General features: G+C 37.4%; 2 protein-coding genes and 3 pseudogenes across 2 annotated transcripts; 3 read left to right on the forward strand and 2 right to left on the reverse strand.

Moving 5' to 3' along the window:
• The first annotated feature begins 18717 nt into the window (after positions 1-18717).
• On the forward strand, positions 18718-20868 carry LOC138872633 ((+)-pulegone reductase-like). The gene is made up of 4 exons (XM_070150982.1): positions 18718-18973; positions 19062-19228; positions 19875-19957; positions 20638-20868. Exons 2-4 carry the CDS (start codon positions 19064-19066, stop codon positions 20672-20674), a joined length of 285 nt encoding a protein of 94 aa, XP_070007083.1. The 5' UTR covers positions 18718-18973; positions 19062-19063; the 3' UTR covers positions 20675-20868.
• A 1130-nt stretch (positions 20869-21998) lies between these two features.
• LOC138872765 (3,9-dihydroxypterocarpan 6A-monooxygenase-like) lies at positions 21999-26811 on the reverse strand (annotated as a pseudogene).
• A 16029-nt stretch (positions 26812-42840) lies between these two features.
• LOC104215496 (2-alkenal reductase (NADP(+)-dependent)-like) lies at positions 42841-46615 on the forward strand. Its single transcript, XM_009765309.2, has 6 exons — positions 42841-43169; positions 44303-44483; positions 44558-44724; positions 45392-45474; positions 45608-45734; positions 46154-46615. Exons 1-6 carry the CDS (start codon positions 42918-42920, stop codon positions 46406-46408), a joined length of 1065 nt encoding a protein of 354 aa, XP_009763611.1. The 5' UTR covers positions 42841-42917; the 3' UTR covers positions 46409-46615.
• Positions 46616-47482: 867 nt separating this feature from the next.
• On the reverse strand, positions 47483-51988 carry LOC138872767 (3,9-dihydroxypterocarpan 6A-monooxygenase-like; annotated as a pseudogene).
• A 17707-nt stretch (positions 51989-69695) lies between these two features.
• LOC104215501 (NADPH-dependent oxidoreductase 2-alkenal reductase-like) overlaps positions 69696-72089 on the forward strand; it is a 3307-nt pseudogene continuing 913 nt past the window's right edge.

A 72089-nucleotide genomic window follows, 5' to 3' on the forward strand; every position in this document is an offset into this window, starting at 1 on the left:
AGGGTTTCGTCTTCTTCTTCTCAAAGAAGAAGATGAACAGTATACCTTGCCAAAATTTTCAAAATCCTCCCTTCCCCATCTTTCTGTCCGTGTATATTAGCCCATTTGTCCAGAAAAATGAGCCCCACGCGTGGTGGGGTTCAAGTTTTATGTCCCCCACGCGTGGTGGGGTTCCCCATGTGTCCTGGACACGGTTTATTATGGGTTAGGTCCGAAATTAGGCCTAAAACCGGGTAGTTTGAACCCGAATATTATTCTTTTGCCCGGACCCGAGAAATAGGAACACGTTGCTTAATTAGTCCTATGTAAGCAAAATAGCTACCAAAAATAAGACTAGTATTTAAACAAAACTATATCCTTTTAAATATTTTTTCAAGATTTAAAATAGCTACAAAATATTAATAAAACTATTTTTTGTAATTTTCGTTTTTTAATATTAAGATATAATATGAGGTAATATTTTTGGATTTTATCATTGAAGTTTTGAACATGGGGTCTTTTTGTTGGCCTTCTTAGCTCAGGCTCTGGTACATCATCCACGCGAGACCGTTTTTCAAACCACCTTGCATATCCAGGATTTATCTCACCCTTTGTAGTGTCTGGGACTTGAGTATCACTTTTCAAGTATCGACATCCATTCCACATCTGCTGAAGTAGAGCCTCGGGAATAGTGGCTTCTGGGTGTAATTCGATTACTTGCATACTCAAATCTTCATCATCAGGAACTACTTGATATCTCCCTAGTTGTCTTAGGACTCTTAGTGGCGCATACGGCTGAATGCTTCTCAATCCCAATAGTAGTAGATAACTATTTGAGGTTGACATGTGTATTACTTCCCTCATCGGGAGCCATCCCAAAGTCCATTCAATCTGATTTGCCGTTAAAGCCTTTAGATGAGATACCCATGCTTCTATCCCTTCTGGAGCCTGATAATTTTTTGTTCTTTCCTCATAGCTCTCGATGCAATTATCATTGTTTGACCCATACTGTATGATCTTGGGCTGTTGTTGGAGATGCTCCATTACCCACATTTGCAACAAAATTTTGCATCCTTCGAAGACTTTTGTTCCTGATTTACATAAAGTCAAAGCCCGATAAATGTCTGATAGAATGATGGGGACAAGGGTGTGATTTTCTTTGGTGGTGAGGATTTGCACAACTTTTGCGGTGCGAATATCAATTGTTCGCTCTTTGTTTGGGAAGATCATGATTCCTAGAAAAGCCACCATGAAGGCAAAGCGACGGTGAATCTGCCAAGTGTCTTTGTTTTGCTTGTTAGTAAGGCCTTTCTCATGAATTTCGAACCCATCTGACTTTCCGAACCTTGAATACAAAAAGTTGAAGGAACAACATCCATTGATGACATTGCTTTTCCTGATTTGACTGCTGATGTTCAGAAGACCGAAGAATCGATGTACCGAAGGAGCCTTTGTGAATATCAAGCTTTGATTTCTTAAACTTCCGTCAAAACCAACATAGCCAGCTATCTCCTCTAATGTAGGAGTAAGCTCGAAGTCAGAGAAACGAAAAACATTGTGAACAGGATCCCAGAAAGTTACTAATGCCGTAATCAGATCATCCCGAGGCTCAACTTTCATAATGTCCGTGAGATTTCCCAAATGCTTGACGACCCATTTTTGACCATCTTCGCCTAAATCTTACCACCACATTTGGAGCTGAAATAGAAACTCTTCTGTATTTGTGGATGGGGGGTTTTGCGTGGTGCTCATTTTGTATCTGAAATTTAATTTAATAAAGTTAACACTCATTTTAAAAATAAAAATAAAAATTATTTTCAAAATTTTATATTTTTTTTATTAAACGCTTTTTATTTCAAGATTTCAAAACTATTTTTTTTTTTGAAATTTTTAAAACAACCTATTTTATTCCTCTCTTCTCACCATGATTTCATTTAAGCTGGTCAACAAGCATGTTCGAGGCAAATGAATGCACAAGTAGCAAGTAGGATGCATCATGATGGTCTTTTCATTTTGGGTTCACCTGTCCTAGACAGACCCAACCCCTGTGTTGAGTCTCCAAGGCCAAATGCATATGATGCAAATATTCGTTCCTACTAGGGATCCGGTACATGGCTGAGTTATTCTAAGTGTAAAACCTGAGGTTGATTGTTCTAAACCTGGCTTACCCAAACGGACAGTTTGAGCCGAAGCGGGGGCAACGTACCGGGAGCACGAAAGTCTGCCCGGCCTAGTTACTTGTCCCAACTCCGTCTTATTTGGTATGACTTTAACAGAAAGGTGGGTCACGCGCACGTGTACACCATAAATTCAGAAGACTCAGAAAGAAGGGGGTTTCGTAGCAGTTGTATATATTCACAATTCAAATAATATTAAAGCGGTAAAAAAAACATTTAGCATATTAGCATATAAACAGTTGAAAATTATATAGTAAGTAAAGCCAATAAAAACAGATATTTTAAGCTCGAATTCTTTAAACCCTGAACCAATGGTTCTGGGTTCGTTCCCCACCCCAGCAGAGTCGCCAGAGCTGTCGCACCTCCTTTTTACCGCGCTCGCGGGGCGCGTGGGGAGTTTTCTCCAATTGAAGGACAGTCGAAACGGGATTTATTTAATTATTTCAGAGTCTCCACCTGGGAATTTTAAGGCGTCCCAAGTCACCAATTTTTTAATCCCTGAATCTAGGAGAATATGACTCTGTTTGTTATTCTGCGAACCAGAAATCCTGAGTAAGGAATTCTGTTAATCCGGAAGAAGGTGTTAGGCATTTCCGAATTCCGTGGTTCTAGCACGGTCGCTTAACTGTTTTTATTATTGGCTTAATTATCTTGATTTTTACTAAATACGTTTTTATTGCATGATTTTACTACCGCTTTTTACTTATTGTTTACAATTATATGGACGAATTACGCGTACGTATATTCGTATTATATACTTTTTATAATTACCGGGGATCGTGCCACGCGTACGTGTACACAATAAAATTGTCCATGTTATAGTTTTTATAAAAAAATATATGTTCGAAATTTAAAATAAAATCAGGAACATCATCACCCTTTTTATTTAGACAATGAACTGCACACCTCGGATTATATGAAATTATTTTGACATCCGCGGAGAAATCCTTTTTATTAAAATATTCGCTCGAAATTACGCGTACGCATAATCCGAATTTGTTTTTTTTTTTAATATAGTTAGGGTGCGCGAACGCATCCCTGATTGCGCAAAATCTTTGTTAATAGTATTATGGCCTTTTCCCTCGAATTGTTTATTATATCATGAGAAATCTCCATTTAAGATACCCTTGAATTCTTGAAAAAGAATTTGCAATTTATTAAATGTTGCCCGTCGATTATAATTTCCGGATATAAATTATATTCAGCCAGACTATTCAAATTCAAAGAAAAGAGTAAAAATATGATTAACACTATTTTCGGCAAATACAACATATATATCCATATGCCCAATAATGAATTGTATATGAAACTAAAAATGATTTATAAAGGGAAGAATATTTTTCAAGAACTTTTATTATTTCTATTTAGTGCAAGTTTTATTTCTACTTATCCTTGATATAAAGTGTTGCGATTCGTGTTTATATATCTCATCTCATTCTCATATACTTGTTTTAATCTAATAGGCGAAATTAATTTATTTACGATAGTAGATAGGCATCAAATTGATAAGAAAGGGAATTATAAACCGATTAATAATATTGCCTTACATGCAATATAGATGTACGTCTAAAACATTCATAGCATTTTAACATCATAATCAACTCATCATCCATTAATGGTTATATATATACCTGTTATCATGCCATATATGAACGTATAACTCACATCATTCAATCCATAACTAAATCAGGTATTAGAATAAACTAGCAATATGGTTTTTGACATTTTTATACTACTCTTTATTCAACTAACAACATCAAACCTTTATTCACAACCAAACAATCAGGCGTACACTAACCATGCATTTTCTTGATATTTCAGAATACTCTATACCTGACTAATAATGTCATAGGACTTAACTAATAGTCAACTTCATGCCATATTCCCTATCTTAACAATTCAATCATAACTATACTTTAATGAAAATTTAGAAATTAACCTTGTTACAACACTTATACAGTCTTCAATAAAGGACATTTATCTTACAGTCATCCTGTCAACATATACTACTTATTTGATCAAGAAACAAAACTGAATTTTTAGCTAAAGAGCTCAAATGAATAGAAAGTAATATTACAACTCAAACTTTATTTATTGTCATGTTGAAACCCATCACAACATAAGTTTAAAAGATGTGTACCTGGCAATGAAGGAAGAAGGAGTTAAAATTTCAGCAGTAGCAGCAGTAACAAATTCAGCAGAATAGCAGTAGTTCCACAAATTTGAGCAATAATACGACCAGAGGAAACCAGATGCACAGTACAGTATTTTTTAAAGACACTTCAGATTTTAACGGAACAGTGGAATCAAATAAATTTGAACAGATTCAACGAAAGAATAATATTTCAGATTTCAATTTCTTTTCAGTTTCAAATTCCCATTTTTCTGATTTTCTGTTTCTGCTGTTGTATCTGTGTGTGTGTGTGTGACTGTTCTCTTTTGTCTCTTTTCTGTTTCTTTTTTCCTCTTTAGATTTTCATTTTTTGATTTTCTGCTTGACTTTCCATATTCAAATCTGACTTTTCACTCTCTTAAAATCTGCTAAATCAGATTTTCTTTTGAACTCCTGATTTTCTTCTTAAAATCTGCTAAAATCTGCCTTTTTCCTCTCTTAAAATCTGCCTTAAATTCTATCTAAAAGCTCTCTTTTTTCCTTGTTTTTCTTTCTGAAAGAGCTCTCTTCTTTCTCTCTCAAAGACTGATCTTTTTCTCTCTTCCAATCTGCCCTTAAATCACTCCCAATCCCCCTCTATTTATACAGGGCTGTCCTGTACCCTTCTAGTGCTGCCTGGACCCTTTTCTCCTATTAAAAATCAGAAAATTTTCCATTAAAACTGCTTTTGAATACTTTAAATCTAAGTGCTCTTATCCTGATTTTTCAGCAGCCCATTACCCTTTGTTTCCCATTAGTATCTTAAATTATAGCCAACCAACATTCCACTTTCAGTCCACTATTCTATCACATTACCCTCACTATTCTGTCCCAAAAAATGTCCCAGATTTCCTACTGTAATTACTGTTATTACTGCCTTAAATTCAGAATCTAACAATACAGATTTTAAAATCTGTTTAAGCAGCTATAACCAATCCTAAAGTTTTAGACTGAATCCTAACTAAGAATGTAACCTTCTAACACAATTACATCTAATCAACATTTGTAAAATCACACTGAATTCAGAACTAACATCATAACAACATATTACTGAAATTATTATAACAATTCAGACTGGACTTAACATTGAACCAAGATCAAACACACACAGGAGCATTGTCAATATACTGACAATGCCCTGTTCAGAAAACAATACATACACATCATACATTTGAATTTACTGATTTGTAAACAAACATGATTTAATTGACGAGTATTAATCAGTTTATTATTTACAACATTTGTCCATAATCAGTTTAAAGCAATAGAAGCAGATTGTTTCAATCAGCATTATCATAAATGAGAATTCATAATATAACTAATCGACGAACTTAATCGAGTCGATTACTTACATTGTGAATAATCACAACCAACAGAAACAGTTTCATATTTTGATCATATAGACGGGCATGAGACAAAGATGACAGAATTAATCAAAACAAAAATATGAAAAATTAACAAGTTATTAAAACAAACGAAAATACATACAGAATACACAAACAGAAATAGAAAAGTACCTCTGAATTTTAATCAGACTCGAACTCAACTTGGCTTCGGATTTTGTTTGAAATCAAACAGACCTTAGTCGAAGTATTTTCCACTGAAAATACTTCGACTAAGGTCGATTAAACCTCAATCTTTATTCAATCTGGACAGAATCCAAAAGTCTGGTATTTTTAGGGTTCTTGAAAGTTCGATTTGGGACTTAACCATTTCTGGTCAGATTCGAGGAGAACCAAATACGACACAAGGGTGAGGGAAGCCTAGGGGTTATTTGGTGTCACTTTGGAACAGGTCTGGGTAAGTTCTTGTTTGGTCCGAATCTTCAAAAGAAGATTCGAAGAGTTCTGAGAGGATTCGAACCAAACAAACAACAGATCTATACTTAGGGTGGTTAGGGGAAGCTATGGTGTTATTTTGGAAGCCATTGGAAAGGTTGGAGTTTTCAGACCCACCTTCGATTTAGTATTCGAAGAGTTGGAGTCTGATTCGAAGGAAACTAAGGTCAGATCTGTGTAGAGGATGTTCAGGGGGTTCTAGGGTGTTATCTTGGTGACCAGCGGCGTTGTTGCCGCCGGGTTTCAGGCGGTGGGATCCTAGGGCGGCTAGGGTTAGGGGTGGGTCTGAGGAAGATGATGATGAACAGTGGAGAGGGGGGTTTAGTTAGGGGGGCCGGGGTAAGGATTTGGGATTATATAGGGGAATGGTGGATTGATATTGTCTGTTGGATTAGGCAGGATGGACGGCTAAGATCTATTCACTTAACCAAATGACGTCGTTTGGTTTAAGTTAGGGGGACGGGTTGAACCGGGTATTAGATCGGGTAAGGGTCTCAGGTTAGGGTGATGAAATCTTGGCCGTTGGATGGCTTTGATCCAACGGTCTTGATAAAATGTGACCAAAACGTCGTCGTTTGGTCTTGGCTTTGAATTGGACCGGACAGGCTATTTGGATTGGGCTGTGGGGGGGGGGGGTAATTTGATTTGGGCCTGGATTTTAATCCAGGTCCGATTTTTATTTTACAACTTATTATTATTATTATTATTATTTTATTCTATTTTATTATTTATCATTAAAAAATCCTAACAAAATTTATGAAACAATTTTTAACCTTACACAAAATATTAATCACTTCATAACAACTATTCAACATACAGATAAAACATTAATCACACAGTGGAATATAAAAAATAGAACAAAAATGCATATTTTGGTGATTTTATTTAAATTATCTTTCAAATACATAATTAAATCCTATATGCATGCAACATGTATTTTATTTTAATTTTTATTTTATTATGACAAAGTAAACATTTACGGACATAACACAAATATTTAACACCACGCAAATTCAAGAATTACACAGTAAAAGAAATTTATTTTATTTTTTGATTTATTTTGGAGTAGTTTTCGTAAGGAAAAAATTACGTGCTCACATTCATCACGGCCCGCGGCGATGGAATTGCAGCGGAGCCACCCTCTGAAGAGTTCACTCCAGGAGGATGCCCGATCTGTGCTGATTTCAAGATCGAAAGACTTCCTCGGTGCCAGGTTGATGTGAGACAGTCTCGAGATATATATGTACTATCACTGATGATCTCCTCCCTAAGGTCAAAGAGGAATGTAACTAGACTAATAAATACGTGGTGGTGCCCTCGCCTGAGAAATCAATCATTACCCACGTGGAGGGTTTTTTAAGTGTTTACACTTGCTCCTTCACGTTAAGTTCCTTAGACCCGATCATCACTGCCTTCTGCAAAAGGTACTAAGTGACCCTTGGTCAGATTCACCCTTCTTTCTAGAGGATAGTGATTCTTCTTTATTTTATGTAAACAAAATCGAGGGATGTGCCTTTACCATAGATCATCTTATGCGCTTGTACAATTCCCGCTTATACCGAGGGGGATTAATCAAACTTGCTCATCGGGATACCAGGGCCCCATTCTCGAGTATAGATAAGGATCGGGACCGAGTCTGGATGGGCCGATTTGTTCGAGTGAGGACCTCGGACTTGATCCCTGCCAAAGATATGCCATTTCCCGAGAAATGGAATATGAAGCGTAAGTGTAACTTCTTCTTAAAGACCTTATTTATTGTTTCTTCCCTTTCCTTCCTTCTTATCGGTGTTTTTGTGATGTAGCCAGTGTCTCGGATGCCGGATCCAGTTCCTGAACTCAAAGGGTGGTCGAGGGCCTGGTGTCATAGAGGCTATATTCCGAGTGTGCATGGCGAAAATTGTCGACGGGTCGGTGGGAGGCCCGTAATCATGGTAAGTTTTCTTTTTTGGTGCAATAATGTTTGATTTCCTCCTTGCATTGTCGAATTCTTATCGCTTCCGTTTTCTTATATAGGTATTCCCAAAAATATTGCTATGAGGCCTCCACCGGGTGATGAAGATGTGCCTCTCGAGTACCCTGCTCCGAGGCAGGGTGATGAAAAGAAGAGAAAAAGGGCCCCGAGTTACCCAAACTCAGAAAAGAAAAAACAAAAGAAGAGTTCATGCAAGCCCAAGGAAAGCACTGACGCTCTATCCTCGGACGCAGTCTACCGGTTAAGGGACGAGCCCGAAGAAGAAGGAGAAGAAGAGAAATCTAAGTTGTTGGTCCGTGTGCGGGTAAGTGTCATGATACTAGGGCCCTCCAAACTGGCGGATGCCGAAATTAAACTGTCTCGACATGAGGAGGTCGATGAAGGAAGTCTAGTCAGTGTTCCCGAACCAGAAGGGGGCAAGGCCACGATGCCCCTAGCTAGAGAGATCGAGAGGGAGACCGAGGCTGATATTCCTCCGGCAGAGAAAAATGTCCTGAAAGATGCACTTGGGGTGATTGACATTACCTTATCTCCTCAGTTCTCATATACCACGATCCATGAGGCCGGTATGTTAGAAAGTTGTTCATACGAGAGGCCTCAAGGGGCGACAGATATCCACACCTTTTTAGATGAGTTAGAGTCTACTGCCTCAGAGGGTGTCACTAGGATAACAGATTTACTAGTACCAAAGAAGATACCATCACCGGGAGCTTCCTCGAGCCCAAAGTTAGTGGACCGGTTCCCGACCCTGAGTGTCGACCCTGACCGAAGATGGTCAATAATTTTATCTATCTTGAAGAATTCTCAGGTTTTCTCTACCCCTGTGGGGGTCACTAGCTACCTTCAGTATTTGGTGACCGAAGAAGATCAGGCAGTGATGGACAAGGTGGAAATCCCATGCCTATTCAATGAAGCTCAACAAGCATTAAATTGGGTAACTTTGTATGTTTTTCTCCTCATGTATTTTAAATTTAAAGTTGTAAATAACCATAACACCTTCCTTTATATTTGCAAGCTTCGGTGCTGCACCATGAGACTTTCCTCTTATACCGGGAGGAATTAATTCATCACGAGGCCAAGGTTCGGGATCTCACTGAGAAGAGGGACACCTACAAGCTTCTCAGTGAGAAGCTTTAGGCCAAGTGAGAAATGGATCGGATGGAGCATACCGAGATGGCCGAGCAGGTAGTTCTAGTACTTCGCGATAGTGAAGATGAAAAGGATATAGTAGCTAACGATCCGATCCTTCATGTCCGATAGAGGCTTGAACAGATCGGGCAGCTCAAGGCACAGGTGGATACGATACAAGCCGAGGCTGAGAAATTTAAGAAAAATATGGACATCCTAGCCTCGAAAAAGGAAGCTTCCCAAGCACAATTAAAGTCGGCCGAGACCCAGCTCCAGGATACAAAAGAGGATATCGGTATAGGTTAAGAAAATTGAGGAGCTTCAATCCCAATTAGACTCGGCTATTTCTGATTAAGGGAATTTGGCCAAGGAACTCGAGGCAGCCAAATCAGAGATGGTTGTGGCCAAGACCGAGGCTGGCGCTAAAGTGGTTCAGTACAAGGCTGACGCCGAGGCGATTCAGGCGCAGGCTAAAAGTATGGGGGAGCATGCAAGGTGGCAAGCTCGAAGGGAAGCCCTCGAGGGGCCCATGCTTATAACTTTGATATACTGGCTGAAATCGAGGATGCCAAAGCAGAAGAAGCCAGAGCCCGGAAACTAGCCTTTCCCGAGGAAATTTTTGAGAACTTAAGTGAGTCTAAAGGTGGGGAAGATCCCGAGGATAAAGATGCTCCCTCCGATGAAGATTATGCCACTTAGGCCTTTATATGTTTTTATTTTTTATTTTTTGCATCTTTTTGAGGCCGTTTTGGCCATTGTAGGTTTTTGTATTAGGCCATTCTGGCCTTTGTAAAAATATTATTGGGTAAATATATATAAGGCTTTCTTTCCCTTTTGGCTTTCAAATTTTTCCTTTCCTTCATTACTTGTATTCACAAACGCCGGAATGTCTTAGCATAAAATAATTTAGGTTGTGAAAGTTCGAATAAACCCTGCCTTTACATTATTCTGTTTTGAGGCATTTTGGGGGTTCAGTGTTATCAGAAACATTCTCCCAAAATAGGTAACTCAGATTTTCCAAGAGTAGCCTTTAGAACCGGTTATGAAAAAATTCTTTTTGAAAGCCTATCTTTTGTTACGGTTCTCGGACGTCTCCGAGCCGTGCAAATATGTTCGTAGCCTTTTAGTTCGGGCAATCACCAGTGGGCTTACTTTCTCGAGTTATCCAGCCTTGCCAAAGATAACAGTCCTTGAGTGGGTATGGTCGTGGCCTTTAAAATTCGGGGGTTACCTAAGAGGTCTTATGCCTCCGATGTTTAATAGCTCGATCTGTACGAGTTTGTTTTCGGACGACAGTCTCCAAGTGAGGGAGTAATCATTCGAACTCTGGTTATAATCTTCCCTCGAGCTCATGTACTTAGTAGATCGAAAGTATGAAATTCTTTAAGGGGTGTATAAAGGAAATTTTTCTAAAACATAAGATAATTGCAAGGAAAGTACTTCTCTTTATTCTTATGCAAAACGGTTATACATGCATATATGTTTTATGCCAGGGATCGAGCAATCTATGTGGGCACAGTTCGTTTGACCGTTTAGCCCTTACAACAAATCCTACCTATTGAGACCCTTCTATTATGAAGTAATATCCTCGCAAAAGTCGATATATAAGGGTAATGCCCCCCAGTATTCGAGGTTGATTATAGAGGAACCTCAAGTACTATTAATGTTGTCTTTGACACTGATTCGTAATCAGCCTTTGGTTCTAAGTTAGCACGATCCAATATTGCCTCGTTAAAAACCTTGCTGAAAAACCCATTTGGGAAAAAACCGGTTCAAGGGAAAAAGAGTTAACGTGTGCTTTCAGACCTAAAGACTTCGTGCCGCTCATTGTCGACCACCTGCAATTATTAGTCTAAAAATAAAAGGAAATGAAATGGAGTCGTACCTTAGCAGTAATATCGTTTTAGGTGAGTTACATTCCAATTGCTTGGTAGTTGTTCTCCGTTCATCAATCCGAGCTTATAGGATCCTTTCCGTGTAACCTCGAGAATATGATATGGCCCTTCCCAGTTCGGACCCAATTTCCCTTTGTTCGGGTTCCGGGTGTTTATTGTGACCTTCCTTAGTACTACGTCCCCGACATTGAAGTATCGAAGATTGGCCCATCGATTTGTAATACCTCTTGATCCATTATTTTTGGGCGGCCAATTGAACGAGGGCAGCTTCACGTCTTTCATCCAATAGCTCCAGGCTCGTATTCATGGCTTCGTCATTTGATTCCTTTATTGTATATTAGAATCGGGTACTTGGCTCTCCGACTTTGATTGGTATTAGAGCTTCGTGGCCATAAAACAATGAGAATGGGGTAGTCCCGGTACTGGAGTTCGAAGTTGTGCGATATGCCCAAAGAACTTCGGTCAAGATCTCATTCCATTTTCATTTGGTGTCGGTAAACCTTTTCTTAAGGTTTTGGATTATGGTTTTGTTCATCAATTCGGCTTGTCCATTACCACTAGGGTGATAAGGTGTTGATAAGATCCTTTTGATCTTATGATCTTCGAGAAACTTGGTCACTTTGCTGCCGATAATCTATTTTCCGTTGTCGCATACAATTTTGGATGGCATCCCCAATAGACATATGATGTGCTCCCAAATGAATTCGATGACTTTCTTCTCTCTGACCTTCTTGTATGCATGTGCTTCAACCCACGTAGAAAAATAGTCGGTCATATTTAACCCACTTACCCGGTCCCATGGAAGTGGGCCGACGATGTCCATTCCCCACTTCATGAATGGCCATGGTGATAAGACCGAATGCAACAGTTCCCCGGGTTGGTGAATCATCAGAGCATATCTTTGGCACTTGTCACATTTCTGTATAAACTCTTTCGGTCCTATTCCATGTCGATCTAGTTATAGCCAGCTCTGATCACCTTTTGAACCAATGATTCAGCGCCTGAATGATTTTCGTAGGTGCCCTCGTGAACTTCCCTTAGAACATATTTGGTTTATTTCGTGTCCCAGACATATATTGCTAGTGGGCCATCGAACATTCTTCTGAATAAGGTTCAATCCTGGGACAAGCTGAATCAGGCTGCCTTTGTGCGTAGGGCCCTCGATTCCTTTAGATTTGAAGGAAGTTTCCTAGTCTTCAAATACTCTACGTATTTATTTCTCCAATCCCAAGTTAAGATTGTGGAGTTTATTTCAGCGTGACCTTCTTCTACTACCGACCTCATGAGTTGTACGACTGCCCCCAAATTGAGCTCGTTGTCTTTGACCGACGACCCTAAGTTTGCAAGGGCATCAGCCTCACTATTTTGATCTCGAGGCACGTGCTGCAAAGTCCATTCCTTGAACCGATTCAATGTTACCTGTAACTTGTCTAGGTACCTCTGTATTCATTTTTCTCTAACTCCGAACATTTCGTTAACTTGGTTTACTACAATGTGGGAGCCACACTTAGCTTTGATCACCTCCACCCCCAAGCCTTTGGCCAATTCGATATCTGCAATCATGGCCTCATATTCGACCTCATTGTTAGTCAATTTTATAGTTCTAATAGATTGTCTAATTATATTACCTGGGGGTGGCTTTAGTACGATGCCAAGTCTGGACTCCTTTAAATTCGAGGCACCGTCCATAAAGAGGGTCTAGATTCTAGAAGACGTTCTTGTGTTTACCAACAACTCTCTTTCAACTTCGGGTATTAGGGTCGGGGTAAAGTCGGCCACGAAATCTGCCAAAAATTGAGAATTAATGGCTATTCAGGGTTGATATTTAATATCGTACCTGCTGATTTCTACGGCTCATTTGGCCAATCATCCCAAGAGTTCGGGTTTATGCATTATATTCCGTAAAAAGTAGGTTGTCACAACACATATAGAATGACACTAAAAATATTATTTCAGTTTTCTACAAGCACTTAGCAAAGTGAGTACCAATTTTTCTCGATGAGGATATCTAGTTTCGGCCTCACCTAAGGTTCTACTAACATAATAAATTGGAAATTATGTACCTTTTTCTTCCCGAACTAGGACTCCACTTACCTATATTTTCGATACTGCTAGATACAAGTATAGTCATTAGTCTGCCCTCAGCGTGTGAAGCAATGACGGGCTCGATAAATACCGCTTAAGTTCTTCTAAGGCCCATTGGCATTCCGGGGTCTACGTGAAGTTGTTTTTCTTCTTTAGTAACGAGAAAAATCGATAGCTTTTATCGGAAGACCTCAATATGAATCGCCCCAAGGTGGCAATGCGCCCGGTTAGCTTTTGTACAACCTTGACGTTGTCCACTACCGTGATATCCTTGATAGCTTTGATCTTGTCGGGGTTGATCTTGATTTCTCGGTTGGAAGCCATGAACCTGAGGAATTTAACTGATCCGACTCTGAACACACACTTTTCTGGATTCAGCTTCATGTTATACTTCTTCAATATACTGAAGGTTTCCTGCAAATGCTTTAAATGGTCTTTTGTTCGCAGGGACATAACTAATACATTGTCAATGTAAATGTCCATTAATTTTCCTATTTGTTCTTCAAACATTCAGTTTAGGCATTGGTAAATGGCGCCAACATTTATAATCCAAATGGTATTACGTTATAGCAGTATGTTCCATACTTAGTGATGAAAGATGTATTTTCTTGATCATCCGGGTTCATCCGTATTTGGTTGTATCCGGAGTAGGCATCGAGAAAACTGAGGATCTCATGGTCGACCGTGGCATCGATCATGCAATCGATGTTAGGCAAAGAGAAAGAGTCTTTGGGGCATGCCTTATTTAAAACTTTATAATCCACACACATTCTTAGTTTGTTCCTTTTTTTAGGAACTGCTACTACGTTTGCTAACCATTCCGGGTATTTGACCTCCCAAATGAACCCTGTTTTAAGGAGTTTAGTTACCTCGTCCTTGATGAAGGCATGCTTGATCTCGGATTGGGTTTTTTTTTGTTTTACTGGATGGAACTTCGGGTCTAAGCTCAACTTGTGAGTAGTGATCCCCGGTGGGATCCTTGTCATATCGAGATGGAACCATGCAAAACAATCCATGTTAGCTATAAGAAATTGAATGAATTATTTTCTGAGCTCGGGAATTAACTCCTTGCCTAGGTATACCTTTTGATCGGGTAGATGTTCAATCAGAACAACCTGCTCTATCTCTTCGACCGTTGATTTGGTAGCATCGAAACCATCAGGAGCTATACATGATTGAGGAACCCCGTAATCATCATCTTCATCAGTCCCCTGCTTGTTCGGTTGGGTCGAGGCTGGCATTGGTAATTTCTATTTGGATTCCTATTTTGCTTTTGAACCTGACTCATTTGTCAATGAGAGTATTGATATCGAAATTACTTCATCGACGGCAAATATCTTCTTTGCAGCGGGTTGCTCCCCGTAGACCGCCTTGATCCCTTCTGGTGTTGGAAATTTTAATACCTGGTAAAAGGTCGAGGGTACTACCCTCATGTTGTGGATCCATGGAACATGGCATTGTACCTCATGTCTCCTTCGATCACATAATACTTGGTCTCCTGGGTGGTACCAGCTACGTTCACTGGTAACATTATTTCTCCTTTAGTAGTTTCGCAAGCCATGTTGAATTCATTTAGCACTCGGGTCGCATGCCCGATTTGGTCCTATAGGCCGAGTTGTTCTACGACCCTCGGTTGAATGATGTTGACCGAGCTACCTGGATCAATTAACATAAGTTTAACTCGAGTTTTATTCATGAGTATAGAAATTACCAGTGCATTATTATGGGGCTGCATGATTCTTTCTGCATCCTCGTCATTGAAAGATAAATTTCCTTCTGGTATATAATCTCGGGTCCATTTTTCCCTTGGGATTGATACTTTGGTGCATTTTAACATCGGACATTGAGGAACATCGACCCCTCCGATGATCATATGGATGACGTGTTAGGGTTCATCTTGCTCGTTTTGTTTATTGGAATCTCTGTTTCTAAAATGATTCTTGGATCGGTCACTCAAAAATTTCTGAAGATGCCCATTATTGAATAAAGAGGCTACTTCTTCTCTTAATTGTCGACAATCCTCCGTTCTGTGGCCATATGTGCCATGATATTTGCATATCTGGTTGGGATCCCTTTGGCTGGATCGGTTTGTAAAGGACGAGGCCACTAGGCATCTTTGATGTGTCCGATAGCCGATACGATGGCAGCCATATCAACATTAAAGTTTTATTCTGATAATCGTGGTGCTTCTTTAGGTCCGATAGATCTGTCGAAGCCGTTTTTGCTCATGAGCCCTCGATAACTCTGGCCTCGATCACTTTTCCTTTCATTTTATGCAGAATTTTGCCTAGATCCACTGTTCCTACGATCTCCATTATACGGCTGGTATCTTTCTCTATATAACCTTAGTTCTCAGTCAATGTCTCTCTTGATTCTATCGACGGGTATGATAGGATAAACGGACGCGGAAGGAGCCCTAAGTTGATCGTCTTTGACCCTGATCTTCGATTGGTACCATTAATGTAATCGGCCCAAGTAACAACAAGGTACTCTATTAGATTCTGCTTCAACTGCTGCGAAGCCACCGAGCTTCAAACATTGAGTCCTTGGGTAAAAGCTTGAACATCCTAATCATCAGCGACCGGTGGTAGGTCTATCTGTTCCATTTGGAATCGAAACACAAATTCTCTGAGCATTTCATTGTCCTTCTGCCTTACCTTGAAAAGGTCTGATTTTATGGTTTCGACCTTGATGGCCCCGGTGTGTTCCTTTACGAAAGAATCTGCAAGCATAGTAAATGAGTCAATGGAATTAGGTGGTAAATTATGGTACCATATCATAGATCCCTTTGACAGGGTATCTTCGAATTTCTTTAGCAGGACAGATTCGATCTCGTCATCCTCTAGATCATTCCCTTTGATAGCACATGTGTAAGAGGTGACATGCTCGTTTGGATCGGTTGTTCCATTGTATTTAGGAATCTTAGGCATGCGGAACTTCTTGGGGATCGGCTTGGGAGCCGCGCTCCGGGGAAAAGGTTTTTGCACGAACTTTTTTGAGTCCAATCCCTTCAATATAGGCGGTGCCCCCGGGATTTGATCGACCCTGGAGTTGTAAGTTTCCACCTTCTTGTCGTTTGCCTCAATAGTTTTTTCCCCGACTTAATTCATTTTGTCAGTTCGTCTAGCATCTTCATGATTGTAGGATTGGAGTCCGATTCTTTCTAGTTTGATTTCCTTGAAATCGATTCGGCCCTGTGAACAACTTCCTAGGATGGCTCGGGCTCGATCCTACTTAGTGGAGTGGATGATTCTGGTTTTGGATCTGGGCTATCGCTGCCTGTTGAGCCTGCAACATTTGAAGATCACACGTAGGCTAATCCCGCCATCTTCGCCATCATAAGTGCTTTAAGCAGCTGATCGAACTTCCCCACGGATGTTGCCTTCGGGATCGACGACCCAGTTTGCCTTAATGGTTACATATGAGCTGATTTGATCTGCAGCCGGAACTCTATCGAAGCCAACCGGGGGTATGTTATTCCCTGGTGCCATGCTATCATTTTCTCCGTGGTGGCCGAAATCATTGTCAACGTGCAGAGGTGCTGACTGAGAATTTTGACATTTTGGTCCTGGAATCAAAGATACTCCAAAGAACAAGTGTAAAATAATGTGTGTTATTAAAGTTTATATCAGGTAATCATTATTATCCTTGGCCCCACAGTGGGCGCTAACTGTTTTTCCTAAAAATTGGATAACAATTGAATTTATACGCGGTTTTAAAGATACGTGATATAACTTGATACAAATTAAGAAGACAAATTAATATTGAAATTAACGATAATAAAATAAATGCAAACCACAAAATTGAGTAGCCTTACCTTCTGAGTTTGATCACCCTCGGGCCAAAAAATATCTCAACTAGTGTTAGAACTGGAAAAAAAAAGATGATAAGAACTAAAGATGGTCAGTATAATGCTTTTTTTGCGTATTACAATGTGTCCTACAAATGATCATAACCCTCCTTTATATAGTGGGGGTGTTCTACTTTTGGTACAATTATATACAAGGTAAAAGAAATCTCATGCTTTGCTAATTAATCAGCATCTTCGTGATACGTGCCGAGATTTTCGCCGTGATCCTCGACTGATTGTGGATATTTCGGCTTTTCATTATTTGGCTTGGTAAGTTTCCATCGATCTTGCTCGGTCTCTGGGTCACGAGCTCGACGATCTAACTTTGTGCCTTAGTTCGATATAACCCGAGCTCGAGCTTTGACCTACCATATTTCAGCTAGGGCTGTTCATTCAGATCAGATATCCGAAATTCGAACCGATCCATTCAATTTCGGATTTCAGATTTCGGATTGGATCAAATTTTGGATTGTGTTTATTAAAATTTCGGATTTCGGATCGGATTCGGACTGGTATATTTTAATCCGATCCGATCCGAAATTCAAAATTATTAGGTAATGTATAAATACTACACTTTTATTTCGGATAGCCAGACTTCCTTTGCATCTTCCTCCAAGTTATTACCTTTACAATTGCTAGATTTAGCTATATTGACATCATAGTACTCTCATAATTGCATAAACATGAATTTTTCTTAATGTATTGCCTTTTTTACAAAGAAAATATACATATTAGTTTGCAACTTTGAGGCATAATACGATCCGAAATCCGATCCGATCCAAACTTTAAAATCCGATCCAATCTGATATAATTCGGATCGGATTCGGATTGCATTTTCTAGAATCCGAAATCCGAAATTCTAATTCAAAATGTGCTAAATCCGATCTGATCCGATCCATGCACAGCCCTAATTTCAGCCCCGATTAATCAAATAATGGACAAACCCGATTTTAACCGTATACAGACCCCTTGTTATACCCTTTGAATATAACAATAAACCCGGACGCCGCACATATCGGGAGCTTAGTGCACCGGGCTGTCCTTTTAATATATATATATATATATATATATATAGACTGTCCTTTTAATATATATACCCTTTAGCTCCGATCAAAAGTAAGTGTTATTTTAACCAAATTAATTTGTCAAAAATATGACGCTTTACTAAATATTAAAACACCACAATTTTGTTTTCAAATCTATTTCTTGCTTCAATAAATGATTTAAATTTTTTGAGGAGAGATAAATGGTAATTTGAAGAAATATAAAGGAAATATCAAAAGTACCTTCAGTCAATGAGGGTAACATGAGAAAATTAATTGACATTGACGGAGTATCAAAGATAACCTCAAAACTTATAGTCTTATATGTCATGATATTTTGGTGGGTATAAATGCAAATCATATAAAAAGAAGAGAGGGTGACTAACAAAGGTTGTGGTGGAGTGAAAAGTACTCTTTAATCATTAACCAGCGGTCTCGAGTTCGAGCCCTAGCTATAGAATTTGGATTTACTCGGGCCCCAATACAGGTACCGGACACCAAGTGGGAAATCAAAAAAAAAAAAACTGAGAGGGTAACTAGTACACGCTTCAAAGGACAAGAGTAACTTAAATAGCGAAAAAGAAATAGTATAAGTATTCTGTTTACAGTTAACAAACTTTAATTTCAGCCAAAGTTGTAGTAATAAAAATGTATAGCTCTAGTATGCAGATATTAATTAATAAAATGAAAAATTGCAGGTGATAAGAGCGTTGGGAATGGGGAAGGTAATCCAATCTAAGGACGCCAAGTTTTCAGAGGGAGATATAGTACTTAGCCATATTTGCCCTCAAATTTGCTTCAGAAGATTACTCCTGCAATTGGGATTGCGTTGCCCGATTATCTTAGTTGCTTAGGTATATACCTAATACCTCTCCTCCTCCAATTCTTAAACTTAAATCAAGATCACGTAATTATGTGTTTTTTTTCTTCACCGTGCTATAGGAATGCCTGGTATAACTGCGTGGGTGGGCATAGAAAAGATAGAAAATGCTAAAGCGGGATCGAATGTGTACATATCGGCTACAGTGGGAGGAGTTGGAATTATAGCTGGACAACTGGCCAAAGTAAAAGGGTGTCGAGTTGTTGGAAGTGTTGGTTCGGATGATAAGGCATTATTTATTTTACATCCCAAATTATTTACTATATGCCCTTAAAACTTACACTATATAATATGAGACTTTTTCTCTTCCAATTACAAAATTTAGGTTAAGATTTTACAACTCGCTAGAATGATTTCAGAAGCTGCTTTGTACAAGCTATCTTGATATAACTTGGTTCTGTAATGTACTCAAATCGAATTAAGGAAATCAAATACAGAAATGGAAATAGAGTGTTTTTTTGGGACAATTTTCTGATATATTGATTAAAAAAAAACTAACTATTACAACGGAATGAGAAATGACTACTCCTAACTAGTCTCCATAGCTGAAGAAGAGAGTGAGGAAAGAGGAAGAGGAAATACTTCTGTTGAACGATGCCTCCTTCTCTTTGATGCAGTTGGTTATAACAACCAACAACTATGTGGCTAAATCGTGGCCCTTGGGGTTCATTAAAGCTTAAACTAATCCTAGTCGTCCATTTGAATTTCTGTTATTCCTTCCTAATTTCTGTTATTGCTCTTCTTCATTTCGAATCCAGCTGCAACCTTCATGTTAGATCATAACAGGTTCCTTAAAGTTTTATAGTCTTTTATAGAGGAGATAAATTAATTTGACTTGTAATTGATATGGATATTCGTTTTTTATTTATGTGTAGGTGAAGCTATTGAAAGAAGAATGTGGTTACGATGATGCTTCTAATTATCGTGTAGAGATAAATTATGATGCTGCATTAACCAAGTAAATTTCTTTGTTTCTTCAAAAAATTTAGGTTTTTGGTAGTACTAATTACTAGCTAGTAAATCTTTTTATTTTCCTTGGACTACTTTTCTAGCGATTGACATGCACACTATTATTGTATTACCTTTTACATATATTTCCCAAATGGGATTGATGTTTATTTTGACAATGTTGGTGGTAAAATGCTTGAGGCTGTTCTTAATCATGTTAACCACGGAGCTCGTATTGCACCCTGTGGGATGATATCCAAGTATAACAATGTATCCTTCAATGTTTTAATCCATGTATAATATGTGTATAATCATATATAATCTATATATACTAATTAGAAAAAGTAAACAATAAATCTGACTGGCTATTTGTGTAAAAATTTCTAACTTTTGTACAAACTTGGGGGCTTTTTTCTTTCTTTCGCTATTAAAAACGTATAGCTCAGTGCACAAAGTATCTCGCGTTCATGCAGCATCCAGGAAAGGGTTGCACCCTAAAGGTTATGACATAGACAATCTACTCTAATGCAAGCATTAGCGATTGCTTTCACGGCTCGAATCCATGACCTATAGGTCACACGGAGACAACTCTACTGTTGCTCCAAGTCTCCCCTTCTTCCTTTCAAGCTATTGAAAAATAAAAATAAAAACTCTAATCACCAATATTTTTATTTTTATTTTATTTTGCAGGTTTGGACAGAAAGAGAAGGGGTTCGGAACCTATTGAACATGGTGGGTAAAGAAGTTATGATGAAAGGGTTTATGGTGAGTTCATATTATAATCACTTTGAGGAATTCATAAAAGAGATGGGAGTTTACTTGAAAGAGGGCAAAATAAACTCCAAACACAAAATCTACAATGGTATTGAGAGCTTTTTGGAGAGTTTAGCATCTCTATTTTCTAGCTCCAATGTTGGAAAAGTAATTCTTCAAGTAACTCCTTAAACTACTTCTCCCTATGCCTTCCCTATTATCCTTGGAATAAATATGTGTCTATTTATGCTTGTTAGTTATGTTTGTTCTTACGAGGAAAATGTCACCCTCCATCTGTAAGAGCAGGGGCGGATTTATAGCTTAGACTATGGGACATGTGAACTCATGATCTCTCTATCAAACTAGATATTTTTTTTTATATATATTTTATAATTGGTCTAATATTATCTACGGGCCTCATGCTTCAAAAATATTGAATAGTTCATTTGGTTGAATACTGAGTTATTTACCCAAAGAAACGTGGATCTATTCCTACTTTATACTTTCTTTTCTCCTTTCTTTAGTAGTGCACTCATATTCTAGAAATCATGGATCCTCATTTGTGTAAGAGGAGGTATAAGGATGTTTGTTTATGTTTATATATATATATATATATATATGTGTGTGTGTGTGTGTGTGTGTGTGTGTGTGTGTGTGTGTGTTAATTTGCATAGATTAAAAAAAAGATTGATGGTTGTGACATGTGTTGAATCTCTAAGTATTCTCTTTAGAATGCTCTAAATGGTGCGTATAAAAGAAATAGTTTTAGACTAAAAAATGTAGACGAGCAAAAGTTTGCTTTAATAAAGTGACTCGGGATGACCTTAAGACAGGATATTCAAACGAACGTATCAAGGTACGGCAGTGCAGCCCAGTCTGGGCTGAGGAGGATTGAGACTGTGAAAGATGCAACAAAAGTAAATGACTTTTACCAGTTTCTTGAGTGAGAGGTTAGATCCAAAATCCGAACTCTAGTATTTTAATTTACCTTTTGTCTAAAATATCAATTTTGATATGGCAATTATTTTTGTTATGTTCCCTCAAAGATTCATACTTAAAATCCAGATTCTTCACTCACTAGTTTCCAATGATATATAATATGAAGGCAAATAAACATGATATTGACTAAATCAGACTGTAACAACATCAGATAAGTTTAACAATTTGAACTAAAATTAAGACCTTTGGCTCCTTCCTAAAGTAGTCCAATGAGTTGGCAATTTCTAGTGGATTAACACACATAACAATAAAGTTGGAGCAACAGTAAAGTTTCTCCGTGTGGCCAATAGGTCACAGGTTCAAACCATGGAATCAGCCACTGATGTTTGTATCAGGGTAGCTCTGTCTATATCACACTACTCGGGCTGCAGCCCTTCCTCGGGCCCTGTGCGAATGCAGAATGCTTTGTGCATCGGGTTATCCTTTTTAAAACGCATAACAGGATAACAAACCAAAGGATAAACCATGGCAGCAGAAAATCCAGCTCCATATTAAGTGTTTCTCCACCTTTGATTTTCCAATCAAAACGTTGGATCATTGCACAAGTGTCCTATGCAATACTGCTGCAGCAAGTCCAGCACCGGGGCATCCTCTCCTTCTCCCACCAAATGGCATATAACAGAAGTTCTGGTCTTCTTTAATGGCCTCCAATTCATCAGGCTCGATAGCAAGGTTCTCGTTTAAGTTAAGATATCTCTTTGGTACAAAATCATCTGCATCAGCCCATACATTTGAGTCCCTATTAACTGCGTAAAGGTTGACTACAAGCCTAGAATCTTTAAGTATTTTGTATCCATTGATCTCACAATCTTCCCTGCATTTTCGGAACACTAAGGGCAATGAAGGATGTAACCTTAGAGTTTCCTTGACAACAGCTTGTAGATAAGGGAGATTTTGTATATCTAAATCCTCAGCCAATCTGTTTTTTACCCCAACTATTCTGTCAATCTCTTGCTGTAGCTTCTTTATGGATTTTGGATGGTTTAGCAGCTCCGCGAGCGCCCATTGCAAAGCAACACTTGTTGTATCAGTTCCTCCCAAGAACAGATCTTAGTTACATATTTGGCCTCTCGATCAAAAATATTTATATCTCCTTTACAATATACATTTGTTATATACTAAATATACATAATATATACATTTTCCAACTATTATTTTGGAAATTGCCTTTCAAACAGGACCTCGAGAGGCAAGCTATGGAAGTACCGCTAGATAGGGAGCGAGCTCCTACTTCACTATCTGATGAAAATGGAAGCCCTTATTTAAGATTCAATTCATAAGGCTAATTTTATGTTATCGTGAGGCTTTGGGCGGACGAGCATTTAAGTTAATTTCTATAAATAAATAAAAGAACCATCAACCGAACCTAGCATTTTTTAGATAGAGCATAGGTATATATATGTGAAAAGTCACTAAAATTTCAACAATTATTAAAATTTCAAACATAAAGGTTGAACGCGTTAAGTTTAAGTCGTGGATCCATCTTTCTAAGGAGATGATTCTTACCAAGAAAAGACCCTTGATTCTATTTCTAGTGAGCTTTATCTCAGTATTTTTATCCTCTACAATTTCCAGAAAAATATCCATCATATCTTTATTCTCTTCACTTCCGGCGCGACTTTCCTCTTCGTGTTTCTTGATTATCCCATCCATAAACTTATCAAACCTAAGCAACAACGCTTTAACATTTCTTCCAGCTCCAAGAAAACCATATTTCTTCAATTGGACCAAACACTTCACCTAAGCTCAACTGACCTGAAAGTAATGTTATTCCCTTAGCGATTTCTCTTATCTCCGCGCTCTCATTGACATTAGTTGAGGTTCTTGTGCTCGTGATTATTTGTCATAGCCATACGTTGATTTCCAACATGACAAGTCTCCCCTTATTCTGAACACTTAGCGAAAAATTCCAATAATTTCATCATTTCCTCCTTCCTAACATCAGCAAATTTAGTAATCTGTTGAGGGGAGAGAATCTCTGTCATGCAAATTTTCTTCATAAAAATCCAATACTTGCTATAGTCCAAAGTGGAAAACAAGGTGTCTTTGTAATTTGGTACTCTGAAGAGCCAAATTCTGGCCTAGCAGCAAAATTGATATCATTGGTCTTAAAAATTTCTTTTGTTATGGCACCGTTCGACACTATATATGATGATGATGCACCAGCACGGATCAACATGAATGGTCCATAGCGCAATGCTAATTTCTGAAACGACTGGTGTAACACTGAACCAAGAAGCTACATATGACCGATGATTGGTAGGGGTGACCATTTGAGCCCAAACCCATCCAATCCGCCTAACCAGCCAAGAGATTAATGCGTTGAGCTATAAATATTTTAGCTAATGGGTCATTTTGGGCTGAGCCCAAGTTAATCCATTAGTTTTTATAACTCATTCTCACCTATTAAGTAGCCCAAATACAACACATAAAACTCACTCAAAACAAAGGGATCTCAACCCAACTTATCTAGAAATTTACTTAGTTACCCCAATTTCACTTTTTTTTTGGATTTTTAATTTTCTATCTTTCGTTTTTCTGCATCACCCTATCCCCTACCCCCTACCCCACAAAAAAATACTTTTTTTCTTCGTATTTTCAATTTTCTACACCCCCCCCCCCCGCAAAACCCCCTCAATATTTTTTATAGTTTTTTTTTATATTTTCAATTTTCTGTTGTTTTCCTGCACCACCCCTACCCTACCCCCCCCCCCCGGCCACACAAACACAGAACAACGACTTTTTTTCTATTTTTATTTTTCTATTTTTTTGTTTTTCTACACTACCCTACACCCTACCCCTCCGCGCAATCCCCCTCAAATTTTTTTTTTTTACTTTTTTTTTGTATTTTGTAATTTAATTATTTCATCCTTCTTGATTTTCTATATTTCTTGATCAACCAATTAGATGAAGAGGAGTAGGGTTGGCAAATGGGTCAGTCGGATCAGATATAGGTGGGTCAGAAACGGATAATGTAAGAACGGATAAAATATCTGATCTGAGCCATATTTAATAATTGATAAAAAAACAAAGGGGTTAATTAATCATATTATCCATGGCTTCTTAAACATGAATATTTTTTGGGAGAATTCCTAGTCTCCCAAACTCGAGGAGTCCCAATTTGAGTCTTTGCAAATGTAAAAGTTAAACCCGTTCGTTATTATTTTTAAGTGGATAATATGAATCTTATACGATTCATATTTCACCCTTTTTTAAAAAGTTCATTATCTAATTAATTTTTTAGTGAATAATGATGGATAACTGTGTTTTTTAATCCATTTTGTCAACCACTATAGAGGAGCTAGAAATGGAAGTGATCATTTATGCACGTTGTTATTTTTATATGAGTAGGATAGGTTTGTACAGATTCTATGGAGGAAGCAGACCTAGAAACAGATAAAGGTACATGCCTTAGAATTGCCGTTGCATTCCCACATAAGTTAACGGGAGGTAAGACAGCCATCTTACTACTAAATCACTACCTTAATCTTCGAATTTTTTTCGATGATCTATATTACCCGAATAAAGTAGCATATCAAAATCCTAAAGAAAGGGTGGAAGGATCATCTGACCCTAGCATGATCCTCTATCGGAACAAGCTGATAGAGAAGGTTGGACTAATCGAGGGAGGAAGTAAGGTTTTCAACCGAATCGGGCATCCTCCCGTATCCTTTTACATAACACTCTCAACCGTCCAAGAAGACCAGCTATCTTTCTCTTTATACGCAATATTTTGAAAGGAAAAGAAAGCAATCGATTATATGAATTCCCACTGCCAATCATCCTGTCTTATGTAGAAAAAGACTTGTATACCTTCAGCGGATACATCAAACTACCTGACATGTCTAATTCTAACCTTAACTTATTATAACTTAACCATAGTTGATTAAGAAGTACTTCGTGCACGATTCAAAGAAAGAAAGATAAACTTAAATTTTCTTTTTTTTTCTCCGATACATATTGTATAGGTCAAAATTTGCCCTAAGAGAATTTAGCACGATGAGAAATTAAGAAAAACGATGTGACCGAGGTCAACTAGTAAACAGTGAAACTCATAGCCGGAAAGCTAACAATGGTCGAGGTCGAGCACCAAGGACAGAGTACTAACGGCTAGTTTTTATAATAAGATATCAAAGAGAATATTTCATTGAATATTCTCTGCACTTGTATTATTATAGTTGACTAGGGATATGTCTCATATAAATAGAAAAGGAGATAAGGGGATAATGCATATAATATTCATTTGGATAAGAACACCTTTTTGAGAAGAAGACTTTCTCTCTAGAAAAGATATAGATTCTATATTTTTACTAAGATTCCATCATCCATTGTCTCATACTTTTCTATCAGATCCGAGAATAGTTCCAATATCTTAAGATTTGTTTGTCATTTATCATTGTGAGAGAGAAGAATCATCCACCTCATTCAATATTGGGTGAAATATTCTTCATTTACATAAATACCATTTATTGCAATTTATTGCTTGTTGCTCCTCTATTATTGCTTAAATCTTTTGGAATATTAAATGCACACTGCTTTTAATTCTTCACAAGTATTATCCCACGTTTTCATACCAACTAATTCTAAATCTAGAGATATTATTATTAACTAGGTGTAACCCTTTATTACACAAGATTTAATAGTTTAACCGAAGGTTTACACTTTCATTAAACAATTTGGCGTCGTCTGTGGGGATTCCCTAGTTAAATTTTTAGTTTTTTCTAGATCTATAACTATTACGGGTTGCTCATAAAAAACACACGGAACAAAGCTCCTTTTTCCTTGTACACACAGATCTAACATGACATGTAACAGAAAAGAAAGAATGAGGGCAGTGGCAGACCTCACCATCAATTTTTTAAACACCATAAATGAGGTTTCTAAAACAGAAGGCGAGGACATGATGTCTAATGCCTCTCCCAGGCGAGGTAGGTCGCCTCTCCATCACAACAGTATTGCAACGTCCTACGGTAAATGAGCTTCCACATCCACAACGGAAGAGACACCACCAGCAGTGAAAAATCTCCTTGAGACTTGGCTAGCTAACACGCTAACCAGCATCCTCAACAAGCCTGCCCAGGAGACAGTCCGAGAAAATGCAAGGACTTGCATTACACCGATAATGGTCGAGTAGTATGGCCCTTTCCCTCCGGTAATAGATATTACTCACACTATTAATAATGCAGGTGACAACACCCTCACAACCATTTTGAAAAATATGGAGGAAATGGAAAACGAGAACAAAGTGCTTCGGGACCAAATGAGAGAGTACCAAGAAAGAGTCGACAAAATATTGGGTGCCTAGAAACTCTTGCCAAAAAGAGGTTGTCGAACAACTATATAGTGATGAAGCCGCCCTGCATGTCATACCAAAGACCTTTAAAATGTCGTCCTATCTGAAAATATATAATGGTACGACTGATCCCGAAGATCATGTGACTCACTATGTCACCTCTGTAAAAGGCAATGACCTCGCTAAAGAACAAGTATCCTCCATCTTGTTGAAAAATGTCGGAGAGACCCTTACTGGAGGAGCATTAACTTGGTATTCACAACTGCAGGCGAGTTCCAACGAAACATTCGAAGAGATGTCCGATAAGTTTGTAACAGCCAATGCTAGGGCCAAAAAAGCGGAGGCAAGAGTGAACGATATATTTGCCATGAAATAATTTCCCGGAGAGGGATTGAGGGACTTCCGCGCTCGATTCAACCGAGTAAGGATGGCCTTACCAAATGTATCGGAAGGAATAGCCGTAGTAGCTTTCCAAAACGGACTGAGCAGGAATGGCTCAAGGGCAACCTGAAAGTTATTAAGTCGGCTTATGAAATATCCTTTAACCACATGGGATGAAATACATAACGCCTACTGTTCCGAGGTCCATGTAGACGAGGACGACCAAAATGGGCCAACCCATCAACTGACCTCGGTACAGGCCGAGTCCAGAAAGGATCAAAGAAATGATGTCAAGAGGGACCTTGCAACTCCACGACCTAACCCAGAATGGCATTAGCTGTATATCTGAAGCGCCATCATGCACCCCTCCCGCCACTAAAAAGGCCCGCATAGACCAAGGACATGGACTCACTAGAACTAGAGAGGTATTCCCTCTTTGTTATCTGCTCACAATTTTTTTTTTGTCACCCTAAAAAACAGTCTACGCATTGGAAAAGCTCGGACCAAAAATAAAGTGGCCACAGAAGATGAGGTTAGATCCAAGCACCATAAAGTCAGATGCCCTCTACGAGTTCCACCAAGAGCGAGTTCACAAAACTAAAGATTGCATCACCCTAAGGCAGGAGGTCGTAAACTTGCTTCGCCAAGGACACCTCAAAGAATTGTTGAGCGACTGGCGGAGGACAAACATTGCCCGAGGATGTGAACAACACTAGGGACCTCCGAAACCACCCTCACCGACCCGCACCATTCAAATGATCATCAGAGGCGGTGACAATGCTTCAATCAACAGAGTGAAGTTCACCACAACACACAAGCTTAAACGGGGATCACTCACGAACAGTATGACGAACTCGAAAAAAGTATCATCTTCGATAAGTCAGATACCCACAGTTTGGTTTTCCCTCATTATGACGCCCTTGTTATCACTTTACAAATATTATATATAGATGTGAGATGCATTATGGTGGATGATGGAAGAAGTGCGTGCATTATCCACCCTCGAATACTTGCACAAATGAAACTTGTGGATAAAATTGTGTCGTGTTGCATCACGCTAACAGGTTTTAACATTGCAGTTGAACAAATATCTAGGGAAATCACACTCCCCGTTCTGGCCAGCGGCGTCACTCTAGAAACCACATTCCATATCATGGACTAGGACATGGCGTACAACGCCATAATAAACCGACCCTAGATACACGCCATGAGGGCCATCCCCTCCAGTTCGTACCAAGTTATCAAATTTCCAACCCCATGGGAAATATTTAGCATACGAGGAGAACAATGCACATCTCGAGAATGCTACCGCATCATCCTGGATTGTACAACCACCCAACAAATAAAGAGCAAAGCAAAAAGAGGCATAGCAATTAACAGGTCTTTGGTCGAGCTGCGATAAAAGAGAAGACGTCATCAGAGATCCCGAAATAGTAGAGGCCATAGAATCAACCATAGAAGACCTCGACACCGTCCAACTTGATGAAAATGACCACAACAAGAAAGCCTACATCGGCTACAAGCTTCAAGAACTAGGTTAATTCCGTCAATTCATAACTGATAACGCGAACTTGCTTGCTTTTTGCCATGCAAATATGCCAGGTATCCCAAAGGAGATTGCTATACACAAGTTGAACGTCGATCCATTCCACCCCCGGTGAGGCAGGTTAGGCGGAAATTCAATTCCTCTATAAATAATGCAGTGCGTGATGAGGTCAAAAAACTACTGGAAAATGGCTCCATCAGGGAGTCGAAATACCCCCAATGGGTCACCAATGTGGTCATGGTGAAAAAGAAAAACGAGAAGTGGCAAATGTGTGTAGACTTTACAGATTTAAACAAAGCATGCCCCAAAGATTCATTCAGATTACCTTTGCGGCGGGTTGCTTCCCGTAGACCGCCTTGATCCCTTTTGGTGTTGGAAATTTTGTAAAGGGTCGAGGGCACAACCCTCATGTTGTGGATCCATGGAACAGGGCATTGTACCTCATGTCCCCTTCGATCACATAAAACTTGGTCTCCTGGGTGGTACTGGCTATGTTCACTAGTAACATTATTTCTCCTTTAGTAGTTTCGCAAGCCATGTTGAATTCGTTTAGCACTCGGGCCGCATGCTCGATTTGGTCCTATAGGCCGAGTTGTTCTACGACCCTCGGTTGAATGATGTTGGTCGAGCTAGCTGGATCAATTAACATATGTTTAACTCGATTTTTATTCATGAGTACAGAAATTATCAGTGCATTATTATAGGGCTGCATGATTCTTTCTGCATCCTCGTCATTGAAAGATAAATTTCCTTCTGGTATATAATCTCGGGTTCATTTTTCTCTTGGGATTGATACTTTGGTGCATTTTAACATTGGACATTGAGGAACATCGACCCCTCCAATGATCATATGGATGGCGTGTTGGGGTTCATCTTGCTCGTTTTGTTTATTGGAATCCATGTTTCTAAAATGATTCTTGGATCGGTCGCTAAAAATTTTCCGAAGATGCCCATTGTTGAATAACCAGGCTACTTCTTCTCTTAATTGTCGACAATCCTCCGTTCTGTGGCCATATGTGCCATGATATTTGCATATCTGGTTGGGATCCCTTTGGCTGGATCAGTTTGTAAAGGACGAGGCCACTTGGTATCTTTGATGTGTCCGATAGCCGATACGATGGTAGCCGCATCAAAATTAAAGTTGTATTCTTATAATCGTGGTGCTTCTTTATGTCCGATAGATCTGGCGAAGCCGTTTTTGCTCATGAGCCTTCGAGAACTGTGGCCTCAATCACTTTTCCTTTCATTTTGTGCAGAATTTTGCCCTGATCCATTGTTCCTACGATCTCCATTATACGGCTGGTATCTTTCTCTATTTAACCTTAGTTCTCAGTGAATATCCCTCTTGATTCTATCGACGGGTCTGATAGGATAAACGGACCCGGAAGGAGCCCTAAGTTGATTGTCTTCGACCCTAATCTTCGATTGGTACCGATAATGTAATCGGCCCAAGTAACAGCAAGGTACTCTATTAGATTCTGCTTCAACTGCTGCGAAGCCACCGAGATTCAAACATTGAGTCCTTGGGTAAAAACTTGAACACCCTAATCATCAGCGACCGGTGGTAGGTCCATCCGTTCCATTTGGAATCGAGACAGAAATTCTCTGAGCATTTCATTGTCCTTCTGCCTTACCTTGAAAAGGTCTAATTTTCTGGTTTCGACCTTGATGGCCCCGACGTGTGCCTTTACGAAAGAATCTGCAAGCATAGCAAATGAGTCAATAGAATTAGATGGTAAATTATGGTACCATATCATAGCTCCCTTTGACAGGGTCTCTTCGAATTTCTTTAGCAGGACAGATTCGATCTCGTCATCCTCTAGATCATTCCCTTTGATAACACATGTGAAAGAAGTGACATGCTCGTTTGGATTGGTTGTTCCATAGTACTTAGGAATCTCAGGCATGCGGAACTTCGTGGGGATCTGCTTCGGAGCCGCGCTCCGGGGAAAAAGGTTTTTGCATGAACCTTTTGGAGTCCAATCCCTTCAATATAGGCGGTGCCCCCAGGATTTGATCGACCCTAGAGTTGTAAGTTTCCACCTTCTTGACGTTTGTGTCACACCTCCTTTTTCCTACACCCCGAGAGGAAGTGTAAGAGAGTTTTTCCAATTAAAGTGACGATCGAGACGGGATTGTTTTATTTAAAATTCAGAGTCGTCACTTGGGATAAATTATGGTGTTCCAAGTCACCAGTTCAAATCCCAAAGGTTGACTCTGTTTTAAAGTCCGCGAACACAGAAATTCGGGTAAGAAATTCTATTATTCCGAGAGAAGGTGTTAGGCATTCCCGTGTTCCGTGGTTCTAGCACGGTCGCTCAACTGTTATAATTGGCCTATTATCTGATTTTAGTACATGTTTTAACCTATGGTACAATTTTAATTTTATAACCGCTTTTACTTAACTATTTTTTAAGAGAAAGATTCGACGTCATCTAAAATATGTCTTGAACCACGTCACATAAATGCACCCGCGGTCCATGACACGTTTTATCTAACGTTGTTTGAGATTTGGATTTGGGTCACATAAATGCATACCTGTATTGAGATTCATGTATCGTAACCATGCTACGGGAACCCTACCCATGGCCACGATAATTTATTATTAAGCGCGCCTAAAGCAAGCTACGCATTTTAATTATTTCCTAATATTTGAGATTGTTATAAGGCCAAATTTATTAACAAAATATTATTGGGGTCAAAGGCTAGCTAACATGATCTATTACTTGGCCTAAATTCCTTATAGTTCAAGACATATCTTATGACCCATTATTATTCCTTGTCAAGAAAGAAACAACTTCAATTTTTCATCTACCCAATTAAAAGTATTTATTTAAGGACCAAGACTACATACATCACAATCGAAATCATATATAGCTTATCAGATTCTTTGGCTTCCTAACTTATAATTGATCGAATTTATCTACACCGTCAAATTGAACCCTACAATTGCCTAAATTCCTACTAATTATTAAAAAAATACAGAATTCAACAGGACGAACACATGCAATCATGATTATTCAAAAATCATATATTAAATAAATAAAGAAATAACACGGCAAGCCAATAAAGAGAAAGGATACAAATTTGAATACTTACGGTTACTATAAAATGTGACTTTATTTGTCTTTCTAGTATGGCATCAATAGATTTCCCAACAAAGAGATTGAATGAAGCATCCAGTATCTAAGCCATCGTCGATTAACATCCAAGACGGAGAATGACGGACCACTTCGACTCCACTTTCACTAATTTGTCCACAAAATGAGAAAAATCGGCCTACTTTATTGCGTCAAAGACCAATCTTTTGCCAGTGCCATGATTCAATTATAAGAGAATTTGGAGATGGAAGTGAAGGTGGGTAGTCGGTTCTTCACTTGGGGAATTCAACGGTAGAAGAATTTTTATTGAGTTCAAAGATCAACATCTCCATTGAGGTTGGCTGCCATTTTTGTTGCTTTAGAGGCGTAGGAATTGAAAACTTATGGGTAGGGTTTCTATAATTGAGTATTTTATATAGAAGTGGGAAGGGATGATGACCATTGGATTAGAAAGAAATAGATGGCTAGGATTAAATCTTGCACTTAAATAGGCTAATGGGTTGGGAAGAATGAGCTAAGGGTAATTGGGTTGGATCATATCTTTTTGTGTCTCAATTTTGGGCTAAGAAGACTCCAAAAATTATTATTTAAAACCATAGCTAAATTCCCTTAATATAAGATAACTATACTACATGATGCAAAAATAAATTCTAATTAATTAAACTAAACTATATTAAAACATGAAACTATTACATATTTGTTTGTATTTTTCAAGATTATATAAAGATAAAAATAAGGTACTATTTTTGTATTTTTTTTAGTTTATGAAAGGTACATAAAATAAAATATTTTTTTGTAATTTTTATTTTCTTGTAATAAATAAAATAAAAGAGTCAAAATTAGTTGAAATAGCGATATTAGGCCCAAATTAAATATTTATATGCTAAAATATAAAAAATCTTGGGGAGGGTCAAAAATCACATGTCTACAGCTGCCCCTCTTTGACTGGAAACGCGAAGAGTTTTCAGACAAAGAATGACTAGACAGGTTTTTGACCTGACCCTTATTTAAGGAGACCAAAAACTAAGAGAAAGGAGAATGTGACCGAGGCCTGGTATCTGAGCTGCCTATATATCCTTGGCTATAAAGGAATCAGGTCACGTGTAGTTCAAAGGTGAATGAGGTGATGGAGTATGCCGAGGTGGAGAGCCGGTCGAGGTGCCGTTTCGCTGAGGTTTCGGTTCGCGGTCCTGTTATTATATCAAAAATCAAAACTAAAAAAAAAACTAACTAAGCCTATCAGCTACGAGTTACAAGATTTCTATCTATGAGTCTTCTGAAGCTTGATCTTGAGTCTTGGTTGGTTCTTCATGCGGACCCTGATCTGAATCTTGATGCTTGTTAGCCGCAGGTGTTGGTTCAATCTTCTTCAGCTTTTCAAACCAAGACGGGGCATGCAGAGCTTATGACCTCAGCCCTGTCTTGAGCAGCTCACATCTTACATTAACTTCTGCATTTGGATTCACTTCTTATCTTTCTTTTTGTTTTTTTTCTTTTTATTCTGGATTGTGACTAACTTCTCTTGATCATCTTGGACTGCTGACTTGCATTCTTGATACGAGCTTCTTTTGTTGCTGACCTGAATTGCATTCTGAATTGAATTCCTTTTTTTTCTAGGTGGGCGCCTGATTGCTGAACTTGAACCGTCTTCTCTTGTTACTTGACACTATTTTCCCTTGCACCTTGAACCATTTTCCCTTGAAACTTGAACTGTCTTCCTTCGAAACTGCTTTCCCTTGAAACTTGATTTGTCTTCCTTTGAAACTTCTTTCCCTTGAAACTTGAGTTGTCTTCCCTTATTCTCCAGGTGGGCGCCTGATTACAACAAAACAGACAAAACAAAAGAAATTTTTCTGCCCCATTTTGATATTGGGAACATCTGTGAGTGTTAAAAAAACTATAAATCACCTACGCTGCTGATGAAGGAGGCAATGATGAGAGTAAAATTAATGGCTCGACTAGGATGTGCGTCTCCTAAACGTGATTGAGCTTGCGGAAAACTATAAACTAAGCTTGACTAAAGTAAAAAACTGACCCTATTCTCCAGGCGGGGCTCCCTGATTTCAGAAAAACTAAACATTGATAATCTTAAGAAAACTAAAAAAATGACTCCTTTTTTTTCAAATTCAGACTTTCTTTCTTTTTTAAATTATTATCCTAGGAGAAAATTCATCAGACTAGGTTTTCTATCTTAGGAGAAAGATTTATCAGACTAAGATTTTGATCTTAGTAGAAAATTCATCAGACTAGGTCACTTTTTTTTTGGTATCTTAGGAAAACGATTCATCAGAGTAAGATTTCTATCCTAGGAGAAAGTTCATCAGACTAGGTCTTTTATCTTAGGAGAAATGTTCATCAGACTAAGATTTTGATCCTAGGAGAAAAGTCATCAGACTAGGTCTTCTAATTTATTATCTTAGGAGAAAGATTCATCCGACTAAGATTTTGATTCTAGGAGAAAATTCATCAGACTAGGTCCTCTATCTTAGGAGAAAAATTCGTCAGACTAAGATTGTAATCCTAGGAGAAAGTTCATCAGACTAGGTTTTCTATCTTAGGAGAAAAATTCATCAGACTAAGATTTCGATCCTAGGAGAAAGTTCATCAGACTAGGATTTGATCCTAGGAGAAAGATTCATCATACTAAAATTTTGATCCTAGGAGAAAGTTCATCAGACTAGGTGTCTTTTCTTTTTCTTTTTTTGTATCTTAGGAGAAAAATTCATCAGACTAAGATTTATATTCTAGGAGAAAGTTCATCAGACTAGGTCTTTTTTTTTTGTGTATATTAGGAGAAAAATTCATCAGACTAAGATTTCTATCCTAGGAGAAAGTTCATTAGACTAGGTAATCTATCTTAGGAGAAAAATTCATCAGACTAAGATTTCAATCCTAGGAGAAAATTCATCAGACTAGGTTTTTTTATCTTAGGAGAAAAATTCACCTGACTAAGATTTTGATCCTAGGAAAAAGTTCATCAGACTAGTTTTTTTTTAATATATCTTAGGAGAAAGATTCATCAGACTAAGATTTATATCCTAGGAGAAAGTTCATCAGACTAGGTCTCCTTTTTGCTTATCTTAGGAGAAAAATTCATCAGACTAAGATTTGTATCCTAGGAGAAAGTTCATTAGACTAGGTCATCTATCTTGGGGGAAAAATTCATCAGGCTAAGATTTCGATCCTAGGAGAAAATTCATCAGGCTAAGTTTTCTTATCTTAGGAGAAAAATTCATCAGACTAAGATTTTGATCCTAGGAGAAAGATTCATCGGACTAGGTCCTTTTTTTGTTATCTTAGGAGAAAGATTCATCAGATTAAGATTTCTATCCTAGACGAAAAATGAAAAAATCAATGGCAAGATTTTATGCACAATAGCAAGACAAATAAAGACAAAGATTAGAGAAACTTCCCTTTGTCGGCTCTTCTCTTTTTTTTTTTTGAATCACTTTCCTTGCGTTGCTCTGTTCCTGTTTCACACAAAGAAAAATTTGTCAGTTTTGAAAATGGTGGTCGGTTTGTGGCCTTGAGTCTTGGGCAGCTTGGCTTCTGCTCAATCAGCTTGTGTCAGTCTCAAAAGACTTTTGTTCTGCACCAACTCTGATTGTTTCACACCAGTACCATTTGTATTTGCAGCTCAAACAGCCTTATCTCAATTGTAGATCTTTGCTTATGTGACCTTTTACGATATCTTGAATGACTTCCTGCTTTTGAGCAATTTGTCTGTCAGAAAGAATCACCAATTATCTTTGCTTGCGCCAAGTAGGCTGACAAGAGTCTTTAGGGTGAGCCTTTGCATGAATCCTCAAGGCATGTTGACAGTAACAATTGAGTGTGCTGGCCAAATTCACTTTGTATAACTAAAAAGCTGGTAGTAGTTTTGAAATCTTTTCTTGCTTGTTTTGACAAGGACTGACCCAGAGTGGAGGACACAATGGTGCAAAGAAACAAGTATTAACAAGAAATGCCCCTGTCGGAAGGACAGAAGGAAGAATTTTTTTTTCTTTTTTTTTTTCAATAACTAGCCTTAATGATCATGACATGCATTTTGGACTTAACGGCTGATCTACCAAACTAATCCAATCTTCCCTTTTACCATTCTTATGACCTTTGAAGTCGGGCTTGTTTATGCCAATTCTTCACATCAGCTTCACGACTCACTTTCAACAAGTAGTGCCCGAGGGATTTTCACCGACAAGTCTCTCTCATTTATTCATCTCTGCTTACCGTCACCTTACAGTGACCGTGAAGGTTTTCACTAGTAAGACTCTCTCATTTTTCTTTTTCTTTTTCTTTCTGTTGCTTTCTTGTGTGGGCAACTTGACAGTGTTCTATGTCGCGTGATAATAGTTTCTCAGTGCATGCTTCTCTTGGCATTCTTGAAGGCACATCGGGAGGTCTTTATTTGGAAGGTTTTTGGATAAGGTTGGAAAGAAGGGTCGGCATTCCGGATCAAAGTTGACTCAAAATGAGGGGGTTGTAGACTTACAACTCTTGAAATCGACTCTTTCGAAAGTGAAATAAAATCTCTGCCCCACTTTCAGCTATTGGGGATTTCTGGAATTTTTTATTTTCTTTTTATTTTCTTTTAATTCTTATTTGGTTAGACCGAACCGTGAGGCTGCCTACGTATCCTTTTTTAAGGAATCAGGTCGAACGTAGTTCAAACATCTAACCTAACTAATTTTTTCATTTTTCTTTCGGTTGTTTTTTTTCTTTTCTTTCTTTCTTTTTTTTTTCTTTCAAAACAGGTTACCCCGACTTCTATTTTCTGGGGGCATGGATCTTTGCCAGTTCTTTTCTTCTTCATTTTTTTTCACTTGAAAATTGCCCCAGTTTGTGCTCTTGGGACATGGATTTTTTTTCTTTTTTCATTTTTTTGACTCTTGACTCTAAACTTGATTCCAAAAGAGGGTAGTCAAAGAAAATAACACAGGCTCAAAAGGGATAGCGAATAATATAAAGTGTTTGGATAGTAGAAAAAGGGCCTCACGGTCTCGAGAATGCCAAACATAACATCTTTCGCGATCACAGCATTGACGAACATGTCTGTCTTCTTGGTATGCCGTGGTCAGAAGACATTTTTTCATCCCTTAGTGACAAACTTTCCAACAAACTTCAATTGATTAAACATCGTCAAGCCCGATCTTCACAATGATTTGAAGGTCAATTCTACTCGACCTTAGTTCCAAAGTATTTCAACTCTTTATTCATCCTCAAATGTATTTTTTTTAGTTATTCAATTTCAGATTAAATCAGTTCCTAAGATCTGGCCAAAATTTCCGCATGCATGTCATGTCATTAGAACTAGCGACAAAAGAACTAGGAACAAAATGACACAAAAGGACAAACTGTATTTTATTGAGTAAAGGATGAAAGAGTTTTATAACTAAACAAGCAACCCAAAATACGAGTTACAACCCTAAAATAACCCGAATAATGAAAATAGCAACAGAACAGACAGACAAGACTCACACAAACAAAATGGAGGGATAGAAGGATTTTACTCAATAAAACAAATAAAATCTGGATCACAACCCTCAAATAACCCAGATAATAAAAAAAACATCAAAACATGCTACCAAGATTTCTTCCTAGTAAGGAGAGAATGACTTTTCAACTGCTAAGCTTGACATCTAGCCACAGACTTGCACATTAGCATTACTACGGTATTCGACCATTTTTTATTGCTATAGATTCAACGCTCAAATTCTGACTATCATCCCAAGCAGCCTATGTTCTATTGCTCAAATCTGGTAAAGTCAACCACACATTTGCCTCCATTTTTTATTTTTCACCGTCAACTTGCTCACTTGCCTTTTCGTGACTTTGGACCAACAACAGTGGTGCTTGTTTCATTTGTTGAGAAGATGCTTTTATTTTTTAGGGTTCTTGGATTGTTTTTGTGACTCGCCATTGCAAACCAACAAACCGACCACCTTTGACTAGCTTTTATTTCAAAATAGCAAGCATGTTAGAATAAACACTCTCTTTCTTTTTTTCCTTTTTCTCTTTTCTGTTTTTTCTATTCTTTTTTCTCTTTTTTTCCATGTTTTTTTAAACCATTCAATCAAACATGATATGGGTTGCCTACGTATCATGTGGGAACATGAATCAGATCTTGCGTAGTTCGGGAAGATCATGAATAAAGTAAATAAACTAACTTTTTTTTTGAATTTTTATTTTATTTTTCGAAAGAAAGACTTATAAAGAAGAAAGAGAATATTTTTGGATTTTGATTTTTCTTCAGCATTTTTGAAAAGAAAGATTTTTTTTTTGATTTTTTTCTGGAATTTCGAAAGAAAAACTTCTAAAGAAGAAAGAAAATATTTTTGGAATTTTATTTTGAATTTATGAAAGAAATGCTTCTAAAAAAAGAAAATATTTTTGAATTTTGGAAGAAATTAAACGAAAATATTTTTGTATATATTTTTAGAAAAAACAATTTGGGCCTAAAAGAAAGGCTTTCTAAAGAAGTAAGTAATGGAAAATATTTTTGGATTTTTTGAAAATTGTGGTCTAAAAAAAGACTTTTCTAGAGAGGAAGTAAAGGAAAATATTTGTGGATTTTTTGAAAATTATGGGCCGGAACCGATGAGGTTTGCCCACGTATCTCACATCCGGTGAGAATCAGACCCGCGTAGTTCGCCTAGTTTTGACGGAACAGGAAAACATGACACTTGAAAATTTTGGCTCATTTTGAAATGACTTTTTCCCCCAGAATTTTGGCAGATTTTCAGAATTTTCTAAAAACCTATCTATCTCTTTTTGTTTCTTTTTTCTTCTTTCTCCTCTTTATTGATTTTTTTTTCTTTTTTTTCTTTCCCTATTCTAGAAGCCAGTCAACATGCAAGTCGAAACAGACAGATACGCAAGTAGCACGTAAGATGCATCAAGATAGTCTTTTGATTTTTGGGTATACCTGCCCTAGACAGACCCAACCCCTGTGTTGAGTCTCCAAAGTCAAATGCACGTGATGTAAACAAACATTCCTACTAGGGATCCGGCATGAGGCTGAGTTATTCTATGTTTAAAACCTGGGTGTATTATTCTAGACCTACCCGAGCGGACAACTCGAGCCGGGGGGGCAGCGTACCGGTAACCAAAAGATCATCCGGCTTTGTAACTTGTCCGAACCTCGTTCTAGTTGGGATATGACACTAACAGAAAGAAGTCACGCCAGCGTGCACTCCTCAGAAGAGAGAAGAGAGGGGTTTCGTAGAAGTTTATATACAGTTCAAATAATATCAAAGCGGTAAAAAGCAACATTTAGCGCATTAGGCCCAAACATGTAATAAAATCAGATAATAAATATAGCCAAATATAACAATTATTCTAAGCTCGAATTCTTGAACCCTGAACCAGAGATTCTGGGTTCGATCCCCAGCAGATTCGCCAGAGCTATCACACCTCCTTTTTCCTACACCCTGAGAGGGTGTGTAAGAGTGTTTTTTCAATTAAAGTGACGATCGAGACGGGATTGTTTTATTTAAAATTTAGAGTCGCCACTTGGGATAATTTATGGTGTCCCAAGTCACCAGTTCAAATCCCGAATCAAGGAAAGGTTGACTCTGTTTTAAAGTCCGCGAACACAGAAATTCGGGTAATGAATTATGTTAACCCGAGAGAACGTGTTAGGCATTCCCGGGTTCCGTGGTTCTAGCACGGTCGCTCAACTGTTATAATTGGCCTATTATCTGATTTTAGTACATGTTTTAACCTATGGTACAATTTTAATTTTACAACCGCTTTTACTTAACTATTTTTTAAAAGAAAGATTCAACGTCATCTAAAACATGTCCTGAACCACATCACATAAATGCACCCGCGGTCAATGACACATTTTATCTAACATTGTTTGAGATTTGGATTTGGGTCACATAAATGCACAGCCGAATTGAGATTCACGTATCCTAACCATGCTACGGGAACCGTACCCATGACCACGATAATTTATTATTAAGCGCGCCTGAAGCAAGATACGCATTTGAATTATTTTCCTAATCTTTGAATTTGTTATAAGGCCAAATTTATGAACAAGATATTATTGGGGCCAAAGGCTAGCTAACATGATCTATTATTTGGCCTAAATTCCTTATAGTTCAAGACACACCTTATCGCCCATTCTTATTCCTTGTTAATAAAGAAACAACTTCAATTTTTCATCTACCAAATTAAAAGTATTTATTTGAGGACCAAGACTACATACATCACAATCGAAATCATATATAACTTATCAGATTCTTTGGCTTCCTAACTTATAACTGGTCGAATTTATCTACACCGTCAAATTGAACACTACAATTGTCTAAATTCCTACTAATTATTAAAAAAAATACAGAAATCAACAGGACAAACACATGCAATCATGATTATTCAGAAATCATATATTAAATAAATAAATAAATAACACAGCAAGCCAATAAAAAGAAAGGATACAAATTTGAATACTTACAGTTACTATAAAAAGTGACGCTATTTATCTTTCTAGTATGGCATCAATAGATTTTCCCAACAAAGAGATTGAATGAAGTATCCAGTAGCTAAGCCATCGTCGATTAACATCCAAGACGGAGAATGACGGACCACTTCGACTCCACTTTCACTAATTTGTCCACAAAATGAGAAAAATCGGCCTACTTTATTGCATCAAAGACCAATCTTTTGCCAGTGCCATGATTCAATTATAAGAGAATTTGGAGATAAGTGAAGGTGGGTAGTCGGTTCTTCACTTGGGGAATTCGACGGTAGAAGCATTTTAATTGAGTTCAAAGATCATCATCTCCATTGAGGTTGGCTGCCGTTTTTGTTGCTTTAGAGTTGTAGGAATTGAAAACTTAAGGGTAAAGTTTCTATAATTGAGTATTTTATATGGAAGTTGAAAGGGATGATGGCCATTGGATTAGAAGGAAATAGATGGCTAGGATTAAATCTTGCACTTAAATGGGCTAATGGGTTGGGAAGAATAGGCTAAGGGTAATTGGGTTGGGCCATATCTTTTTGTGTCTCAATTTTGGGCTAAGAAGATTCCAAAAATTATTATTTAAAACCATAGCTAAATTCCCTTAATATAAGATAACTATACTACATGATGCAAAAATAAATTCTAATTAATTAAACTAAACTATATTAAAACATGAAACTATTACATATTGTTTTGTATTTTTCAAGATTATATAAAGATAAAATAAGGTACTATTTTTGTATTTTTTTTTTACTCTATGAAAGGTACATAAAATAAAATATATTATTTTCTTGTAATAAAAAAAAATAAAAGAGTCAAAACTAGTTGAAATACCGATATTAGGCCTGAATTAAATATTTACATGCTAAAATATAAAAAATCTCGGGGAGGGTCAAAAATCACATGTCTACAATTTGCCTCGATCATCTTTTCCCTGACTTAATTCGTTTTGTCTGTTCGTCGAGCATCTGCATGATTGTAGGATTGGTCTCCGATTCTTTCTAGTTTGATTTCCTTGAAACCGATTCGGCCCTGTGAACAACTTCCTGGGATGGCTCGGGCTCGATCCTAGTCAGTGGAGTGGATGATTCTAGTTTTGGATCTGGGCTATTGCTGCCTGTTGAGCCTGCAACATTTCGAAGATCACCCGTAGGCTAATCCCGCCATCTTCGCCATCATAAGTGCTTTGAGCAGCTGATCGAACTTCCCCACGGATGCTGCCTTCAAGATCGACGACCAAGTTTGCCTTAATGGCTACATATGAGCTGATGCCAATTTGATCTGCAGCCAGAACTCCATCGAGGCCAACCGGGGGTATGTCTGGTGCCATGTTATCATTTTCTTCGTGGTAGCCGAAATCATTGTCAACATGCAGAGGTGCTGACTGAGAATTTGACATTTTGGTCCCGGAATCAAAGATACTCCAAAGAACAAGTATAAAATAGTATGTGTTATTAAAGTTTATATCAGGTAATCATTATTATCCTTGGCCCCACGGTGGGCGCTAAACTGTTTACCCTTAAAATTGGATAACAATTGAATTTATACACAGTTTTAAGGATACGTGATATAACTTGATACAAATTAAGAAGACAAATTAATATTAAAATTAACGATAATAAAATAAATGTAAACCACAAAATTGAGTAGTCTTAGCTTCTGAGTTTGATCACCTCGGGCCAAAAAATATCTCAACTAGTGTTAGAACTGAACAACAAGATGATAAGAACTAAAGATGGTTAGTATAATGCTTTCTTTTTGCGTGTTACAATGTGTCCTACAAATGATCAGAACCCTCCTTTATATAGTGGGAGTGTTCTACTTTTGGTACAATTATATACAAGGTAAAAAAAATCTCATGATTTGCTAATTAATCAGCATCTTCGTGATACGTGCCGAGATTTTCGCCGTGATCCTCGACCGATTGCGGATATTTCGGCTTTCCGTTATTTGGCTCGGTAAGTTTCTATCGATCTTGCTCGATCTCGATCTTGCTCAGTCTCTGGATCACGAGCTCGACGATCTAACTTTGTGCCTTGGTTCGATATAACCCGAGCTCGAGCTTTGACCTACCATATTTCAGCCTCGATTAATGAAATAATGGACAAACCCGATTTTGACCGTATACAGACCCCTCATAACAATATTTGAGTATTTGAAAGTATCATTCGCTAATTATAAGGAAAGAAGAACATTTTTAAAACGTGCACCGAACAAAAGCAAACTATTCAAGTTTTTGTCCACCACATAATATCACACCTCTAATTTAGACTAGGAAAACTACAACACGAGGTGTCAAGGATCACCACTATACGTCTAGGACACTTAAATATCCATCAAAATTCAATGTATTACGCCTTTTCCTCAGTGCCTATATCAACTTAAAATCTCTTCTTCACACAAATCACGCACGCACACTCTATAACACAGAGAATGGCTGCTAATAGTTCTGCGTCTACGGATGTGGAGAACAGAGAATGGTACGTTGCTAGTTATGCACCGACGGGTGTTCCCAATTCTGAGCATCTTAAGCTACGTACTGTGAGTTTATCACTAAGAGCTGATTCCATTCCAGATGGACACGTGACATTCCAAGTCCTCTATGTCTCCATTGATCCATATGTACGCACTCAATTGAGTGGTCTAGATGATGGCCTCTCTTTTCCTCAGATTCCACTTGGCCAGGTTTACTATCTTGACTTCTCCCCGTCTGATTTTATGTGAGGGTGTTAGGCTGATCATGAATTCAAAAAAAATGTTTATTATATATACCCTTTAGGGAGCCTTGGTGTAACTGGTAAAGTTTCTGCAATGTGACCAAGAAGTCATACCTTCTAGGTAAGGCTGTGTACGATCAGTGGCGGAGGCAGGATCTCCACGAAGGGGGTTCAAATTTTTTTTTTTTTGTATCTAGTGAGAATTGAACTCATGACCCTATGTAGGTTTTGAACCTCCTTGACCACTAAACTACACTTTTGGATTATGTTAAGGAGGTTCAACACTTAATATATAAATATAAAAAACAGATTTTGCCTTATATATACAGTGTATTTTTTCGGCGAAGGGGGTTCGGGTGAACCCCCTTGCGCCCCCCTAAATCTGTCCCTGTGTACGATAAACCCGGACCCCGCACATATCGGGAACTTAGTGCACCGGACTGTCCTTTTAATATATATACCCTTTAGCTCCGATCAAAAGTAAGTGTTATTTTAACCAAATTAATTTGTCAAAAATATGACGCTTTACTAAATATTAAAAGACCGCAATTTTGTTTTCAAATCTATTTCTTGCTTCAATAAATGATTTAAATTTTTTGAGGAGAGATAAATGGTAATTTGAAGAAATATAAAGGAAATATCAAAAGTACCTTCAGTCAATGAGGGTAACATGAGAAAATTAATTGACATTGACGGAGTATCAAAGATAACCTCAAAACTTATAGTCTTATATGTCATGATATTTCGGTGGGTATAAATGCAAATCATATAAAAAGAAGAGAGGGTGATTAACAAAGGTTGTGGTGGAGTGGTAAGTACTCCTTAATCATTAACCAGAGGTCTCGAGTTCGAGTCCTAGGTATAGAATCTGGATTTACTCGGGCCACAATACAGGTACCGGACACCAAGTGGGAAATCAAAAAAAAACTGAGAGGGTAACTAGTACACGCTTCAAAGGACAAGAGTAACTTAAATAACGAAAAAGAAATAGTATAAGTATTCTGTTTACAGTTAACAAACTTTAATTTCAGCCAAAGTTGTAGTAATAAAAATGTATAGCTCTAGTATGCAGATATTAATTAATAAAATGAAAAATTGCAGGTGATAACAGCGTTGGGAATGGGGAAGGTAATTCAATCTAAGGACGCCAAGTTTTCAGAAGGAGATATAGTACTTAGTCGTATTTGCCCTGTTTCAGAATTTGGTGTTATGCCCTCAAATTTGCTTCAGAAGATTACTCCTGCAATTGGGATTGCGTTGCCCAATTATCTTAGTTGCTTAGGTATATACCTAATACCTCTCCTACTCCAATCAAGATCACGTAATTATGTGTTTTTTTTCTTCACCGTGCTATAGGAATGCCTGGTATAACTGCGTGGGTGGGCATAGGAAAAATAGGAAATGCTAAAGCGGGATCGAATGTGTACATATCGGCTGCAGCGGGAGGAGTTGGAATTATAGCTGGACAACTGGCCAAAGTAAAAGGGTGTCGAGTTGTTGGAAGTGTTGGTTCGGATGATAAGGTATTATTTGTTTTACATCCCAAATTATTTACTATATGCCCTTAAAACTTACACTATATAATATGGGATTTTTTCTCTTCCAATTACAAAATTTAGGTTAAGATTTTACAACTCGCTAGAACGATTTCAGAAGTTTCTTTGTACAAGTTGTCTTGATATAACTTGGTTCTGTAATGAACTCAAATCGAATTAAGGAAATCAAATACAAAAATGGAAATAGTGTTTTTTGGAACAATTTTCTAATATATTGATAAAAAAACTAACTATTACAACGGAATGAGAAATGACTACTCCTAACTAGTCTCCATAGCTGCAGAACCTGAAGAGAATAAGAGAAAAAGAGATTTGTTAGGAAGAGGAAGAGGAAATACTTCTGTTGAACGATGCCTCCTTCTCTCTGATGCAGTTGGTTATAACAACCAACAACTGATGTGGCTAAATCGTGGCCCTTGGGGTTCATTAAAGCTTAAACTAATCCTAGTCGTCCATTTGAATTTCTATTATTCCTTCCTAATTTCTGTTATTGCTCTTCTTCATTTCGAATCCAGCTGCAGCATTTATGTTAGATCATAACAGGTTCCTTAAAGTTTTATAGTCTTTTATAGAGGAGATAAATTAATTTGACTTGTAATTGATTTGGATATTCGTTTTATTTATTTATGTGTAGGTGAAGCTATTGAAAGAAGAATGTGGTTACGATGATGCTTTTAATTACCGTGTAGAGACAGATTATGATGCTGCATTAACCAAGTAAATTTCTTTGCTTCTTCAAAAATTTTAGGTTTTTGGTAGTACTAATTACTAGCTAGTAAATCTTTTTATTTTCCTTGGACTACTTTTCTAGCGATTGACATGCTCACTATTATTGTATTACCTTTAACAGATATTTCCCAAATGGGATTGATGTTTATTTTGACAATGTTGGTGGTAAAATGCTTGAAGTTGTTCTTAATCATGTTAACCACGGAGCTCGTATTGCACTTTGTGGGATGATATCCGAGTATAACAAGGTATCCTTCAATGTTTTAATCCATGTATAATATGTGTATAATCATATATAATCTATATATACTAATTAGAAAAAGAAAGCAATAACCTAACTGGCTATTTGTGTAAAAATTTCTAACTTTTGTACAAACTTGGGGACTTTTTTCTTCCTTTCGCTATTAAAAACGTATAGCTCGGTACACAAAGTATCTCGTGTTCATGCAGCATCCAAGAAAGGGTTGCACCCTAAAAGTTGTGACATAGACAACCTACTCTAATGCAAGCATTAGCGATTGCTTTCACGGCTCGAATCCATGACCTATAGGTCACACGGAGACAACTCTATTGTTACTCCAAGTCTTCCCTTCTTCCTTTCAAGCTATTGAAAAATAAAAATAAAAACTCTAATCACCAATATTTTTATTTTATTTTTATTTTGCAGGTTTGGAAAGAAAGAGAAGGGGTTCGGAACCTATTGAACATAGTGGGTAAAGAAGTCATGATGAAAGGGTTTATGGTGAGTTCATATTATAACCACTATGAGGAATTCATAAAAGAGATGGGAGTTTACTTGAAAGAGGGAAAAATAAACTCCAAACACAAAATCTACAATGGTATTGAGAGCTTTTTGGAGAGTTTAGCATCTCTATTTTCTAGCTCCAATGTTGGAAAAGTAATTCTTCAACTAACTCCTTAAACTACATCTCCCTATGCCCTCCCTATTATCCTTGGAATAAATATGTGTCTATTTATGCTTGTTAGCTATGTTTGTTCTTATGAGGAAAATGTTACACTCCATCTGTAAGAGCAGGGGTGGATTTATAGCTTAGACTATGGGACATGTGAACTCATAATCTCTCTATCAAACTAGATATTTTTTAATATTTTTTTTATAATTGGTCTATTATTATCTACGGGCCCCATGCTTCAAAAATATTGAATAGTGCATTTAGTTGAATACTGAGTTATTTACCCAAAGAAACGTGGATCTATTCCTACTTTATACTTTCTTTTCTCCTTCTTTAGTAGTGCACTCATATTCTAGAAATCCTAGATCCTCATTTGTGTAAGAGGAGGTATAAGGATGTTTGTTTATGTTTATATATATATATATGTGTGTGTGTGTGTGTGTGTGTTAATTTGCATAGATTAAAAAAAAGATTGATGGTTGTGACATGTGTTGAATCTCTAAGTCTTCTCTTTAGAATGCTCTAAATGGTGCGTATAAAAGAAATAGCTTTAGACTAAAAAATATATACGAGAAAAAGTATGCTTTAATAAAGTGACTCGGGATGACCTTAAGATAGGACATTGAAACGAATGTATGAAGGTACGGCAATGCAACCCAGTCTGGGCTGAGGAGGATTGAGACTGTGAAAGATGCAACAAAAGTAAATGACTTTTACCAGTTTCTTGAGTGAGAGGCTGGATCCAAAACCCGAACTCTAGTTTTTTAATTTACCTTTTGTCTAAAATATCAATTTTGATACGGCAATTATTTTTGTTATGTTCCCTCAAAGATTCATACTTAAATCCAGATTCTTCACTCACTAGTTTCCAATGATATATAATATGAAGGCAAATAAACATGATATTGACTAAATCAGACTGTAACAACATCAGATAAGTTTAACAATTTGAACTAAAATTAAGACCTTTGGCTCCTTCCTAAAGTAGTCCAATGAGTTGGCAATTTCTAGTGGATTAACACACATAACAATAAAGTTGGAGCAACAGTAAAGTTTCTCCGTGTGGCCAATAGGTCACGGGTTCAAATCATGGAATTAGCCACTGATGCTTGTATCAGGATAGCTCTGTCTATATCACACTACTCGGGCTACAACCCTTTCTCGGGCCTTGTGCGAATGCGGAATACTTTGTGCACCGGGTTGTCCATTTTAAGACGCATAACAGGATAACAAACCAAAGGATAAACCATGGTAGCAGAAAATCCAGCTCCATATTAAGTGTTTCTCCACCTTTAATTTTCCAATCAAAACATTGGATCATTGCACAAGTGTCCTATGCAATATTGCTGCTGCAAGTCCAGCACCAGGGCATCCTCTCCTTCCTCCACCAAATGGCATATAACAGAAGTGCTGGCCTTCGTTAATGGCCTCCAATTCATCAGGCTCGATCGCAAGGTACTCGTTTAAGTTAAGATATCTCTTTGGTACAAAATCATCTACATCAGCCCATGCATTTGAGTCCTTATTAACCGCGTAAAAGCTGACTACAAGCCTAGAATCTTTAAGTATTTTGTAGCCATTGATCTCACAATCTTCCCTGCATTTTCGGAACACTAAGGGTAATGAAGGATGTAACCTTAGAGTTTCCTTGACAACAACTTGTAGATAAGGAAGATTTTGTATATCTGAATCCTCAACCAATCTATTTTTTACCCCAAGTATTCTGTCAATCTCTTGTTGCAGCTTCTTTATTGCTTTTGGATGGTTTAGCAGCTCCGCGAGCGCCCATTGCAAAGCAACACTTGTTATATTAGTTCCTCCAAGAACAGATCCTATTAAATAAGGCCAAAAAAGAAGGGGAAGTTACATATTTGGCCGATCGATCAAAAATATTTATATCTCCTAGCCAATATACATTTATTATACACTAAATATACATAATATATACATTTTCCAACTATTATTTTGGAAACTGCCTTTCAAACAGGACCTCGAGAGGCAAGCTATGGAAGTACCGCTAGGTAGGGAGCGAGCTCCTACTTCACTGTCTGATGAAAGGGGGGGGCTTATTTAAGATTCAATTCATAAGGCTAATTTTATGTTGTCGTGATGCTTTGGGCGGACGAGTATTTAAGTTAATTTCTATAAATAAATAAAAGAACCATCAACTGAACCTAGCATTTTTTAGATAGAGCATAGGTATATATATGTGAAAAGTCACTAAAATTTCAACAATTATTAAAATTTCAAACATAAAGGTTGAACGCGTCAAGTTTAAGTCTTGGATACATCTTTCTAAGGAGATGATTCTTACCAAGAAAAGATCCTTGATGCCATTTCTAGTGAGCTTCATCTTAGTATTTTTATCCTCTGCAATTTCCAGAAGAATATCCATCATATATTTCTTCTCTTTACTTCCAGCGCACCTTTCCTATTCGTGTTTCTTGATTATCCCATCCATAAACTTATCAAACCTAAGCAACAACGCTTTAACCTTTCTTCCAGCTCCAAGAAGACCATATTTCTTCAATTGGACCAAACACTTCACCTAAGCTCAACTGACCTGAAAGTAATGTTATTCCCTTAGCGATTTCTCTTATCTCCACGCTCTCATTGACATTAGTTGAGGTTCTTGTGCTTATGATTATTTGTCATAGCCATAATTTGATTTCCAACATCACAAACCTCCCCTTGTTCTGAACACTTAACGAAAAATTCCAATAATTTCATCATTTCCTCCTTCCTAACATCAGCAAATTTAGTAATCTGTTGAGGGGAGAGAATCTCTATCATGCAAATTTTCTTCATAAAAATCCAATACTTGCTAAAGTCCAAAGTGGAAAACAAGGTATCTTTGTAAATTTGGTACTCTGAAGAGCCAAATTCTTGCCTAGCAGCAAAATTGATATCATTGGTCTTAAAAATTTCTTTTGCTATGGCGTCGTTCGACACTATATATGATGATGATGCACCAGCACGGATCAATATGAATGGTCCATAGCGCAATGCTAATTTCTGAAACGACTGGTATAACACTGAACCAAGAAGATACATATGACCGATGATTGGTAGGGGTGACAATTTGAGCCTAAACCCATCCAATCCGCCTAACCAGCCAAGAGATTAATGGGTTGGGCTATAAATATTTTAGCTAATGGGTCATTTTGGGCTGAGCCCGAGTTAATCCATTAGTTTTTATAACTCATTCTGACCTATTAAGTAGCCCAAATATAACACATGAAACTCACTCAAAACAAATAGATCTCAACCCAACTTATCTAGAAATTTACTTAGTTGCCCAAATTTCACTTTTTTTTGGATTTTAAAATTTCTATCTTTTGTTTTTTTGCATCACCTTACCCCCACCCATACCCTCTCAAAAAAAATTTACTTTTTTTTCTTCATATTTTCAATTTTCTGCACCACCACTCCCCCCCCCCCCCCCCCCCCCCCGCAAACCCCCCTCAATTTTTTTTATAATTTTTTTTTGTATTTTCAATTTTTTGTTTTTGTTGTTTTTCTGCACCACCCATACCCTACCCCCTCCCGGCCACGCAAACCCCCTCAAAACTTTTTTTTTTGTATTTTCAATTTTTTTTTGTTTTTCTACACTACCCTACACCCTGCCCCTCCACGCAAACCCCCTCAAAAAAATTTTTACTTTTTTTTTGTATTTTGTAATTTAATTATTTCATCCTTCCTGATTTTTTATATTTCTTGATCAACCAATTGGATGAAGAAGAGTAGGGTTGGCAAACGGGCCGGTCGGATCAGATATAGGTGGGTCAGAAACGGATAATGTAAGAACGGATAAAATATCCGATCTGAGCCATATTTAATAATTGATAAAAAAATGGGTTAATTAACCATATTATTCATGACTTCTTAAATATGAATATTTTTTGGGAGAATTCCTAGTCTCCCAAACTTGAGGAGTCCCAACTTGAGTCTTTGCAAATGTAAAAGCTAAACCCGTTTGTTATTTATTTTTTAAGTGGATAATATGAATCTTATCTGATTTTTTAGTGAATAATGATGGATAACTGTGTTTTTTAATCCATCTTGTCAACCACTAAAGAGGAGCTAGAAATGGAAGTGATCATTTATGCACGTTGTTATTTTTAAATATGAGTAGGAAAAGTTAGTAAAGATTCTATGGAGGAAGCAGACCTAGAAACAAATAAAGGTACATGCCTTAGAATTGACGTTGCATTCCCACATAAGTTAAGGGGAGGTAAGACAGTCATCTTACTACTAAATCACTACCTTAATCTTCAAGATTTTTTCGATGATCTATATTACCCAGATAAAGTAGTAGATCAAAATCCTAAAGCAAGGGTGGAAGGATCATCTGACCCTAGCATGATCCTCTATCGGAACAAGCTGATAGAGAAGGTTGGACTAATCGAGGGAGGAAGTGAGGTTTTCAACCGAATCGGGCATCCTCCCATATCCTTTTTACATAACAATCTCAGCCGTCTAAGAAGACCAGCTATCTTTCTCTTTATACGCCATATTTTGAAAGGCAAAGAAAGCAATCGGCTATATGAATTCTCATTGCCAATCATCCTATCTTATGTAGAAAAAGACTTGTAACATTCAGCGGATACATCAAACTACCTGACATGTCTAATTCTAACCGTAACTTATTATAACTTAACCACAGTTGATTAAGAAGTACTTCGCGCATGATTCAAAGAAAGAAAGCTAAACTTAAATTTTCTTTTTTTTTTCTCCGGTACATATTGTATAGGTCAAAATTTGCCCTAAGAGAATTTAGCACAATGAGAAATTAAGAAAAACGATGTGACCGAGGTCAACTAGTAAACAGTGAAACTCGTAGTCGGAAAGTTAACAATAGTCGAGGTCGAGCACCAAGGACAGAGTACTAACGGCTAGTTTTTGTAATAAGATATCAAAGAGAATATTTCATTGAATATTCTCTGCACTTATACTATTATGGTTGACTAGGGATATGTCCCATATAAATAGAAAAGGAGATAAAGGGATAAGGCATGTAATATTCATTTGGATAAGAACACTTTTTTGAGAAGAAGACTTTCTCTCTAGAAAATATATAGATTCTATATTTTTACTAAGATTCCATCATCCATTGTCTCATACTTTTCCATCAAATCCGAGAATAGTTCCAATATCCTAAGATTTGTTTGTCATTTATCATTGTCAGAGAGAAAAATCATCCACATCATTCAATATTGGGTGAAATATTCTTCATTTACATAAATACCATTTATTGCAATTTATTGCTTGAAGCTCCTCTATTATTGCTTAAATCTTTCGGAATATTAAATGCACACTGCTTTTAATTCTTCACAAGTATTATCCCATGTTTTCATACCAACTAATTCTAAATCTAGAGATATTATTATTAACTAGGTTTACCCCTTTATTACACAAGATTTAATAGTTTAACCGAAGATTTACACTTTCGTTAAACAATTTGGCGCCGTATGTGGGGATTCCCTAGTTAAATTTTTTGTTTCTTCTAGGTCTATAACTATTACGGGTTGCTCATAAAAAACACACTGAACAAAGCTCCTTTTTCCTTGTACACACAGACCTGACATGATAGGTAAGAGAGAAGAAAGAATGAGGGCAGTGGCAGACCTCACCATCAATTTTTTAAACACCATAAATGAGGTTTCTAAAACAGAAGGCGAGGACATGACGCCTAATGCCTCTCCCAGGCAAGGTGGGTCGCCTTTCCCTCACAACAGTATTGCAACGTCCTATGGTAAAAGAGCTTCCACGTCCACAAAGGAAGAGACACGACCAGTAGTGAAAAAGCTCCTTGAGTCTTGGCTAGCTAACACGCTAACTAGCATCCTCAACAAGCTCACCCATGAGACAGTCCGAGAAAATGCAAGGACTTGCATTACACTGATAACGGTCGAGCAACATGGCCCTTTACCTCCGGTAACAGATATTACTCACACTATTAATAATGCAGGTGAAGACACCCTCACAACCATTTTGAAAAATATGGAGGAAATGGAAAACGAGAACAAAGTGCGTTGGGACCAAATGAGAGAGCACCAAGAAAGAGTCGACAAAATATTGGGTGCCTAGAAACTCTTTCCAAAAAGAGTTTGTCGAACAACGATACAATGATGAAGCCACCCTGCATGTCATACCAAAGACCTTTAAAATGCCGTCCTATTTGAAAACTATAGAGGAAATGGAAAACGAGAACAAAGTGCTTCGGGACCAAATGAGAGAGCACCAAGAAAGAGTCGACAAAATATTGGGTGCCTAGAAACTCTTTACAAAAAGAGGTTGTCGAACAACTATACAGTGATGAAGCCACCCTGTATGTCATACCAAAGACCTTTAAAATGTCGTCCTATATGAAAATATATGATGGTACGACCGATCCCGAAGATCATATGACTCACTATGTCACCACTGTAAAAGGCAATGACCTCGCCAAAGAACAAATATCCTCCATCTTGTTGAAAAAGTTCGGAGAGACCCTTACTGGAGGAGCATTAACTTGGTATTCACAGCTGCAGACGCGTTCCAATGAAACATTCGAAGAGATGTCCGACAAGTTTGTAACGGCAATTGCTAGGGCCAAAAAAGCGGAGGCAAGAGTGAACGATATATTTGCCATCAAATAATTGCCCGGAGAGGAATTGAGGGACTTCCGCGCTCAATTCAACCGAGTAAGGATGGCCTTACCAAATGTATCGGAAGGAATGGCCGTAGTAGCTTTCGAAAACGGGCTGAGCAGGAATGGCTCAAGGGCAACCTGAAAGTTATTAAGTTGGCTTATGAAATATCCTCCAACCACATGGGATGAAATACATAACGCCTACTGTGCCAAGGTCCATGTAGACGAGGACGAACTAAATGGGCCAATCCATCATCTGACCTCGGTACAGGCCGAGTTCAGAAAGGATCAAAGAAATGATGTCAAGAGGGACCTCGCAACTCCACGACCTAACCCAGAACGACATTAGCTGTATATCAGAAGCGCCATCATGCCTCCCTCCCACCACGAAAAGGGCCCGCCTAGACCAAGGACAGGGACTCACCAGAACTAAAGAGGTATTCCCTCTTTGTTATCTACTCACAATATTTTTTGTCACCCTACAAAATAGTCTATGCATTGGAAAAGCTCGGACCAAAACTAAAGTGGCCACAGAAGATGAGGTTAGATCCAAGCACCAGAAAGTCAGATGCCCTCTACGAGTTCCACCAAGAGCGATTTAAAAAAACTAAGGATTGCATCGCCCTAAGGTAGGAGGTCGTAAACTTGTTTCGCCAAGGACACCTCAAAAAATTGCTGAGCGACCGGGGGAGGACAAACATTGCCCGAGGACGTGAACAACACCAGGGACCTCCAAAACCACCCTCATAGTCCCGCACCATTCAAATGATCATCGGAGGCAGTGACAATTCTTCGATCAACAGCGTGAAGTTCACCACAACACACAAGCTTAAACGGGGATCACTCACGAACAGCATGGCGAACTCGAAGAAAGTATCATCTTCGATAAGTCAGATACCTACAGTTTGGTTTTCCCTCATTATGATGCCCTTGTTACCACTTTACAAATATTATATACATATGTGAGATGCATTATGGTGGATGATGGAAGAAGTGCGTGCATTATCCACCCTCGAGTACTTGCACAAATGAAACTCGAGGATAAGATTGTGTCGTGTTGCATAACGCTGACAGGTTTTAACATTGCAGTTGAACAAATATCTGGGGAAATCACACTCCCCGTTCTGGCCAGTGGCGTCACTCTGGAAACCACGTTCCATATTATGGACTAGGACATGGCGTACAATGCCATAATAAACCGACCCTAGATACACGCCATGAGCGCCCCTCCAGCTCGTACCAAGTTATCAAATTTCCAACCCCATGGGGAATATTTAGCATACGAGGAGAAAAACATACATCTCGAGAATGTTACTGCATCATCTTGGATTGTACAACTACCCAACAAATGAAGAGCAAAGCAAAAAGAGGCATAGCAATTAACAGGGCTTAGGTCGAGCTGCGATAAAAGATAAGACGTCATGAGAGATCCAGAAATAGTAGAGGTCATAGAATCAACCATAGAAGACCTCAACACCATCCAACTTGATGACAACGACCACAATAAGAAAGCCTACATCGGCTACAAGCTTCAAGAACTAGGTAAATTCCGTCAATTCATAACTGATAACACGGACTTGTTTTCTTTTTGCCATGCAAATATGCCAGGTATCCCAAAGGAGATTGCTATACACAAGTTAAACGTCGATCTATTCCACCCCCCGGTGAGGTAGGTTAGGCGGAAGTTCAATTGCTATACAAATAATGCAGTGCGTGATGGGGTCAAAAAACTACTGGAAAATGGCTCCATCAGGGAGTCGAAATACCCCCAATGGGTCACCAATGTGGTCATGGTGAAAAGAAAAACGGGAAGTGGCAAATGTGCATAGACGTTACAGATTTAAACAAATCATTCCCCAAAGATTCATTCATATTACCTTTGCGGTGGGTTGCTTCCTGTAGACCGCCTTGATCCTTTCTGGTGCTGGAAATTTTGTAAAGGGTCGAGGGCTCAACCCTCATGTTGTGGATCCATGGAATAGGGCATTGTACCTCATGTCTCCTTCGATCACATAAAACTTGGTCTCCTGGGTGGTACTAGCTACGTTCATTGGTAACGTTATTTCTCCTTTAGTAGTTTTGCAAGTCATGTTGAATTCATTTAGCACTCGGGTTGCATGCCCGATTTGGTCCTATAGGCCGAGTTGTTCTACGACCCTCGGTTGAATGATGTTGGCCGAGCTACCTGGGTCAATTAACATACGTTTAACTCGAGTTTTATTCATGAGTACAGAATATACCAGGGCATTATTATGGGGCTGCATGATTCTTCTGCATTCTCATCATTGAAAGATAAATTTCCTTCTGATATGTAATCTCGGATCCATTTTTCCCTTGGGATTGATACTTTGGTGCGTTTTAACATCGAACATTGAGGAACATCGACCCCTCCGATGATCATATGGATGACGTGTTAGGGTTCGTCTTGCTCGTTTTGTTTATTAGAATCCTTGTTTCTGAAATGATTCTTGGCTCGGTCGCTCAAAAATTTCCGAAGATGCCCATTGTTGAATAACCGGGCTACTTCTTCTCTCAATTGTCGACAATCCTCCATTTTGTGGCCATGTGTGCCATGATATTTGCAAATCTGGTTGGGATATCGTTGGCTGGATAAGTTTGTAAAGGACGAGGCCATTTGGTATCTTTGATGCGTCCAATAGACGATACGATGGTAGCCGTATCAACATTAAAGTGCTACTCTGATAATCGTGGTACTTCTTTAGGTCCGATAGATCTGTCGAAGCCGTTTTTGCTCATGAGCCCTCGAGAACTCTGGCCTCAATCACTTCTCCTTTCATTTCGTACAGAATTTTGCCCAGATCCACTATTCCTACGATCTCCATTATACGGCTGGTATCTTTCTCTATTCAACCCTTGGTTCTCAGTCAATATCCCTCTTGATTCTATCGACAGGTCTGATAGGATAAACGGACCCGGAAGGATCCCTAAGTTGATCGTCTATGACCCTGATCTTCGATTGGTACCGATAATGTAATCGACCCAAGTAATAGCAAGGTACTCTATCAGATTCTGCTTCAACTGCTGCGAAGCCACTGAGCTTCAAACATTGAGTCCTTGGGTAAAGTCTTGAACAACCTAATCATCAGCGACTGGTGGTAGGTCCATCCGTTCCATTTGGAATCGAGACACAAATTCTCTGAGTATTTCATTGTCCTTCTGCCTTACCTTGAAAAGGTCTGATTTTCTGGTTTCGACCTTGATGGCCCCGACGTGTCCTTTACGAAAGAATCTGCAAGCATAGCAAATGAGTCAATAGAATTAGGTGGTAAATTACGGTACCATATCATAGCTCCCTTTGACAGGGTCTCTTAGAATTTCTTTAGCAGGACAGATTCGATCTCGTCATCCTCTAGATCATTCCCTTTGATAGCACATGTGTATGAGGTGACATGCTCGTTTGAATTGGTTGTTCCATAGTACTTAGGAATCTCAGGCATGCGGAACTTCTTGGGGATCGACTTTGGAGCCGCGCTCAAGGGAAAAAGATTTTTGCATGAACTTTTTGGAGTCCAATCCCTTCAATATAGGCGGTGCCCCCGGGATTTGATCGACCCTAGAGTTGTACGTTTCCACCTTCTTGACGTTTGTGTCACACCTCCTTTTTCCTACACCCCGAGAGGGAGTGTAAGAGAGTTTTTCCAATTAAAAATATGATCGAGACGGGATTGTTTTATTTAAAATTCAGAATCGCCACTTGGGATAAATTATGGTGTCCCAAGTCACCAGTTCAAATCCCAAAGGTTGACTCTGTTTTAAAGTCCGCGAACATAGAAATTCGGGTAAGGAATTCTGTTAACCGGAGAGAAGGTCTTAGGCATTCCCGGGTTCCGCGGTTCTAGCACGGTCGCTCAACTGTTATAATTGCCCTATTATCTGAATTTAGTACATGTTTTAACCTATGGTACAATTTTAATTTTATAACCGCTTTTACTTAACTATTTTTTAAGAGAAAGATTCAACATCATCTAAAACATGTCTTGAACCACGTCACATAAATGCACCCGCAGACCATGACACGTTTTATCTAACGTTGTTTGATATTTGGATTTGGGTCACATAAATGCACACTCGAATTGAGATTCACGTATCGTAACCATACTACGGGAACCGTACCCATGGCCACGATAATTTATTATTAAGCGTGCCTAAAGCAAGCTACGCATTTGAATTATTTTCCTAATCTTTGAGATTGTTATAAGGCCAAATTTATGAACAAGATATTATTGGGGCAAAGGCTAGCTAACATGATCTATTACTTGGCCTAAATTCCTTATAGTTCAAGACACACCTTATGGCCCATTCTTATTCCTTGTCAAGAAAAAAACAACTTCAATTTTTCATCTACCCAATTAAAAGTATTTATTTAAGGACCAAGACTACATACATCACAATCGAAATCATATATAGCTTATCAGATTCTTTGGCTTCCTAACTTATAACTGATCGAATTTATCTACACCGTCAAATTGAACCCTACAATTGCTTAAATTCCTACTAATTATTAAAAAAATACAGAAATCAACAGGACAAACACATGCAATCATGATTATTCAGAAATCATCTATTAAATAAATAAAGAAATAACACGGCAAGCCAATAAAGAGAAAGGATACAAATTTGAATACTTACAGTTACTATAAAAAGTGACGCTATTTGTCTTTCTAGTATGGCATCAATAGATTTTCCCAACAAAGAGATTGAATGAAGTATCCAGTATCTAAGCCATCGTCGATTAACATCAAAGATGGAGAATGACGGACCACTTCGACTCCACTTTCACTAATTTGTCCACAAAATGAGAAAAATCGGCCAACTTTATTGCGTCAAAGACCAATCTTTTGCCAGTGCCATGATTCAATTATAAGAGAATTTGGAGATGGAAGTGAAGGTGGGTAGTCGGTTCTTCGCTTGGGGAATTCGACGGTAGAAGCATTTTAATTGAGTTCAAAGATCATCATCTCCATTGAGGTTGGCTGCCGTTTTTGTTGCTTTAGAGTTGTAGGAATTGAAAATTTAAGGGTAGAGTTTCTATAATTGGGTATTTTATATAGAAGTGGGAAGGGATGATGGCCATTGGATTAGAAGGAAATAGATGGCTATGATTCAATCTTGCACTTAAATGGGTTAATGGGTTGGGAAGAATGGGCTAAGAGTAATTGGGTTAGACCATATCTTTTTGTGTCTCAATTTTGGGCTAAGAAGACTCCAAAAATTATTATTTAAAACCATAGCTAAATTCCCTTAATATAAGATAACTATACTACATGATGCAAAAATAAATTCTAATTAATTAAACTAAACTATATTAAAACATGAAACTATTACATATTTTTTTTGTATTTTTCAAGATTATATAAAGATAAAATTAAGGTACTATTTTTGTATTTTTTTTACTTTATTAAAGGTACATAAAATAAAATATTTTTTTGTAATTTTTATTTTCTTGTAATAAAATAAAATAAAAGAGTCAAAATTTGTTGAAATAGCGATATTAGGCCTAAATTAAATATTTACATGCTAAAATATAAAAAATCTTGGGGAGGGTCAAAAATCACATATCTACAGCTTCCCCTCTTTGACTAGAAACACGAAGAGCTTTCAGACAAAGAATGACTAGACAGGTTTTTGACCTGACCCTTATTTAAGGAGACCAAAAGCTAAGAGAAAGGAGAATGTGACCGAGCCCTGGTATCTGAGCTGCCTAACTATCCTTGGCTATAAAGGAATCAGGCCACGTGTAGTTCAGAGGTGAATGAGGTGATGGAGTATGCCGAGGTGGAGAGCCAGTCGAGGTGCCGCTTCGCTGAGGTTCCGGTCCGCGGTCCTGTTATTACATCAAAAATTAAAAATTAAAAAAAAACTAACTAAGCCTATCATCTACGAGTTACAAGATTTCTATATATGAGTCTTCTGAAGTTTGATCTTGAGTCTTGGTTGGTTCTTCATGCGGACCCTGATCTGAATCTTGATTCTTGTTAGCCGCAGGTGTTGGTTCAATCTTTTTCAGCTTTTCAAACCAATACGGGACATGCAGAGCTTGTGACCTCAGCCTTGTCTTGAGAAGCTCACATCTTTCATTAACTTCTGCATTTGGATTCACTTCATGTCTTTCTTTTTGTTTTTTTTTTTATTTTTATTCTGGATTGTGACTAACTTCTATTGATTATCTTGGACTGCTGACTTGCATTCTTGACATGAGCTTCTTTTGTTGGTGACTTGAATTGTATTCTGAATTGAATTCCCTTTTTTTCCAGGTGGGCGCCTGATTGCTAAACTTGAACCGTCTTCTCTTGTTACTTGACACTGTTTTCCCTTGCACCTTGAACTATTTTCCCTTGAAACTTGAACTGTCTTCCTTCGAAACTACTTTCCCTTGAAACTTGAGTTGTCTTCCTTCGAAACTACTTTCCCTTGAAACTTGAGTTGTCTTCCTTCGAAACTGCTTTCCCTTGAAACTTGAGTTGTCTTCCCTTGTTCTCCAGGTAGGCACCTGATTACAACAAAACAGACAAAACAAAAGAAATTTTCCTGCCCCAGTTTTATATTGGGAACATCTGTTAGTGTTAACAAAACTATAAATCACATGCGCTGCTGATGAAGGAGGCAATGATGAGAGTAAAATTAATGACTCGACTAGGATGTGCGTCTCCTAAACGTGATTGAGCTTGCGGAAAACTATAAACTAAGCTTGACTAAAGTAAAAACTGACTCTATTCTTCGGGCGGGGCCCTTTAATTTCAGGAAAACTAAACAATGATAATCTTAAGAAAACTAAAAAAATGACTGCCCTTTTTTTCAAATTCAGACTTCCTTTTTTTTTAAAAATTATTATCCTAGGAGAAAATTCATCGGACTAGGTTTTCTATCTTAGGAGAAAGATTCATCAGACTAAGATTTTGATCTTAGGAGAAAATTCATCAGACTAGATCACTTTATTTTTGGTATCTTAGGAGAAAGTTTCATCAGACTAAGATTTCTATCCTAGGAGAAAGTTCATCGGACTAGGTTTTCTATCTTAGGAGAAAAATTCATCACACTAAGATTTTGATCCTAGGAGAAAAGTCATCAGACTAGGTCTTCTAATTTATTATCTTAGGAGAAAGATTCATCCGACTAAGATTTTGATCTTAGGAGAAAATTCAGCAGACTAGGTCCTCTATCTTAGGAGAAAAATTCATCAGACTAAGATTGTTATCCTAGGAGAAAGTTCATCAGACTAGGTTTTCTATCTTAGGAGAAAAATTCATCAGACTAAGATTTCGATCCTAGGAGAAAGTTCATCAGACTAGGATTTGATCCTAGGAGAAAGGTTTATCAGACTAAAATTTTGATCCTAGGAGAAAGTTGATCAGACTAGGTCTCCTTTCATTTTCTTTTTTTATATCTTAGGAGAAAGATTCATCAGACTAAGATTTATATCCTAGGAGAAAGTTCATTAGACTAGGTCTCTTTTTTTTGTGTATCTTAGGAGAAAAATTCATCAGACTAAGATTTCTATCCTAGGAGAAAGTTCATCAGACTAGGTCATCTATCTTAGGAGAAATATTCATCAGACTAAGATTTTGATCCTATGAGAAAATTCATCAGACTAGGTTTTCTTATCTTAGGAGAAAATTTCATCAAACTAAGATTTTGATCCTAGGAGAAAGTTCATCAGACTAGGTCTCTTTTTTTAATATATCTTAGGAGAAAGATTCATCAGACTAAGATTTCGATCCTAGGAGAAAATTCATCAGACTAGGTTTTCTTATCTAAGGAGAAAAATTCATCAGACTAAGATTTTGATCTTAGGAGAAAGATTCATCAGACTAGGTCCTTTTTTTGTTATCTTAGGAGAAAGATTCATCAGACTAAGATTTCTATCCTAGGCGAAAAATGTAAAAATCAATGGCAAGATTTTATGCACAATAGCAAGATAAATAAAGACAAAGATTAGAGAAACTTCCCTTTGTCGGCTCTTCTCTTCTTCTTTTTTCTTCTTTTTTTGAATCACTTTTCTTGCATTGCTTTGTTCCTGTTTCACACAAAGAAAAATTTGTCAGTTTTGAAAATGGTGGTCGGTTTGTGGCCTTGAGTCTTGGGCAGCTTGGCTTCTACTCAATCAGCTTGAGTCAGTGTCAAAAGACTTTTGTTCTGCACCAACTCTGATTGTTTCACACCAGTACCATTTGTATTTGCAGCTCAAACAGCCTTATCTCAATTGGAGATCTTTGCTTAGGTGACCTTTTCCGATATCTTGAATGACTTCCTGCTTTTGAGCAATTTGTCTGTCAGAGAGAATCACCAGTTAACTTTGTTTGCGCCAAGTAGGCTGACAAGAGTCTTTAGGGGGAGCCTTTGCATGAATCCTCAAGGCATGTTGACAGTAACAACTGAGTGTGCTGGCCAAATTCACTTTGTGCAACTGGAAAGCTGGTAGCAGTTTTGAAATCTTTTCTTGCTTGTTTTGACAAGGACTGACCCAGAGTGGAGGACACAATGGTGCAAAGAAACAAGTATTAACAAGAAATGCCCCTGTCGGAAGGACAGAAGGAAGAATTTTTTTTCTTTTTTTTCAATAACTAGCCTTAATGATCATGACATGCATTTTGGACTTAACGGCCGATCTACCAAACTAATCCAATCTTCCCTTTTACCATTCTTATGACCTTTGAAGTCGGGCTTGTTTATGCCAATTCTTCGCATCAGCTTCACGACTCACTTTCGACAAGTAGTACTCGAGGGGTTTTCACCGACAAGTCTCTCTCATTTATTCATCTCTGCTTACTGTCGCCTTACAGTGGCCATGAAGGTTTTCACTAGTAAGACTCTCTCATTTTTCTTTTTCTTTTTCTTTCTGTTGCTTTCTTGTGTGGGCAACTTGAGAGTGTTCTATGTCGCGTGACAATCGTTGCTCAGTGCATGCTTCTCTTGGCATTCTTGAAGGCGCATCGGAAGGTCTTTATTTGGAAGGTTTTTGGATAAGGTTGGAAAGAAGGGTCGACATGACGGATCAAAGTTGACTCAAAATGAGGGGGTTGTAGACTTACAACTCTTGGAATCGACTCTTTTGAAAGTGAAATAAAATCTCTGCCCTAGTTTCAGCTATTGGGGATTTTTGGAATTTTTTATTTTCTTTTTCTTTTCTTTGAATTCTTATTTGGTTGGACCGAACCGTGAGGCTGCCTACGTATCCTTTTTTTAAGGAATCAGGTCGAACGTAGTTCAAACATCTGACCTAACTAATTTTTTCATTCTTCTTTCGGCTGTTTTTTTTTCTTTTCTTTTCTTTTCTTTTCTTTTTTTTTCTTTCAAAACAGGTTACCCTAGCTTCTATTTTCTGGGGGTATGGATCTTTGCCAGTTCCTTTCTTCTTCATTTTTTTTCACTTGAAAATTGCCCCAGTTTGTACTCTTGGGACATGGACTTTTTTTATTTTTTTATTTTTTTGACTCTTGACTCTAAACTTGATTCCAAAAGAGGGTAGTCAAAAAAAATAACACAGGCTCAAAAGGGGTAGCGGAGGATATAAAGTGTTTGGATAGCAGAAAGAGGGCCTCCCAGCCTCGAGAATGCCAAACATAGCATCTTTCGCGATCACAACATTGGCGAACATGTCTATCTTCTTGGTGTGCCGTGGTCACAAGACATTTTTTCATCCCTTAGTGACAAACTTTCCAACTGACTTCAATTGATTAAACATCCTCAAGCCCGATTTTCACAATGATTTGAAGGTGAATTCTACTCGACCTTAGTTCCAAAGTATTTCTTTATTCATCCTCAAATGTATTTTTTTAGTTATCCAATTTCAGATTGAATCAGTTCCTAAGATCTGGCCAAAATTTCCGCATGCATGTCATGTCATTAGAACTAGCGACAAAAGAACTAGGAACAGAATGATACAAAAGAACAAACCGTATTTTATTGAGTAAAGGATGAAAGGGTTTTACAACTAAACAAACAACCCAAAATACGAGTTACAACCCTAAAATTACCCAAATAATGAAAATAGCAACAGAACAGACAGACACGACTCACACAAACAGAATGGAAGGATAGAAGTATTTTACTCAATAAAACAAATAAAATTTGGATCACAACCCTGAAATAACCCAGATAATAAAAAAAATATCAAAACAAGCTACCAAGATTCCTTCCTAGTAAGGAGAGAATGACTTTTCAGCTGCTAAGCTTGACATCTAGCCACAGACTTGCACATTAGCATTACTACGGTATTCGACCATTATTTATTGCTATAGATTCAACACTCAAATTCTGACTATCACCCCAAGCAGCCTATGTTCTATTTGCTCAAATCTGGTAAAGTCAACCACACATTTGCCTCCATTTTTTATTTTTCACCGAACTTGCTCACTTGCCTTTCGTGACTTTGGACCAATAACAGTGGTACTTGTTCCATTGGTTGAGAAGATGCTTTTATTTTTTAGGGTTCTTGGATTGTTTTTGTGACTCGCCATTACAAACCAACAAACCAACCACCTTTGTCTCACTTTTATTTCAAAATAGCAAGCATGTTAGAATAAACACTCTTTCTTTTTTTCCTTTTTCTCTTTTCTGTTTTTTCTTTTCTTTTCTCTCTCTTTTTTCCATGTTTTTTTAAACCATTCGATCAAACATGATATGGGTTGCCTACGTATCATGTGGAAATATGAATCAGATCTTGCATAGTTTGGGAAGATCATGAATAAAGTAAATAAACTAACATTTTTTTAAATTTTTTATTTTATTTTTCGAAAGAAAGACTTATAAAGAAGAAATGGAATATTTTTGGATTTTGATTTTTCTTCGGCATTTTTGCAAAGAAAGACATCTAAAGAAGAAAGATTTTTTTTTTGAATTTTTTTCTGGAATTTCGAAAGAAAAACTTCAAAAGAAGAAAGAAAATATTTTTGGAATTTTATTTTGAATTTATGAAAGAAATGCTTCTAAAAATAAGAAAATATTTTTGAATTTTGAATTTTCTTTTCAATTTTGAAAGAAGAATGAAAATATTTTTGGATTTTTGGAAGAAATTAAAAGAAAATATTTTTGTATATTTTTTTTTTAAAAAACAATTTGGGTCTAAAAGAAAGGCTTTCTAAAGAAGCAAGTAATGGAAAATACTTTTGGATTTTTTGAAAATTGGGGCCTAAAAAAAAGACTTTTCTAGAGAGGAAGTAAAGGAAAATATTTGTGGATTTTTTGAAAATTATGGGCCGGAACCGATGAGGTTTGCCTACGTATGTCACATCCAGTGAGAATAAGACCCGCTAGTTCACCCAGTTTTGACGGAACAAGAAAACATGAAACTTGAAAATTTTGGCTCGTTTTGAAATGACATTTTTTCCCAGAATTTTGGCAGATTTTCAGAATTTTCTAAATACCTGCCTCTCTCTTTTTGTTTCTTTTTTCTTCTTTCTCCACTTTATTTATTTATTTATTTATTTTTCATTTTCTTTCCCTATTCTAGAAGCCAGTCAACATGCAAGCTGAAACAAACAGATACGCAAGTAGTACATAAGATGCATCAAGATGGTCTTTTGATTTTTGCGTACACCTGTCCTAGACAGACCCAACCCCTGTGTTGAGTCTCCAAAGTCAAATGCACGTGATGCAAACAAACGTTCCTACTAGGGATCCGGCATGAGGCTGAGTTATTCTAGGTTTAAAACCTGGGTGTATTGTTCTAGACCTGGCTTACCCGAGCGAACAACTCGAGCCGAAGGGGGGCAGCATACCGGTAACCAAAAGATCATCCGGCTTTGCAACTTGTCCGAACCTCGTTCTATTTGGGATATGACACTAACAGAAAGAAGTCACGCCAGCGTGCACTCCTCAGAAGAGAGAAGAGAGGGGTTTCGTAGTAGTTTATATACAGTTCAAATAATATCAAAGCGGTAAAAAGCAACATTTAGCACATTAGGCCCAAACATGTAATAAAATCAGATAATAAATATAGCCAAATATAACAATTATTCTAAGCTCGAATTCTTGAACACTGAACTAGAGATTCTGGGTTCGATCCCCAGCAGAGTCGGCAGAGTTGTCACACCTCCTTTTTCTTACACCCCGAGAGGGAGTGTAAGAGTGTTTTTTCAATTAAAGTGACGATCCAGACGGGATTGTTTGATTTAAAATTTAGAGTCGCCACTTGGGATAATTTATGGTGTCCCAAGTCACCAGTTCAAATCCCGAATCGAGGAAAAGGTTGACTCTGTTTTAAAGTCCGCGAACACAGAAATTCGGGTAAGGAATTCTGTTAACCCGAGAGAAGGTGTTAGACATTCCCGGGTTCCGTGGTTCTAACATGGTCGCTCAACTATTATAATTGGCCTATTATCTGATTTTAGTACATGTTTTAACCTATGGTACAATTTTAATTTTATAACCGCTTTTACTTAACTATTTTTTAAGAGAAAGATTCAACGTCATCTAAAACATGTATTGAACCATATCACATAAATACACCCCGCGGTCTATGACACATTTTATCTAACGTTGTTTGAGATTTGTATTTGGGTCACATAAATGCACACCCGAATTGAGATTCACGTATCGTAACTGTGCTATGGGAACCGTACCCATGGCCACGATAATTTATTATTAAGCACGCCTAAAGCAAGCTACGCATTTGAATTATTTTCCTAACTTATAGCTGATCGGATTTATCTACACCATCAAATTGAACCCTAGAATTGCCTAAATCCCTACTAATTATTAAAAAAAAAATACAGAAATCAACAGGGCAAACACATGCAATCATGATTATTCAGAAATCATATATTAAATAAATAAAGAAATAGCACGGCAAGCCAATAAAGAGAAAGGATACAAATTTGAATACTTACAGTTACTATAAAAAGTGACGCTATTTGTCTTTCTAGTATGCCATCAATAGATTTTCCCAACAAAGAGATTGAATGAAGTATCCAGTAGCTAAGCCATCGTCGATTAACATCCAAGACGGAAAATGACGGACCACTTCGACTCCACTTTCACTAATTTGTCCACAAAATGAGAAAAATCGGCCTATTTTATTGCGTCAAAGACCAATCTTTTGCCAGTGCCATGATTCAATTATAAGAGAATTTGGAGATGGAAGTGAAGGTGGGTAGTCGGTTCTTCACTTGGGGAATTCGACGGTAGAAGTATTTTAATTGAGTTCAAAGATCATCATCTCCATTGAGGTTGGCTGCCGTTTTTGTTGCTTTAGAGTTGTAGGAATTGAAAACCTAAGGGTAGGGTTTCTATAATTAGGTGTTTTATATGGAAGTGGGAAGGGATAATGGCCATTGGATTAGAAGGAAATAGATGGCTAGGATTAAATCTTGCACTTAAATGGGCTAATGGGTTGGAAAGAATGGGCTAAGGGTAATTGGGTTGGACCATATCTTTTTGTGTCTCAAATTTGGGCTAAGAAGACTCCAAAAATTATTATTTAAAGAGATTTTTTCCTAACTATACCATATATGAAACCTTATTACCCTAAATATGCATAGTTTGTTAATTACCCGCTCAGTCCACACTTTAACTACAATTTATATACCATTCGACTATTAGGCATTAAAAGGGCAGAATATTCCCTAAAAATGCGCTAAAATTAAGGAGAGAATCTTGGTGTTAATTGATTCTACATTAAATTCAAATTTTAAAAAGGGAAAGGAGATTTCTCATCTGCGTATTTTTCTCCAGAACTACAATTCAAATTCTCGAAAAAAAAGGAACGAACAATTCAAATTTTCGAGTTTCAACAACTCAAAGTTGAAAAAATCTGTTCTTCCATATATTTTCCACCATTGATAGCCATTAAAAAGCTTGAAAGCTTTGAATTCAAATTTGGGTTTTCAAAAATCATTATTTGTTTGGATTGGGTGTTGTTGTAAATAATTCGGAATATGTTTAGGAGTTTATATCTCAATTTTGAGGGGTTTTGGTAAAGATTAGACTTGGTTTTGACTGAATTTCAGATTGAAACTCGAAGAAAAAGAAGAAGAAGACATATTTTCAGAAATTGTAGATAAATTGTAGAATTGTAGATAAATTATAGATAAATTGTAGATTGGGAAGACTAAAACTTCTACAAATCTTCTACAATTATGTTGAAAATGCCAATTATGCTACAATTGAAATGGGAATTGGGATATTAAAATTCAATGTATCCAGTTTGTAGATATCTACAAATTTTCTACAAAACATCTACAAAGAAACTACAAATCAGTTTACGTATGTATAAAGCAGTATTGTTTTGAAGGGTATCTACAAAATTACTACATTTATAGTACAATTACAATACAATCTATGCTGAAAAAAAATGTTGACTACAAAATTTTCACTTTATCTACAAATAAACTACAAATCAATTTTTCCAGGATTGATGAAGAACAAAACAGCAGAAGATGCAAAAGATGGGCCACCGGAGTTGCTCTTTATTCATGGTGGTCATACAAGTAAATTTCTGACTTCTCATGGAACCCATGTGAAGGCTGGATCGTCGCTAGTGTTGCTGAAGACAATATACTACAAATCTGGCAGATGGCGGAAAACATCTACCACGATGAAGATGATATACTCAATGGGTCTCATCTCTGTATTTTTTGAAAAGAAGAAGGAATGGAGAAGAGAAAGAAATGGGAGGGGGAAAACGAATATGGTCAGATCTTAGGAATTAAGGGGAGAGAGAAACGTGGGATATATGGATACCTTTAATTAAGGAGTAAAAACTGCCCATTAATTAGACCCTTAATTAAGTATGGTATAGGATTGGTAATTTGGTATACGGGTTTGTAATTAAATCAAACCTTAAATATTGAGGGTAATAAGGTTTCATATATGGTATAGATAGGTAAAAATCCCTTATTTAAAACCATAGCTAAATTCCCTTAATATAAGATAACTATACTACATGATGCAAAAATAAATTCTAATTAATTAAACTAAACTATATTAAAACATGAAATTATTACATATTTTTTTTGTATTTTTCAAGATTATATAAAGATAAAAATAAGGTACTATTTTTGTATTTTTTTTTTACTTTATGAAAGGTACATAAAATAAAATATTTTTTTGTAATTTTTATTTTCTTATAATAAAATAAAATAAAAGAGTCAAAATTAGTTGAAATAGCGATATTAGGCCTAAATTAAATATTTACATGCTAAAATATAAAAATTCTTGGGAAGGTCAAAAATCACATGTCTACAGTTTGCCTCGATCATTTTTCCCCGACTTAATTCGTTTTGTCAGTTCGTCGGGCATCTGCATGATTGTAGGATTGGTCTCCGATTCTTTCTAGTTTGATTTCCTTGAAACCGATTCGGCCCTGTGAACAACTTCCTGGGATGGCTCGGGCTCGATCCTAGTCAGTGGAGTGGATGATTCTGGCTTTGGATCTGGGCTATTGCTGCCTATTGAGCCTACAACATTTCGAAGATCACACGTAGGCTAATCCCGCCATCTTCACCATCATAAGTGCTTTGAGCAGCTGATCGAACTTCCCGACAGATGCTGCCTTCGGGATCGACGACCAAATTTGCCTTAATGGCTACATATGAGCTGATGCCGATTTGATCTGCACCCAGAACTCCATCGAGGCCAACCGGGGGTATGTCTGGTGCCATGTTATCATTTTCTCCGTGGTGGCCGAAATCATTGTCAACGTGCAGAGGTGCTGACTGAGAATTTGACATTTTAGTCCCGGAATCAAAGATACTCCAAAGAACAAGTATAAAATAGTATGTGTTATTAAAGTTTATATCAGGTAATCATTATTATCCTTGGCCCCACGGTGGGCGCTAAACTGTTTACCCTAAAAATTGGATAACAATTGAATTTATACGCGATTTTTAAGGATACGTGATATAACTTGATACAAATTAAGAAGACAAATTAATATTAAAATTAACGATAATAAAATAAATGCAAACCACAAAATTGAATAGCCTTAGCTTCCGAGTTTGATCACCCTCGGGCCAAAAAATATCTCAACTCGTGTTAGAACTGAACAACAAGATGATAAGAACTAAAGATGGTTAGTATAATGCTTTCTTTTTGCGTGTTACAATATGTCCTACAAATGATCAGAACCCTCCTTTATATAGTGGGGGTGTTCTACTTTTGGTACAATTATATACAAGGTAAAAAAAATCTCATGATTTGCTAATTAATCAGCATCTTCGTGATACGTGCCGAGATTTTCGCCGTGATCCTCGACCGATTGCGGATATTTCGGCTTTCCGTTATTTGGCTCGGTAAGTTTCCATTGATCTTGCTCGGTCTCGATCTTGTTCGGTCTCGATCTTGCTCGGTCTCTGGGTCACGAGCTCGACGTTCTAATTTTGTGCCTTGGTTCGATATAATCCGAGTTTGAGCTTTGACCTACTATATTTCAGCCCCGATTAATCAAATAATAGACAAACCCAATTTTGACCGTATACAGACCCCTCGTAACAATATTCAAATACTTGAGTATTTGAAAGTATCATTCGCTAATTATAAGGAAAGAAGACCATTTTAAAAACGTGCACCGAACAAAAGCAAACTATTCAAGTTTTTCTCCACCACATAATATCACACCTCTAATTTAGACTAGGAAAACTACAGCACGAGGTGTCAAGGACCACCACTATACGTCTGGGACGCTTAAATATCCACCAAAATTCAATGTATTACGCCTTTTCCTCAGTGCCTATATCATATTAAAATCTCTTCTTCACACAAATCACGCACGCACACTCTATAACACAGAGAATGGCTGCTAATAGTTCTGCGTCTACGGATGTGGAGAACAGAGAATGGTACGTTGCTAGGCTGATCATGAATTCAAAAAAATATTTCTTATATATATCTTTTAGGGAGCCTTGGCGTAACTAGTAAAATTTCTGCAATGTGACCAAGAAGTCACACGTTCTAGATAAGGCTGTGTACGATAAACCCGGACCCCGCACATATCGAGAACTTAGTGCACCAGACTGTCCTTTTAATATGTATACCCTTTAGCTCCGATCAAAAGTAAGTGTTATTTTAACCAAATTAATTTGTCAAAAATATGACGCTTTACTAAATATTAAAAGACCGCAATTTTGTTTTCAAATCTATTTCTTGCTTCAATAAATGATTTAAATTTTTTGAGGAGAGATAAATGGTAATTTGAAGAAATATAAAGGAAATATCAAAAGTACCTTCAGTCAATGAGGGTAACATGAGAAAATTAATTGACATTGACGGAGTATCAAAGATAACCTCAAAACTTATAGTCTTATATGTCATGATATTTCGGTGGATATAAATGCAAATCAAATAAAAAGAAGAGAGGGTGACTAACAAAGGTTTTGGTGGAGTGGTAAGTGGGAAATCAAAAAAAAAAAAGCTGAGAGGGTAACTAGTACACGCTTCAAAGGACAAGAGTAACTTAAATAGCGAAAAAGAAATAGTATAAGTATTCTGTTTACAGTTAACAAACTTTAATTTCAGCCAAAGTTGTAGTAATTAAAATGTATAGCTCTAGTATGTAGATATTAATTAATAAAATGAAAAATTGCAGGTGATAAGAGCGTTGGGAATGGGGAAGGTAATCCAATCTAAGGACGCCAAGTTTTCAGAGGGAGATATATTACTTAGCCATATTTGCCCTCAAATTTGCTTCAGAAGATTACTCCTGCAATTGGGATTGCGTTGCCCGATTATCTTAGTTGCTTAGGTATATACCTAATACCTCTCCTACTCCAATCAAGATCACGTAATTATGTGTTTTTTTTCTTCACCGTGCTATAGGAATGCCTGGTATAACTGCGTGGGTGGGCATAGGAAAAATAGGAAATGCTAAAGCGGGATCGAATGTGTACATATCGGCTGCAGCGGGAGGAGTTGGAATTATAGCTGGACAACTGGCCAAAGTAAAAGGGTGTCGAGTTGTTGGAAGTGTTGGTTCGGATGATAAGGTATTATTTGTTTTACATCCCAAATTATTTACTATATGCCCTTAAAACTTACACTATATAATATGGGACTTTTTCTCTTCCAATTACAAAATTTAGGTTAAGATTTTACAACTCGCTAGAAGTTGTCTTGATATAACTTGGTTCTGTAATGAACTCAAATTGAATTAAGGAAATCAAATACAGAAATGGAAATAGAGTGTTTTTTGGGACAATTTTCTGATATATTGATAAAAAAAACTAACTATTACAACGGAATGAGAAATGACTACTCCTAACTAGTCTCTATAGCTGCAGAACCTGAAGAGAATAAGAGAAGAAGAGATTTGTTAGGAAGTAGAAGAAGAGAGTGAGGAAAGAGAAGAGAGAATCGGGAAAGAGGAAGAGGAAATACTTCTGTTGAACTATGCCTCCTTCTCTCTGATGCAGTTGGTTATAACAACCAACAACTGACGTGGCTAAATCGTTGCCTTTGGGGTTCATTAAAGCTTAAACTAATCCTAGCCGTCTATTTGAATTTCTGTTATTCCTTCCTAATTTCTGTTATTGCTCTTCTTCATTTCGAATCCAGCTGCAGCCTTCATGTTAGATCATAACAGGTTCCTTAAAGTTTTATAGTCTTTTATAGAAGAGATAAATTAATTTGACTTGTAATTGATTTGGATATTCGTTTTTTTATTTATGTGTAGGTGAAGCTATTGAAAGAAGAATGTGGTTACGATGATGCTTTTAATTACCGTGTAGAGACAGATTATGATGCTGCATTAACTAAGTAAATTTCTTTGTTTCTTCAAAATTTTTAGGTTTTTGGTAGTACTAATTACTAGCTAGTAAATCTTTTATTTTCCTTGGACTACTTTTCTAGCGATTGACATGCTCACTATTATTGTATTACCTTTTAGAGATATTTCCCAAATGGGATTGATGTTTATTTTGACAATGTTGGTGGTAAAATGCTTGAGGCTGTTCTTAATCATGTTAACCACGGAGCTCGTATTGCACTTTGTGGGATGATATCCGAGTATAACAAGGTATCCTTCAATATTTTAATCCATGTATAATATGTGTATAATCATATATAATCTATATATACTAATTCGAAAAAGTAAACAATAAACC

This window comes from Nicotiana sylvestris, chromosome 7, assembly GCF_000393655.2.
Source record: "Nicotiana sylvestris chromosome 7, ASM39365v2, whole genome shotgun sequence".
NCBI lineage: Eukaryota > Viridiplantae > Streptophyta > Magnoliopsida > Solanales > Solanaceae > Nicotiana > Nicotiana sylvestris.

Excerpts from the sequence above, each read along its gene's own strand:
- LOC138872633 (XM_070150982.1), top strand. The coding sequence starts at position 19,064 with ATGCCTGGTATAACTGCGTGGGTGGGCATAGAAAAGATAGAAAATGCT. Across the intron at positions 19,229-19,874 it reads GTGTTGGTTCGGATGATAAG|GTGAAGCTATTGAAAGAAGA; the intron begins GCATTATTTATT and ends ATTTATGTGTAG. Across the intron at positions 19,958-20,637 it reads TATGATGCTGCATTAACCAA|GTTTGGACAGAAAGAGAAGG; the intron begins GTAAATTTCTTT and ends TTTATTTTGCAG.
- LOC104215496 (XM_009765309.2), top strand. The coding sequence starts at position 42,918 with ATGGCTGCTAATAGTTCTGCGTCTACGGATGTGGAGAACAGAGAATGG. Across the intron at positions 43,170-44,302 it reads CTCAGATTCCACTTGGCCAG|GTGATAACAGCGTTGGGAAT; the intron begins GTTTACTATCTT and ends GAAAAATTGCAG. Across the intron at positions 44,725-45,391 it reads GTGTTGGTTCGGATGATAAG|GTGAAGCTATTGAAAGAAGA; the intron begins GTATTATTTGTT and ends ATTTATGTGTAG.